A 72,089-nucleotide genomic window follows, 5' to 3' on the forward strand; every position below is an offset into this window, starting at 1 on the left:
GAATTTGGAACTCACTGCCTGAAAGGGTGGTAGTGGCAGTAACCCTCATAACACTCAAGAAGCATTAAGATGAGCACGTGAAACAGCATAGCATACAAGGCTACGGACCAAATGCTGGAAAATGGGATTCGACTAGACAGGGCTTGATGGCCAGTGTGGACACGATGGGCGGAAGTGCCTCTTTCTGTTCTGTAGAACTCTATGCCTCTATGGTTCTATGAGATCATTGGAGGGGGTAAGCTCTAGAAACATTGAAGAAATGACTGATGCTGACACTTGGAGCAGCCTCCCAGTTAAGATGAGTGGAGGGGATAGCTCTGGAAATATTGAAGAAATGGTTGATGCTGCGAGTGAGGTTAGGTTGGAATGAAGCCACAAGATCTCGATCGCCTGTGAGGTACAGAACTGTGCATGAATTTTCCTCCCCTACTGCCGGCGCTCCAGACATGACAGGAATCTCAACTGGGCGGTGTTGCGTAAGGGTGCGCCGTATTGGGGGAGGTGGTGCCGGCCTGGGCCGTATAAATGGGAGGGATTGCAAAACTCGGCCTTTTAATTGATTACCAGGTTACCAATTGTTTAACCCGGCAATCCGATAACTGTCGAACAGGGCGCAGAGAGAGCAGGCGCACTGCAAGGGCATCCAAAAAACCACTCGGTCCCTTCCTGCCCTCTCAGAAGAACCAGCCTCCAGAATGATCAATAGTGACCGGCTTAAACAGCAAATAAACTGTGGGATAATGGTCCCCAAAGGAACTCCTTAAAGTGGCAAAAGCCCACAGCTTTAAATGATCCATTTTCCATCCCTCTCAGACCCAGTGTTTCTGCTCAGCCTGTGAAAAAAGTGAATTGGAAAAACTCACACATTGTTAATAAGATCCCATCGACAAACACACCAGCAACTACATTGATATGCGGAGCAATACAGACAGACCCTGGATTCATTTCACACTCACTCACACTGCCTTTGACAAAATTGTGCAGCATGAGACACTTACACCACCTTAACATGCCCCACATTGCTGCCCTCGCTCACTGGATCGACCTAGCCCTTCTCTGGATGCTATATTCACCATTATTTCCAGACTTCTATTTGCTGCCTCCTATAAATATATTTTATTACCGTCATCCAACTCGCCTGTGTAAAACTAACAAGACCCTCAGCACTCGCATTTCGGGCACTTCACACAGCGCCTCTTCCCATTCTTAAGATTCCCGTTGATAGATATTCTCGATCACCTCTCTTTCAGGTCTTTTCCCTGGCAGCGTTTCCCGTCTCTGCTCCGCCCAGGTGGTGCTTGATTCCGACTGTACGGACAGAGTGAGAGGGATCAGATATGGATTTTTTGTTACATCTTTGTTTTTGTCTCCTCCAGACGCGACGATTCCAATACTCAGCTGGCCGTCCTTCCATCTTCCACCCTCTATAAAATACAGCTCGATCAAAACTCTGCTGCCCGTGTCCTAACTCGCACCAGGTTTGGTTCACCATCACTCCATGTGCTCGCTGGCCTACATTGGCTCACGTTCCAGCAACAACTCAATTTAAATTTATCATGTTAAATCCATCCATGGATCGTATATCCCTATCTCTGTAAGCTCCTCCAGCCCAAAAATCTTCACAGAACTCTGCATTCCTCAGATTCTGCCACCTTCCAAATCCCGATGTCCTTCACTGCAACTTTGGCATCCGTGTCTTCAGCCATCTGGGCCCCAAGCTCTGGCAGTCTGTCCCTGAACCTCAACACTGCTTCACCTCTCTCGCCGCATTTAAGCCGCGCCTTAAAACCTACCTCTTTGACCAAGATTTTGGTCACTTGTTCTAACATCTCCATATGTGCCTCGGAATCTACTTGTGTCTGTGATCGCTCCTGTGAGGCGCCTTGTGAAGTTTCACTGCGTTAAATTCGTATATCAATGCAAACTGTTGTTGCTTTTGTGAAGCAGAGCGACAGGGCAATGGGGTGGTAGTGAGAGAGATACAAGGAGTGAGAGAGAAACAGACAGAGAGACAGAAATAGACTGAAATATATAGAAAAAGTTAAAGCAAGAGTGTCACTGTGTGCGTGAGGCAGACTTCGAATTCTTTTTACTTCATCCATTCACGCATTGATACTTTAGCATATAGGCTCCTGTGGAGAGGGGCTCAGATGGCCCTGCGAAGGCCAGTTGATGTGTCGGACTCAAGAGGTTCCATATCAAATGAAGTTCCTTCGTAAAATGCTCATACACTGAATTCTTGGACAGGAATCAATTTGGCCCATATAGTCATAGAGTCATAACGGCACAGAAGTAGGCCATTCACCCATCGAGTCCGTGATGACTCTCTGTAGAATAATCCAGTCAGTCCCATTTCCCCTCGCTCTATCCCCGTAGCAGGCACGTTTGTTTGGCTCAAGTGCCTATCCAGTCTCCCCTTTAAAATATTGAGTGTCTCCACTTCAACCACTTCCATCGGTAGCGGATTCCAAGTACTCACCACTCGCTGTGTGAAAAAGATCTCCTCAAATTCCCCCTATATCTCGTGCCCAAACCCTTAATTTAAACCTAGAAACATAGAAGATAGGAGCAGGAGAAGGCCATTCAGCCCCTCGATGATCATTTCCTGTTCCAGCTCTCTCCCCATATCCCTTGATACCTTTAGCGTTAAGAAATATATCTAACTCCTTTTTGAATATATGTAATGAATTGTCCTCAACTGCCTTCTGTGGTAGAGAATTCCAAAGGTTCACCACTCTCTAGGTGAAGAAATTCCTCCTCATGTCAGTCTTAAATGGCTTACCACTTATCCTTAGACTGTGACCCCTGGTTCTGGACTCCCCCGCCATCGGATACATTCTTCCTGCATCTAGTCTGTCTAGTCCTGTTAGAATTTTATAAGTTTCAATGAGATCCCTTCTCATTCTTCTAAACTCTAGTGAATACCAGCCCAATTGACGAAATCTCTCTTCATGCGTTATCCCAGGTATCAATCAGAGGAATCTTCGCTGCACTCCCTCCATGGAAAGAACATCCTTCCTCAGATAAGGAGACCAAAACGGCACACAATACTCAAGGTGTGCTCAACAAGGCCTGTACAACTGCAGCAAGACATCATTGCTCCTGTACTTGAATCCTCTCGCTATGAAGACCATTTGCATTATTAACCGCCTCCTGCACCTGCATGCTTACCTTCAGCGACTGGTGCACAAGGGCGGCAAGGTAACGTTGCACTTCCCCTTTTCCCAATCTACTGCCGGTCAGATAATAATCTGCCTTCCTGTTTTTGCCACCAGAGCGGAAAACCTTGCCTTATAATGCATCTGCCATGCATCTGCCCAATCACCCAACCTGTCCAAATCATATGGGAGTTTCTCTGCATCCTCCTCACAGCAACACGCCCACCCAGCTTTGTGTCGTCTGCAAACTTGGAGATATTACATCTTGTTCCCTCGTCTAGATCATTAATATACATTGTGAATAACTGGGGTCCTAGCACCGATCACTGTGCTATCCCACTAGTCGCTGGCTGCCACTCGGAAAAAGACCCATTTATTCCAACTCTTTGCTTCCTGTCTGCCAACCAGTTCTCTATCCACGTCAGTACCTTACACCCAATCCCATGTGCTTTAACTTTGCACGCTAATCTCTTATGCGGGATCTTATCGAAAGCCTTCTAAAAGTCCAAATACACCACATCCACTGGTTCTCCCTTATCTATTCTAAAAGTTGCATCCTCAAAAAATTCCAGTAGATTAGTCAAGCATGCTTTACCCTTTGTTAGTCGATGTTGACTTTGTCCGATCCAGTCACTGTGTTCCAAGTGCTCTGCTATTCCATATTTTATAATGGACTCTAGCATTTTTCCCACTACCGAGGTCAGACTTACCAGTCTATAATTTGACATTTTCCCTCTACCTCCTCTTTTAAGTAGCGGGGTTACATTAGCTACCCTCCAATCCATGGGAACTGTTCCAGATTCCATAGAATTTTGGAAGATGACCAGCACTGCATCTACTATTTCTAGGGCAAATTCCTTAAGTACACTAGGATATAAATTATCAGGCCCTGGGTTTTATCGGCCTTCAATCCCATTAATTTCCCTAACAACGTTTCCCTACATATACTGATTTCATTCTGTTCCTCCCTCTTATTAGACCGTATGTTCCCCAACATTTCTGGGAAGTAATTTGTGTCCTCCTTTTTGAAGACAGAGCCAAAATATGTATTTATTTGTCTGCCATTTCTTTGTTCCCTATTATAAATTCGCCTGATTCTGACTGCAAGTGACCTGTGCTTGACTGCACCAATCCTTTTCTATTCACATATCTAAAGAAGCGATTACAGTCAGTTTTTATATTCCTTGCAAGCTTACTCTCATAATCTAGTTTCCCCCTATTAATAAATCCCTTCTTCCTCTTTTGCTGATTCCAAAACTGCTCACAATCCTCAGGTTTGTTGCTTTTTCTGGCCAATTTATATGTCCTCTCCTTGGATCTTATGCTATCCCTAATTTCCCTTGTTATCCACGGATGAGTCACCTTTTTTGGTTTACTTTTATGCCAAACAGGGATGAACAAATTCTGTAGTTCATCCATGCGATCTCTAAATGCCCTGCCATTGTCTATCCAACATTAACCATTTAAGTACCGTTCCTCAATCCACACTACCCGACTCCCGCCTTGTACCATCGTGGTTTGCTTTATTTAAATTCAGAATCCTAGTCTTTGAGTCAAAAAGTTCACTCGCCATCCTAATGAAAAATTCTATCAAATTATGATCGTTCCTCTCCAAGGGGCATCGCACAACAAGACAGCTAATTAATCCTTTCTCATTACATAATACAGAGTCTAAGATGGCCTGATCTCTAGTTGGTTCCTCGGCATATTGGTCCAGGAAACCATCCCGTATACACACTATGAATTCCTCCTCCACAGTATTGTTACTAATTTGGTTAGCCCAATCTATATGTAGATTAAAGTCACCCATGATAACTGCTGTGCCCTTATTGCACGCTTCTCTAATTTCCCATTTAATGCCATCTCCAACTTCAGCATTATTGTTTGGGGGTCTGTATACAACTGCCACTAACTTTTTCTGCCCCTTGGTATTTCTCAGCTCTAACCATACAGATTCCATATCATCGGAGCTAATGGCCCAGTAATTCGGGTCCAAATGCATGAGTACGGTTTGGGTACTCACGCATCTGGCCGGATGAAATGCCGGCGTTCAGGAAACACCGTGCATGCAGAGAACGCCGGCATTTCCGGTCCTCTGAACGAAGGGGTTCAGAGGCACAGCGCGTGCGACTGCACAGGCAGTGCGTGCGCAGTGATCTTCGTCGATTTCATTCATGGATTCAGTGACGGTAAGTCCTTACAAGTTACACTTGAAAAAAACATGTGTAAAGTTGGTCCAAGGCTGCGGAGGAAGATATATTTTATCGTGGAGCTTCTGAAAGGCAATATTTTTGTTTGGGAAAGGGAGCAAAGTTATTTTAAGAAATGCTGAGGTTAGTTTTAAAGTTTAAATTTTTTTTTAAACGGGTTTTCAGATCGCTAGGTAGAAGGAGAAATTGTGGCTGTGTGAATTGAATGTGAGAATGAGTGTTCTAAAATGGGTAATGTAACATTTCCAACACTTTTAAGAAAGAAACTTTTCATCAGTAATAAGTAATTATGTATGTATGTATGTCCGCATATATTCCTTTACGTATATGTATGTATGTTTTATATTCCTTTACTTATGTGTATGAATGTGTGTTTTTAATTATGATTTTCCAATAAGTTACTTTCTCTGAAAGTCATAATTAAATATATACATTCATACACAAAAGTAAAGGAATATATTCATACACGCAAAGGAATATATACAGACATACATACATAATTACTTAAAAGAATATTTTACTGATGAAAAGTTTCTTTCTTAAAAATGTTGGAGTCAATTTCACATTTAATAAACATAGCAAATTCAATTCACATAGCCACAATTGATCCTTCTACCTACAGTACTGAAAACCCGTTTTAAAAAACAAAAATAAACTTTAAAACTTACCTCAGCATTTCTTAAAATTACTTTAATCCCTTTCCCAAACCAGCACAGCCTCTGGAGCAACTGTACTCGTGCTTTTTTCATGTGTAATTTCTATTGACTTGACCTCACTGAAAGCATGAATGAAAGCGGCAAATTTTACTGCGCACGCACTGCCTGTACAGTCGCACGCGTTCTGCCTCTGTACCCATTCGTTCAGAGGACAGGAAATGCCGATTTTCCCCACATGCGCTGTGCATGCTGAAAACCGGCATTTACTCCAGACAGACGCGTAAGTACCCCGACCATACTCGCGCGTTTAGAAGGGAATTACTGGGCCAACATTTTACATGTCAATAAAATGAAAAATTTAACAATTGCACGATTTGCCCCCTCGCATCTGCGACTGAGGGTCCAAGGAGGTGCATTGCGCAACGGGTCATCGTCGTACGTATCCTCACACTGTTCCCTTTCGGGAACTGTATGAAGTGGTGGAAGGATTTTTGGCCACGTTAACGCTCCTTCCGTGACCATAACCATCTTCATACCAGCCATTAGGGTGGTTAGTCCTATGGCGTGAGGGTTTTACGGGCTCCCACAACCCATCTGAGTGGGGAGGGCCACCCACACCCATGGACGCAAGTATCCCGCTGGTTATCCACCCAGAATTTATAGTTGGAGCTCCGACTCCACTTGCTGGGACTGTCTGGAGCGGGGTTTGAAACCCTACTCCTTCTGGCCCAGCGACGGGGATGCTTACTGCTACGCAAAAGGCCCACTCCGTGCAAAAGGTGACACCCATACGTTTCCTGTGCCTTTTCCCTCCCCGTGACTGGAGCCCTATGCTGCCACTTGAAAGACCAAGCTATCATCTGTCCTCTTTGCGGCGCCTTTGACTTCTCATTATCAATGATGAGCAGGCGCTACGCCTCTACCTCGTTGAGGAGATTGCTGAGGTCATCATCAGTTCAATTGTGAGTTCTTTTAATGCCGTGAATTGTGCTCATTCCAGCCATTTCACGTTGCTAATCGGATTGGGCCTTTGGCGTAGCGGTAGGATCCCCGCCGCTGGGCCAGACGGCGTAGGGTTTAGAACCCCGCTCCAGACAGTCCCGGCAAGTGGAGTCGGAGCTCCGGCTCTAAATTCTGGTTTGACATCCAGTGGGATATTTACATCCGTGGGTGTGGGTGGCCCCCCCCTCGTTGTATAGCTTGTGGGAGCCCGTAAAACCCTCCCGCCATAGGACTAACCACCTTAATGGCTGGTTCAAAGATGGTTACGGTCACGGAATGAGTGTTAATCACGGCCATAAATCCTTCCACCACTTCATACAGATCCCCAAAGGGAACAGTGTGAAGACACGTATGACGACGACATTGGTAAATAAATAAATGGAATAAAAACATTTATTTTACGGCATTTAAATGTCTTTAAATAGCTTTAATTCTGTTTAAAACTACTTCAGATTCTTCAAAATAATGTAAACGTTTTTAAAAGTTTATAAAAGTTACCAAAAGCTTCATAAAAATACCAAAAACCTATTTAAAATGCTGCTTTGCATGTAAAAATGCACAGCAGCTTGTGAGAAACATTGGAGGCGTGTCCTATTAAACTGAGACCTCAAGGGGCGTGTCTCACTTGCACAGCGCGCTCCAGGCTTCGCGCTGGCTGCAGTCCTGGGCGGCGTGACATCAGACGCTGCCCGGGATTCTTCTTTTTCATACACGAATTCCAGGCATCCCTGGAGGTGAAATGTCAGTGCGTCGGGTAAGTGCATATCAGGGGCTTGCACGCGTGGCAAGCCACCGACCCGAATTACTGGGCCATTTTCTTTCCTTACTATTGTTTGAATTTCCTCTTTAACCAGCAATGCTACACCACACCCCTTTCCTTTTTGCCGCTCTTTCCTGAATATTGAATACCCCTGGATGTTGTATACCCAGCCTTGATCACCCTGGAGCCATGTCTGTGTAATCCCAATTATATCATATCTGTTTACATCTATTTGTGCAGGTAATTCATTCACCTTATTACGAATGCTCCTCGCATTAAGATACAAAGCCTTCAGGCTTGTTTTTTTAGCACGTTTAGAACTTTTAGAATTATTATTTACTGTGGCCATGTTTGATTTGAACCTTTGATTTCTCTGACTGCCACTTTTGCTTTTCTCCTTCCTGAATTTTGCTTCTATCCTTGCTTCACTTTCCTCTATCTCCTTGCACAGGTTCCCAACCCTCTGCCATTTTAGTTTAAAACCTCCCCAACAGCACTAGCAAACAGTCCCCCTAGGACATCGGTACTGGTCCTGCCCAGGTGCAAACCGTCCAGTTTGTACTGGTCCCATCTCCCCCTGAACCGGTTCCAATATCCCAGGAATTTGAATCCCTCCCCCTTGCTCCATTCCTCTAGCCACGCACTCATCTGAAATATCCTTCTATTTCTACTCTGACTAGCTCGGGGCACTGGTAGCAGTCCTGAGATTACTACCTTTGAGGTTATATTTTATTAATTTACCTCCTAACTCCCTATATTCAGCTTTTAGGACTTCATCGCGTATTTTCACCTATATCGTTGGTACCTATATGCACCAAGACAACTGTCTGTTCACCCTGCCCCTCCATAATGCCCTGCAGCCGCTACGAGACATCCTTGACTCATGAACCAGGGAGGCAACATACCATCCTGGAGTCTCGATTGCGGCGGCGGAAAGGCCTATCTATTCCCCTTACAATAGAATCCCCTATCACTGTAGCTCTCCCGCTCTTTTTCCTCCCGTCCTGTGCAGCAGAACCACCCATGCTGCCAAGAAGTTGGCTGCTGCTGCCTTCCCCCAGTAAGCAATCTCCCTCAACAATATCCAAAGCGGTATATCTGTTTGAGAGTGGGTTGGCCACAGGGGACCCCTGCACTCCCTCTCTGTGCCTACTACTCTGCCTGTTGATCACCTATTCCCTTCCTACCTGTGCAGCCTTTACCTGCAGTGTGACGAATTCATTAAATGTGCTATGACCGACGACCTCAGCATCGCGAATGCTCCAGTATATAAAATGTTTTTCCCCTAACCCGTTTAGCATCCACTAATGGGAACAGCCTTTCCCCGTCTTGCCGATACAAACCCTTTCATAATCTTGTGCACCTCTATCAAATCAGCCCTCAACCTCCTTTGCTCTCATATGAAGTCAGAAATAGATGGTAGAAAGGTGAGAAGCAATAAGCAAAGTCGAGAAACACAAAGGGCCAAACTAATTCACAATGAGAGTGTGAAAAAAGCAAGCCTGAAGGCTTTGTATCTTAATGCTAGAAGCATTAGGAACAAGGTTGATGAATTAGTTGTGGAAATAGACGTAAACAAGTATGATTTGATTGGGATTACAGAAACGTGGCTGCAGGGTGGGCAAGGCTGGGAACTTAACATCCAGGGATATACAATATTTAGGAAGGATCGGCAAAAAGGTAGGGGAGGTGGGGTAGCATTGCTGGTAAAGGAGGGGATTAATGCAATGGAAAGGAAGGATATTAACTCGGATGAAACGGAATCTGTATGGGTAGAAATGAGAAATAGCAAGGGGAGGAAAACGTTAGTGGGTGTGATATATAGGCCTCCAAATAGTAATATGGAGGTGAGGGAAGGCATAAAAAGGGAAATTAGAGAAGCGTGCGATAAGAGCACAGCTGTCATCATGGGTGACTTTAATTTACATATTGATTGGACTACCCAAATTAGTAAAAATTCTGAGGAGGAGGAATTCCTGGAATGTTTTCGGGACGGTTATCTGGACCAATATGTCGAGGAGCCGACTCGAGATCAGGCCATTTTAGACTGGGTATTGTGCAATGAGAAGGGACTTATCAGCAATCTTCTTGTACGAGGCCCCTTGGGTCAGAGCGATCATAATAAGATCGAGCTCTCAGTCGAGATGGAGAGTGAGGAAATTGAATCAGAGACTAAGGTCCAGAACTTAAATAAAGGGAATTACGAGGGTATGAGACGGGAATTGGGTAAGATTGATTGGGTGGTGTTTCTGGGGGGATTGACAGTGGATAGACAATGGCTAGCATTCAAAGATAGAATGGAAGAATTCCAGAACATGTTTATACCGGTTTGGCATAAAAATAAACCTAAAAAGGTGACTCAACCGTGGATAACGAGGGAAATTAGGGACAGCATAAAATCAAAAAAAGGGCATTTCAAATGGCAAAAAAAAGCACCAGACCGGCAGATTGGGGGCAGTACAGGATACAGCAAAAGAGGACAAAGGGATTAATCAGGAAGGGGAAAATAGAATACGAAAGTAAACTTGCAGCAAACATAAAGACAGACTGCAAAAGCTTTTATTGGTATATCAGGAGGAAAAGACTGGTAAAATCCCAAGTCGGTCCCTTGCAGTCCGATTCGGGAGAATATATAATGGAGAATAAGGAAATGGCAGCCCAATTAAACTCATACTTTGGCTCTGTATTCACAAAGGAGGACACAAATAAACTCCCAGGAATATCGGCAAACATAGGGACTAATGAGAGGGAGGAGCTGACAGAAATTAGTATCTCGAGGGATATGGTGTTGGGTAAGTTGAGGGGACTGAAGGCCGACAAATCCCCGGGGCCTGATAAACTACATCCTAGGTACTTAAGGAGGTGGCCCTGGAGATAGCAGATGCTCTAAGGATCATCTTCCAGAACTCCATTGACTCGGGAACAGTACCCGTGGATTGGAGGGTAGCTAATGTTACCCCAATATTTAAAAAGGGGGGTAGAGAGAAAGCAGGGAATTATAGACCAGTAAGCCTTACATCGGTTGTGGGCAAAATGCTAGAGTCCATTATTAAGGATAAAATAGCGGAGCACTTGACAAATGGGGAAAGGATCGGACAGAGTCAACATGGATTTACAAAGGGTAAATCGTGTTTGACTAATCTGCTGGAATTTTTTGAGGAAGTAACTGGTAAAATAGATGGGGGAGAGCCAGTGGATGTGGTGTACCTTGACTTCCAGAAAGCCTTCGATAAGGTTCCACACAAAAGATTATCATGCAAAATTAAGGCTCATGGGATTGGGGGCAAAGTATTAACGTGGATAGAGAACTGGCTGGCGGATAGAAAACAGAGAGTTGGAATAAACGGCTCATTTTCGGAGTGGCAGGCAGTGACCAGCGGGGTGCCGCAAGGATCTGTCCTGGGACCTCAGCTGTTCACAATATATATAAATGATCTGGATCAGGGAATTGGATGCAATATTTCCAAATTTGCTGACGACACTAAACTAGGAGGAGGGGTGGGCTCTGATGAGGATGTCAGGAGGCTACAGTGCGATTTGGACAGGTTGGGGGAATGGGCTGTTACGTGGCAGATGCACTATAATGTGGATAAATGCGAGGTTATCCACTTTGGGGGTAAAAACAGGAGGGTAGATTATTATCTAAATGGCAATAGATTGGGAGATGGGGAAGTGCAGAGGGACCTGGATGTTCTTGTGCACCAGTCACTGAAGGAGAGCATGCAGGTGCAACAGGCGATTAAGAATGCAAATGGTATGTTGGCCTTCATATCAAGGGGGTTCGAGTATAGGAATAGGGATACCTTACTACAGCTGTACAAGGTGCTGGTGAGACCGCATCTGGAGTATTGTGTACAGTTTTGGTCGCCCCATCTGCGGAAGGATGTGCTTGCCATGGAAAGAGTGCAACGGCAATTCACCAGGCTGATACCTGGAATGGCGGGAATGACCTACGAAGAGAGATTAAATAGTTTGGGCTTGTACTCACTGGAGTTTAGAAGATTGAGAGGGGATCTCATCGAAACATCTAAAATTATGGCAGGCCTGGACAGGCTGAATTCAGAGAGAATGTTTCCAATGGCTGGGGAGCACAGAACCAGGGGCCACAGTCTAAAAATAGCGGGCAAATCATTTAAAACAGAGATGAGGAAGAATTTCTTCACTCAAAGAGTGGTGAGCCTGTGGAATTCCCTGCCACAGAGGGCTGTGAAGGCTAATTCAATAAATATTTTCAAGAGAGAATTGGATATATTTCTGAAGGCTAAGGCGATTAAGGGTTACGGAGAAAAGGCGGGGACGGGGTACTGAACTGGTAAGATCAGCTATGATCTCAGACGAAGATCAGCCATGATCTCATTGAATGGCGGAGAAGGCTCGAAGGGCCGAATGGCCTACTCCTGTTCCTATCTCTATGTTTCTATGCTCTACTGAAACAAATCTGTTATTGTAGCTAAGATCTCCCATCCCCGGAACCATTCTGGTAAATCTACTCGGCACTTTCTCAAGTGTCTTCACATCCTTCTAAAGTGTGGTGACCAGAACTGCATACAATACTCCAGTTGTGACCTAACCAGTCCTTTACAATGGTTCAACATAACTTCACTACTTTTACACTCATTACATCTATTTAGTAAGCCCACGATCCCATATGCTTTGCTAACCACTCTCTCAATATGTCCTGCCACCTTCAGGGACCTATTCACATTAACTCCCAGGTCCCTCTGTCCCCATACACTCTTTAAAACATTGCCATTAAGTGAATATTGCCTATCCCTGTTCTGTCTGCCTAAATGGATCATCTCACACTTCTCTGTATTAAATTCCTTCGGCCTCTTGTCTGCCCATTCTGCTAGACTTTCTATGTCCTGTTGCATTCGATAGGTATCATCCTCACTGCATTTCACACCCCCAAGTTTGGTGTCATCGGGAAATGTAGATATTTTACTCTGTATTACGATATCCAGGTCATTTATATATATCAAAAAAAGCAGTGGCACAGCAATGAAACTTGGGAAACAGCCAAGGAGTGCTTGATGCTTACACACTTAAGGATTTCTGTCCTGTATTCAAAGCATGATTTACGTGAGATGGTGTGCTTCGTTCTGTAGTTTCATAGGAGCTGTACGCTGATTTAGACACATGCTGTATCTCAGTTCACACTGCTTGATTAATGCCTGTACATTGAGATTTATATTGCGCCTAACCCCTGCCTGCGCGGCCTGTGAGTTTTTGATGGGGCAGTGTTGAAGGTGCTTTATTCCGCTTCTAAACCGTGTTGTACCTACGCTGACAATGGGGGACAGAGCTTTCAATGTTATGCCCGTGATTTCACCTCTATTATCTGGATCTCGAGGGTGAACGCGGGGATGATGCTGCACTGTGTGCCCGTGTTGCATAGGAAATGGCATCAGGAGGCGCTGTCCGTAATGTAGAGCAGTGTTCTTGCTTGCCCATTGGCTATCGTGTAGGCCGGTGTGTGGGCAGTTGGAAACGGGCAGGGATGGCTGCAGCGGCATGCCCGTGCGCCGAACCGGATATGGAAGTAGCAGTAGCCCTTGATCGGAGGGCTTGGGGGATGTGGGGGCCTGGGGGGCCTCGTGGCCGAGCTGCGTGGCCGCGCGATAGAGGGTGGAGCATGCACCGACGCTGCGGAGGCCAGGTCGGGGGAGACGGCGTGTTTGGAGCTGGCGGACAGGAGCTTATCGGCTTCATCGGCCAGGGCCTCGAGCTCCGTGAGGCTGGACGCCACGATCGCCAGGCGGATGCTGGGAGGTTGTTGGTGGGTAAAGAGCGTGCGGAAGAGGGAGACGGGCGGTTTCTCGTCGGTCAGAGCAAGCATGTGTGAGAGCAAGTCTGACGGGGTGGAGTCACCGAGGCCCGGGAGGTCGAGGAGGTGGCAGTTGCACAAGAATTGTGAGGCTGTGAATTTTTTAATAAGCGCGGCTTTGAGATGTGCGTACTTGCCTTCCTCCGCAGGGTTTTGTAGTGTTGTCCAGACTTTCGTGATTGTGGAGCTGCCCAGGGAGGCGAGGAGGTAGTCATACATCGTTGCATCGGCGGTGATGCCGCGGAGTCGGAATTGCGATTCGGCTTGAAGGAACCAGGTGGTGGCCAGGTTCTCCCAGAACTCCGGCAGCTTCACAGAAACTCCGCTTGTGTCAGCCATGGTTATGCTTTGGAGTCGTCCTGAGCGTCGGGGTCACCAATGTGGGAGTCTACTTCTCCTAGCAAATAATACTGAACTCGGAGAGGTTCAACAGAAAATGCTTAATTGCTGAGACTGCATGCTGAACACAAAATGGAGTCAGAGACTACACAAAGTACTACTGCCTTTCATCAGTGCACAGCTTCGACTGCTCCTCCCCCGCTCTGGGCTTAACTATGTTGCAGATCGAGTTTCTTAAAGGTGTGATCCTTCTTATAGGCATGACGCCTGATTTATAGTCTATGGACCGGAAAGCGGATTGTGTCCTTTCTGTCATCGGTACGCCACACAGCTCCCCCCAGATTCCACTAGTAGGGAGTGTACGAACCAGCGTGCTGGCTTGATGGCACGGCCGGAACGGCTCTTGACGGTTGGTGTCGGGAGTGGGGCGGTCGGACGCTTCGGGCTCTTAGGCGGTCTGCCCCGTGGTGGGGCTTCGCCCACTTGAACGGGTTCGTCAGGCTCAAGGTGTGCCAGCTTCTGCCGGTCGACCGACACCTTGTCAGTTCTGCCGCCCACTTCGAGGATGAAGAACTTGTTCCCCGCCTGGAGTACCTTGAAGGGTCCATCGTATGGTGGCCGTAGAGGTCATTGGTGGGTGTCATGGTGCACGAAAACAAATTTGGCCGTGTGCAGGCTAGGTGGTATGCGGGTTGCTGGTACACCGTGCCGTGTGGTGGGTACCGGAGCGAACTGTTGTGCTCGGTTGGCGAAAGCTCAGCGTTGCTGGTCAGCCGACCAGGGGGTTATGGTGGTGGGCAAGAACTCTCGGGGTATTCACAGTGGCCGTCCATACACGAGTTCCGCCGCCGAGGCTTGCAGGTCTTCCTTTACCGCAGAGCGTAAGCCATGCAGCACCCACGGGAGGCGGTCGATCCAAGCCTCGTCCTCGAGGCTGGCGCGGAGGGACGCCTTCATGGACCTGTGGAATTGCTTGCACAGTCCGTTGGCTTGGGGGTGGTAAGCCATGGTGTGGTGAACGGCCAACCCGAGGTTTCGGGCAATGGTGGTCCACAGATCAGAGGTGAACTGCGGGCCTCTATCCGACATCATGTCAGAGGGGACGCCGAACTGAGCGACCCAGGTACCGATGAATGCCCTTGCGATGTCGGCGGTGGTGGTGGACGTCAGTGGAATGGCCTCAGGCCAGCGGGTGGTACGGTCCACGATTGTCAGCAGGTGCGTGTGACCTTGCGATGGCGGCAGGGGGCCGACGAGGTCAATGTGGACGTGGTCAAACCTTCTTTCTGGCACGGTGAACTCCTCGAGTGGGGCTTTGACGTGCTGGTGGATTTTGGCACGCTGGCAAGCTATGCAGGATCTGGACCAGATGCGCACATCTTTGCACAGGCCGCGCCAGACTAATCGGTTGGCCACCAGTCTAATGGACGCGCGGGTGCCGGGGTGTGAGAGGCCATGGACGACGTCGAACACCCGTTTTCGCCAGGACGCCGGGTCTACGGGGCGGGGTTGCACCAAGGAGCTTTCGCATTTGACTGTGACGGCGGACGGGCCGCAGGCGACGTCGGTCAGTCGCAGCCCTGGGATGGTTGTGGGCACGGAGAGCAGATCGGGGTAGGTGCGTTGCTCCGCTGCCAGTTGAGCATAGTCCACTGCCAGGTGGGCGCCGTGGACGGCAGGGCGGGATAGGCAGTCGGCCGCCACGTTGTCTTGACCAGAGATGTGCCGGATATCCGAGGTGAATTCAGATACCTGGCTGGCTGACCACGGGTCCACAAAGTTCGCCATCGCGAATGTCAGGGGTTTATGGTTGACAAACGCGGTGAAGAGGCGGCCCTCCAGAAGAAATCTAAAATGGCGGACTGCCAGGTACAGTGCGAGGAGCTCGCGGTCAAAGGTGCTGTATATGGCCTCCGGGGGGCGCAGTTGGCGGCTGACAAAGGCCAGTGGTTGCCAGGCCCCGTCGACCCGCTGTTCGTACATGGCACCGACCGCGTGGTCGGAGGCGTCCGTGGTGAGCGCCACCCTGGCGTTGGGCTGTGGGTGAGTGAGCATGGTGGCGTCGGCGAGCGCCTTTTTGGTCGAGTCGAAGCGGTCAACATGTCCGCCGACCACTCGATCGCCATTCTGTCTTTCTTACCCCAGAGGGCTTCTTATAGGGGCCGCATGAGGGAGGCCGCTCCGGGAATGAAGCGGTTGTAAAAGTTGATCATCCTCAAGAACTCCTGGAGGCCTTTGATGGTGGTAGGCTGGGGGAACTGCTGGATGGCTTGCAGCTTGGCGGGCAGGGGAATGGCTCCGTCCTGCGTGATGTGGTGGCCGAGGGAGTCGACACTGCTGAGGCCGAATTGGCACTTGGCTGGGCTGATGATGAGCCCGTGCTCACTGTGCCACTGGAACAGGGTGCAGAGGTGCTCGATGTGTTCCTGCTTGGAGGAATTAGTTACCAGGTTATCATCCAGGTAGACAAAGAGGAACTTCAGGTCCCGGAGGACCGAGTCCATGAGCCGCTGGAAGGCCTGGGCCGTGTTTTTGAGGCCGAAGGGCATTCGGTGGAACTCGAATAGCCCAAAAAGGGTGATTATGGCTGTCTTGGGTACGTCCGTGGGGTGGACTGGCAACTGATGGTAACCGCGCACCAGGTCGACTTTGGAGAAGACTGAGCTGCAGGCCAGTCTAGCCAAGAAGTCGTGAATGTGCGGCATGGGGTACTGATCCGCCATGGTGGCATCGTTCAGGCGCTGGTAGTCCCCGCAAAGGCGCCATCCCCCATCGGGTTTGTTGACGATGTGGAGTGGGGAGGCCCAGGGGCAGTTGGAGTGGCGGATGATGCCGAGCTGTTCCATTGTGGTGAAGATGGCCCACACGATCTCCAGCTTGGCCGGGTCCAGCCTGCGGGCGTGGGCATACACCGGTGGGCCTGTGGTGGGGATGAAGTGTTCTACCCCTTGCATAGCAACCTTCGCGGAGAAGGTGGGGTTGGTGAAGGCTGGGAACTCAGCCAGGAGTGCTGAGCAGTCGTCCGTTGAGCGGGCGCGGCAGTGCCACGCTATTTTGGTGGGCTGGGTGGGGCCATGGCACTCGGGATAGGTGACATGGTGTTCATGTCCACGAGGCGGCACCAAGGCACGTCGACCAACAGGCCATGGGCGCACAGGAAATCCGCACCGAGGAGCGGGGAGAGCACCTTGGTGGTGATAAACTCGCAGTGGTAGCGGCGGCCTGCGAGGTCGATGGTGACGGTGCGGGTGCCGTACGTCCGGATGTCGGTGCCATTGGCGGCAGCCAGCGCAGGGCCGCGGCCACCTCGCTGGATCTAGAGGGCGGACGCGGGGATGATGCTTCGCTGTGTGCCCGTGTCGCATAGGAAATGGCGTCCGGAGATGCTGTCCGTAACGTACAACAGCGCGCTTGCTTGCCCCATGGCCATCGTGTAGTCTGGTGTGGGGGTGGTTGGAAACATGCAGGGATGTCTGCAGCGGCTTGCGGTGCGCCGAACCGGGTATGGAAGTAGCAGTAGCCCTTGGTCGGAGGGCTTGGGGAAGGTGGGGGCCTGGGGGGCCACGTGGCCGTGCTATGAATTCTTTAATGAGCACGGCCTTGAGGTGTGCATACTTGCCTTCCTCCGGAGGGTTTTGTAGTTTTGTCCAGACTTTCATGATTGTGGAGCTGCCCAAGGAGGCGAGGAGGTAGTCGTACATCGTTGCGTCGGCGGTGATGCCGCGGAGTCGGAATTGCGATTCGGCTTGAAGGAACCAGGTGGTGGCCAGGTTCTCCCAGAACTCCGGCAGCTTCACAGAAACTGCGTTTGTATCAGCCATGGTTATGCTTAGGAGTCATCCTGAGCGTCGGGGTCACCAATGTAGGAGTCTACGTACTCCTAGCAAAAAATACTGAACTTGGAGAGGTTCAACAGAAAAGGTTTAATTGTTGAGGATGCATGCTGAACACAAGATGGAGTCAGAGACTACACAAAATACGATTGCCTTTCATCAGTGCACAGCTTCGACTGCTCCTCCCCCGCTCTGGGCTTAACTATGTTGCATATCGAGTTTCTTAAAGGTGTGATCCTTCTTAAAGGCATGACGCCTGATTTATAGTCTACGGACCAGAAAGCGGATTGTGTCCTTTCTGTGATCGGTACGCCACAGTATATATATTATTCCTGATTGTATTTACTTCTTTTCACTCTCCCGGGCTTTCATTTCCTCTCGGTGGCCCGGATTTCTGGGGCCTTGACTTCACTACTTCCTGGTGGATTGCCCTCATTAAACATGGCCGCACAGTCAGGAAGCGACTTCATCAAAAATAGACACTCCCAGGCTGCACCCCTTTCAAAGTGGATGTGTGTGTGTGAATATGAGTTTCTGCAAATTGCAGAGTCTGTGTGAGTGTGTCTGTATGTGAGTGGATATCTGTGCTTCTGCACATTGCTGAGGCTGTGTGTCATGTTACTATAAATTTAAATTCAATGTGAGTGGGAGGGAAACTGTGAGTGAGAGAGTCAAACAGTCAGTGAGAGAGAGATATGAAATCAAAAGGCAAGCTGCAGAATAGAAAGCCTGTTTCTGTAGGCCGCAAAGTGAAAAGATAACATAATGAAAAGTGCCTTTGGTTTTAATCTTCCAACACGGCAATCATCTCTCTGCAGGCTGGCCAGGGTGCCTGTGTGCGAGAGTGAGTGCAAAAGCTGGTGTTTGTGTGAGATGTGGTCTGCTGTCTTATTACCTGCTGTTGTTGTATTAAACCCTATTGATTTCATTCTGGCCGGGTCCACATGTAATGGTGATGTGTGTCACTTTATTGCACTTTTTTTAATTTCACTTCACTTCAAGGCAGTCAGTGAGATACTGAAAAATGTCTTTGTGGACTGGCTGACAGTGGAAGCTGCTCTGGGATCTTTGCATTATTTTTATTCCACTCCACTCAAATCAAGACAAGGCTGGCAGGCAGTGAGAGAGACGCATGAAATCAAGACAACTTGCAGAATAGCAATAAACACAGAAAATGCTGGCAATACTCAGCAGGTCAGGCAGCATCTGTGGAGAGAGAAACAGAGTTAACGTTTCAGCTGGATGATCATTCATCAGAACCTTGCCAGAATCTGACGAAAGGTCATCGTGCTGAAACATTGACCCCGATTTTCTCCCAGCCATCTGGTGGGTTTTCAGGCCGGCGGGGGCCAAAAAATCGCAGAAACTGGAGGTTGCGACACCCCCCCGCCCAATTCGCCGCCCCGCCCGACTTTCGCCCCCGTATTTCAGCATGACCCGAATCAGTTCCGCCCACCACAGGCGGGAATGGTCGGCGGGAGCCTAATGATCAATTATCGGCATGTTTAGTCCTATTTTCAAGGGCCCTTGCAATTTTCAGCCTTTCCCCACGTAAAACACGCCTGGTGGGGACACCGCTGATGAAACCTGGTGTGAACAGAGTTGGCTTGCTTGCTTTCAGCTGCAGGTCAATCAGGATTGAAGAGATTTAATCAGACAGCATTTGCGGGCTGCAGGACCTTGTTGCTGAAGGCTTGGGGCAACTTTTTGAAGGCTTAGGCACAGTTGTGGAAGGTTGGAGCATCACACACTTCTCCAGTGTGAGCTCCTGGGAAGCCCCTCTCATCACCCTATCTCAGCGCCTGCTCAACGGAGGCATCTGCCAGAAGCATGGGAGGCCTTATGTTCCTTCCCTTCCTGGCATTAGAGGATCTCCAACATCAGAGGAGGCTGGAGCTACTCCAGCAACAGCAGCACCAGCAGTAGAGACAGGCTGCGGCTCAGCCACCTGGGGCAGCACAGTCCAGCAGGGGCCAGCGCATGGAAGGCCGTCGGCGCAGGAGATACCCCCGAAACAGTGTCTACAGACACAGGGTCAGCTACCTCAACATGATTGAGCAGCAGTGCCATTGGTTGCTCTGACTTTCGCGAGAGGTTATGACTGACATCAGCGCAATGCTGCAGCAAGGCCTGGAGCCCAGAGCACCAGGTCAAAACTACTTACCAGTGGCCATCAAAGTCTCCACCGCACTCAACTTTTATGCCTCAGGCTCCTTCCAGAGATCAGCAGCAGACATAAGTGGCATCTCCCAGGTGTCCGCACACACTTGCAACACTCAGGTAACCGATGCCTTCTTTGCCCTCACGCTCAATCACATCCATTTTACCAGGGATCGCGCAAGTGTGAGGGCGCGAGCGCTTGGATTAGCTTAGCTGGCAGACTTTCCAAGGGTGCAGGGCATCATTGACTGCACACATGTGGCCCTTAGGGCACCCCACCGCAATCCAGGACTTTTTGTCAACCGCAAGGGCTTCCACTCCCTTAATGTTCAGCTGGTGTGTGACCATAAGAACGTGATTTTGCATGTTTGTGCCAGGTGCGCTGGCAGCTGCCATGACTCCTTCATACAGCACCAGCCTACTGTGCCTCCGCTATTCAGTCCACCAAGCGAACTTCAAGGATGGCTACTTGGAGACAAGGGATATCCCCTGTGCTCTTGGCTAATGATGCCGTTGAGGAGACCAGCCAGCGAAGCTGAGGAGCGCTACAACTCCAGCCACATTAACACCAGATGCATTATCGAGCAAACCATCGGATTGCTGATGATGCACTTCAGAGGCCTTGATAGATCAGGTGGAGCCCTACAGTACTCATCAGCCAGGGTCTCCAAAATCGTCGTGGTATGCTGTGTGCTTCACAACATGGCAATACTTCATGGCTTGCCGAATCCGCAGGACCAAGAGGCTCCTCACAGAGCCACCTCGGATGAGGATGATGCTGAGGAGAAGGAGGAGTAGGAGAAGGAGGAGGAGGATAGAAACGAGCATCCTGCAGAGGCCCGCCAACCAGCGGCACCAGTGCGCGAAAACATTGCTGGGCGGAATGCATGGAACGCACTCATGCTGGGCAGATTTGTGTAGCCTGGTACATCAAACACTGCAGCCTCACTGCTTCTTAACTGACCATGGACAGTGGCCGATGCCTGCACATTCCTACCTATTTGACCAGCTTGCTGACATCTGCAAGTTATCCTAAGGCCTTTATGTGATATCACCATTCGCCAAATGGCAGACGCCATAACTGCAGCAGTTGCCACCAGATTTTTTATGTACAGGAAAATGATGGCATTAAAACTATTTACAAGACTTTTCACCCAAGTGACTACCCTTGTGATTAGTGGTGCTTTACTTTTCTCTTACGCATGCTCCTACGTAGTGATACTCCTGTGGCTACAGCAGATGTGGAGGCCCCTTGCTCAGTTTCCGCTGCGCCTGTCTTGGCCCATTTGGTGGGCGTCCTTTGGGGTGGTGAGCCTGTGAGGGATCGCCAGCAGTCTGCTGCCCCTGCGGCTGTGCAGGGCTTGAGAGTCCTATCTCACTGGGGTGTGGACTCCAGCGGGCCTCTGACCAAGGGCTCTGAAGTGGCATGGAAGTGTGAGCGCGTGTAGAGGAGCCCCCACTTCTTTGAGGTGTGCCAACAACCTCCCTCTCATGGGTCAACTCCCCCTCAGCGCCTGCAAGTGGCTGCAGAGCACCTTGCTGCACATCAGGGGGGCCATGGGGACCCGTCTCAGCACTGGAAGTCCTGCTCAGAGATGCCCATCGCTCCTCAAGAGATGCCATTCAATTTAGAGCACTCACCATGTTTTGGACACCCTGGCGACTAAGCTCCTCCATGGCCGCAGCCCCCCTCTCCTCAGCTGCAGCCCTCCTCTCTTCGGCTGCAGCCAGCATTGCCACGGTGGTAGCCATCCTTTCCATGGTGATGCTTTGATGCGCCAATGACTCCAATAAGGCTCTGCTCATACTCGCAATGGACTGCTCCATTCGCTCCACACTTGCAGTGACCCTGGAGACAAAACCTCCCAGAGACTCCTACATCTGTGCATGGAGATCCATCACCTCCTCTCTTGCAGATGGACCCAGAGGCATAGGGTCGACATGCAGCTGCGCTGAGCTGACAGAGACCTGCACCCTCTGACGAAGACTCTCCACTGCTGTCCCTGTCTCCACAATCTGCTGATGCTCACTTGTGAGCTGTGATACACCAGGTGACAACTCTACTCTATGTCCCAATGGTCCCACCGAGGTGTGAGTGTCTGCGCTGGTGCTGGGTGCACTGGTGATGCTGTGCCCTCAGAGGCTGGAGCTTCCTCTGAGGAGTCTGGCTGCAACGCCTCTTCTTCCTCGGCAGTGGCGACGGGGCTCTGGATGGTCCTGTGGGGGAGTAAAGGAAAGAGTTACAGATGTGATGCCAAGGCTACTTGCACATTGGATTTGGCATATGCTCATAAGTCCAAATGATGTGGCTTCAGAATCATATCAGCAACTCATGCTATGACAATGAGAAAGATGGGGAACTATTCGGTCACCAGCTTGCGGGCGTGCTCCTGTCTCTCCTGCCCCAGCATCCACAGGCACATCAGCCCCAGCAATCTCGATCGCAGCCTCCTCCCAGGGGATCAGGTGGGCGACTGAGGGTGGTCCTCCTCCAGTCCTCGCATGCTCTCATCTATTGTGAGCTCTCTTTTCCTGCAATGAGAGAGACAAATGGAGTTTGAGTGAGAGTGCAGGTGTGAGTGTAGAGATTGCATAGCATAGATGCTTAGAAGGAGACAAAGATGGTGTGAGGCTGCAAGACCAAGGTGTGAGGGTGCCGGTCAGTTCCTTCAGTAACCCCTAGATGGCACCTTTACTGGTTGGTTCCTCTTTTTCGAGACAAATAAGTTAAACAAATAAACTGTAAACAAAACTCTAATAACCCTTTAAATAAACCTTAACAAATCAAATTAAAATTTGGTTGTTTGAACTAATTATGCACTCCAGTCCCCGCAGCGCCCAGCGGTCACGAAATTGCTCGAGCGCGCCGGTGGACACCGCGTGCTCCATCTATAGGGCCACCCGGGACCGAACATGGCAACGGAAGAGAGGAGGGCAATCCGGTCGGACGACCCCCTCGACCGCCCGCTGCCTGGACCAATTAATGGCCTTCTTGGCCAGGCCCAGGAGCAGACCCACGAGGAGGTCCTCCATCCCGCCCCCTCCCCTCCGCACCGGGTGACCGTAGATCAAGAGCGTGGGACTGAAGTGCAACCAAAACTTGAGGAGCAGCCCCTTCAACGAATGAAAGAGGGGCTGCAACCTCTCACAATCACTATATGCGTGAAACACGGACTCCTCCAGACCGCAAAACAAACAGGCGGCCTGGGAGTCCGTAAACAAACTTAAGAGTCTATTGCACGGGACTGCTCTGTGCAATACCCTCCAGGCCAAGTCCCCAATAGAACAAGGGAGGACTCCCGCATAGAAAGCACCCCATTGGGGACCTCCGCCTCCATCGGAAGGTAAAACGGCACGCCACGGCGTGTCCGGACGGCAGGCGAAGATGGCAAAGTGGAAGGTGTGCAGGAGCAGCCCGTACAGGAAACCCCTCCGTGCAGAATGAAAAGGCATGGAGGGCATTTCCTCGAGACGGCTCAGGTTGTGAGGCGCCGATCCCCGTGGGGAGTTTCGGGGCAGGGCGCCGATAAGGAACTCCGTCCGAACGGGGGTAAGCTCGAACAGAATCGCCCCACGCGCCGGGGGGCAGAATCGCTTTCACTGCCCCGATGGCATTGGCCGCGAGCCGGACGCTGTTCCAGGACATGCGCCGCGCCAACTCCTCTGGCGCCATCCAGACCGCTCCCACGCCATTGAGTAGGTCCCCGACTCTAGTCAACCTGGCAGGCACAGCCCTACGCTCCGCCAGCCACCCGAACCCGCGGACGTGGAGGTGCGGATTCCTGAACAGCGGCTCCCGGAGGACAGCTGCCATTCCTGACGGGGGAGAGCTCCGCCTGGAGTCGATGCAGCTCCAAACCCATAGTAGTTCCTGGTAGAAGACAGGCAGCTCCCGCAGGCTGGCATGCCTGCCGCTCAGTTCCAAAAACAGGAGCTGCATGTCGTAATTGAGGCCGTGTAGCTGGCGGAAAAAATACGTCGCCAGCGCACACCATCTCGGAGGATTCTCGACGTACAGGTATCTCTGCTGCTTCTGAAGACGGAAAGTCGCAGCCTGGGGGTGGAGGCACACCAACACCTGACCGCCCTCCCTAAGCGGGAGACTCAGAACCGCGGCAGAGACCCAGTGCTTCCTTTTGTCGCAGAAGAAGACGACGAGCTTCTTCTGTATCTTGGCGACAAACGCAGGGGGAGGGATCAAAGTGACGAACCGGTACCACACCATGGCGGCCACCAGTTGGTTTATGACCATCGCTCGACCCCTGTAGGACAACACTCGGAGCAAACCTGTCCAGCGTCCTAAGCGAGCGGTGACTTTGGCCTCCAACTCTTGCCAGTTCGCCGGCCAGACGTCCTCGGCAGGGCTGAGGTAGACTCGCAAGTAGAGGAGGTGTGTAGTGCTCCAGGCAAAGGGCCTGAACTCCTCCGGCAGGGAGTCCACCCGCCACTGACCCACCAGGAGTCCGGAACATTTCTCCCAGTTGATCCTGGCGGAGGATGCGTCTGAGTAAATCTGCTGGCATTCCCGCATCCTCCGCATGTCAACGGGATCCGTGACCATGAGGAGCACGTCATCGGCGTAATCCGAGAGGACCAGCTCCACGCCCGGCCCTTGCAGAGCCAGTCCCGCCAACCACTTCCGCAAGAGGCGCTGGAAAGGCTCTACGCAAATGGCATATAAAACTGGCCGGACATGGGGCCTCCCTGACACACCCCCCTCCCGAAGCGAAGGGGCGCCGTCAAGGACCCGTTAACTTTAATCAGACACTCCGCGGCAGCATACAGAAGTCGGATCCGGGCGACAAAATGCATCCCGAACCCGAATGCGCGCAGAGTCCCGAAAAGATACTCGTGATCCACCCTGTCGAACACCTTCTCCTGATCCAAGGAAAGGAAGGCGACCGACAGACCAGCCCTCTGGGAATGGTGGACCAGGTCCCGGACCAGATGGATGTTATCATGGATGGTTCGGCCCGGGACCGTGTAGGACTGGTCGGGGTGGATCATGTTGGCCAGCACGGCACCAAGGCGAACAGACATGACCCTGGCAAAGATTTTGTAATCCGTGCTGAGGAGGGAGACCGGGCGCCAGTTCTTAAGGAGGCGGAGATCACCCCTCTTAGGCAGCAGGACAATCACCGCCCTGCACCAAGAGAGGGGCATCTCCCCGGTCGCCAAACATTCCCCCAGGACCCGCACGCAGTCGCCCCCCAGGACGCCCCAGGACGCCCTGTGGAACTCCACGGTCAGCCCGTCCAGCCCCGGGGACTTCCCCCTAGAGAGCTAGCGGAGGGCGCCGGACAGCTCCTCCAAACTCAGAGGAGCGTCCAATTTTTCGGCGCCCTCCAGGCCGACCTTCGGCATGTCCTCCCACAAAACTCTGCGCGCGTCCTCGCTGGATGGATCTGGAGAGAACAGAGCCCCGTAATAGGCGCGGGTCTCCACGCAGATTCCCTCCGGATCCGAGATCGGAGATCCGTCGTCGTCCAGCAGCTCCAAGAGCTGCTTACGGATCCCCGTCTTTTTTCCAGCGAGTAGAAGAAGGGTGTGCTGCGGTCAACGTCCCGCAGGAACTGGATCCGCTACCTCACGTACGCGCCTCAGGACCCGACGAGCTGCAGCTCCTTCAGCGCGCTCTTCTTCTCTTCGTACGCCAGCCGCAGGGCCGGGTCCTCGACGACTTGACCGAGACGGGACTCCAGGTCGAGCACCTCCTTCTCCAACTGCCCGACCCGGGCCTCCCGCCTCTTGGTCGACCCCTTCGCGTACTCCTGGCAGAAGAGACGGATGTGAGCCTTGCCCACATCCCACCATAGCCTCAAGGAGGTGAAGCCCCCCTGCTTCCTTCTCCAGCCGGCCCAGAACCGTCCGAACGAATCCCGGAACCGCGCGTCCTCCAGCAGCCGGTTGTTAAAGTGCCAATACGCGGACCCCACCAGCGCGCGCAGCGGAACGAGCTCCGCCCGCACCAGGTGATGGTCCGTGGATGCCACCGGCCGCATGGAAGCCGCCGGAATGCAGGAGACGTATGCCCGCGAAATGTAGAGGCGGTCGATCCTGGACGCTCCTCCACCAGACCTCACGTAAGTGAAGGCGCTGGAGTCGGGATGGAGATTACGCCAGACGTCCACCAAGTCGAGGGACCCGACCAGGTCCCTCAACTTCCCCATCACCGCCGGGCACGGCTGGGTACCCGTGCGGTCCCTCGCCTCGAGGGTACAATTAAAATCCCCCCCGAGGATGACGCACTCGCCCACGTCGATGGAGCCCAAAAGAGTGGACACTTCTTCAAAGAAGCGCGCTTGTTGCGCACCGGCCCAGGGGGCGTACACGTTCACTAGATGGAACGGCACGGCCTCCAGGCGAACAGTGACCTGGAGCAAGCGGCCCGGCACAAGCTCCTTGACCCCAAAGATCTCCGGCTGAAAATGCGGGGCCAACAAGATAGCCACCCCACTGGAAACACTGGAGAGGTGACTCATGTTGACCCCTCCTTGCCACTCCAGGAGCCACGTGGCCTCGTCTCCCGGAACGGTGTGGGTTTCTTGCAGGAAGCACACCGCATACTTCCCGTCCCGAAGGACCGAAAAGTTATTAAACCTGCGGCTAGCTTCCCTGCTGCCGTTGACGTTGAGGCTGGCTATGGTTATCTTCATTTCTGAAGCACAACCAACCCCTACTTATAACCAACGGGGGAAGGAAGGGTGGCCGCTAATCGACCGCCACTTCCATAGCAGCCCAGTGAGAAACAGCCGGAACCGATGCAGCTCGAGCGGGTCCGCACCCGCATCCTCGCCCATGGTCCTGTAGGTGACGCGGGCCGACCCGATGAGCAGCGCCAGTTCCGACCATCTGTCGAGGGCCCGCCGGGCGGTGCGGCGACCCTGGCACGTGGCCACAAAGTCCCGGAGGTCCCTGATGGGAATTAGAACGAGGGGGGTCCCGGCGAGGGGCGCGAGGTCATCCATCGCCTCCTCGGCGACGGCATCTAAGTCTTCCTCCTCCCCGACCACCGAGTCCCCGTCCTCCTCCGGGGGGTCGGCACCGTCGGCCAAACTGTCCGCCACGCAGTGCGCATCGGGCGGCTCGGCCGCGACGGCCAACCCCGCCTCCGCCCGGATCCCACCCCCAGGATCGGTAGTGGAGGATTTCTCTCTGAGCTCCTCTAGGGGGGCCAGGCCAGAAGACGGCGGTGGTTCGGAGACCCCCTCCGCCCCAGGCGCCGGAATGACTGGAGAAACTGGAGAGACGGGAGAATACGTGGACCCGATCTCTTCCAAGTCGCCCGGCGCCGGGGACACAGACAGAGGGCCCTCCTCTGCTACGCCACCGGCCTCCGACCCAGCAGATGGGGTAAAATTTTTGCAGACCTTGACGAAGTCGAGCAGCACCTGGGAAAGGTCCGGGCCGTTCTGGGGGAGCTCATCAACCACGAGCTCGCCCGACCCGGACCCCAAGCCGCCCGACTCGTCGAGGGGGAGAGCCACCGTTAAGGGATCGATTACCGCCGCGTGTTGTTCCGCAACCTCCCCCATGGGCAGGGTCTCGTCCCCATCACCGGGAGGTACGAGCTGGGCAGACACCTCTGCCTCAGCCTCCCCAGGGACAGGAGACCCCTGCCGTTCGCCGAAGGTGTTAGCGGTGGGGTGGGGCGCAGCGCCCGCGGCGGGCGACGACTCCTCCCGACCGGAGGGACCTTCCACCTCCCGGTCCTCCTCCTCGTCCAGGGAGTCGCACCACCTCTTGTGTGCGGAGGGGTAACGGGAGGCCTCCATGTCTTCAGAGGCCTCCCCTGCTCCCTCCGGTGGATCGAGATCTTTGGGTCCCCCGGGCCCGAGCCCGGCCGTTGGTTCTGGTGTTACCGCCTCGGCGGTCGCGGCCACAGGCTCGGACACGAGGTCCCCCCCACCTCCGCACTCCGCGATTATCGCGATAACGCGCTCGGGCGTCAGGGCCTCCAAATCCAGGGGTACGCCCTCCGCGGGGGGATCCACCCTACAGTTTCTTGTCTTGCACCGCGCCTTCTTTCCGACCGGACCTCCCTCCTCCCCCCCGCCGGAGGCCTGGATGACGTTGGCCTCCGACGACGACCGCGCCCCGGTAGCGTTTGATTGGGAGGGGGCGTGGCTAGACCCGGAGGGAGGAGTGGCGGCGGCGCCAGCCTTGGCCACGCCAGATGACTTGGCGGCCTTGGAGGTGGGGCAGTTTTTCCAAACGTGCCCCACCTCCATACAGGCGTGGCACCGCACGCCGTCCGTCATCCAGAAGACACGGTACGGGGTCCCCCCGTGGAGGACCGTGAAAGCCCCGACCGTCTCCCCCTCCCGCGCCAGCTGAATAAAGGCCTGGCGCCAGAAGGAGAAGACATGGCGAAGGCTGCTCTCCCGGAGTCCGAGCAGGATCGGGGAAATCCCCGCCCTCACCTCCCCACGTTGGTGTAGGTGGGAGAGGAGGAGCTCACAGGTTATAAAGGGCGGGACGTTTGACAAAACAACCCTCTGCACGGTGGCCTCCAGCGGGTCCAACGGCTGGAAAGTCCCGCCCACGGTGAGCCCCTGGGCGATAGCCAGGGCCACCGCCCGCTCGGACTCCAGGAAGAATACAGCCTTCCCATACATCTTCGAGGTGGCCACTATGGCTGGAGGGCCGACAACCCCAGCCATAGTCTTGACGCACGCATTGATGGTCATGTTGGTGTGGGTGTAGCTCTTCACCCCAAGCTTCTTAGTCATTAGCTGGAACGGCGACGGGGCAGCAGCAGCAGCGGGAGCGGCCGTTGCTTTGGCCGCCGCCGCCGCGTAAGTCATCGCCTGCCCCGTCACCACCGAAGAAGTACTGGCCATCATGGGGTGGTTCTTAAAAAAGAGCTATACACACCCCAACTTCGTCGCAGGCCTGGAGGTTTTTAATGGCCTCGGTAAGAGAGTCCTGAGCAGAGGGAGTGTAAATGTACTGGGCCACCTCTCCCCTTGATGGTATAAATTGGGAGGGGGCCCTTTCCTCCCTCTGCTCATTTAGTAATAATAAATAAGAAGAAGGGAGGTGCCTTTTGGAGAGGCAGAGAGAGGACAAAGAGAGAGAGAGAGGGAGGGTGGGAAGGAGGGGGGGCCGCAAAGGCAGGGTCCCCACTCAACGATGGTAGACGGTGGGTGGGTGTCGGCAGGGTGTACTCCCCCGATGGTAACTCACAAAGTCTTTAAGCTATAAGCTGGTCTTCGGGCAGGGGGAGAGGATGTCTTCGCCTGGGCAGGCCGGAGAACACCGAAGGTCAGCCCACACCAGGTCTTCACGATGCGCAGGAACAAGCTTCACCTGGGCAGGCTCCAGCAAACCCAGGCCAGGCTTTCGGCCCGTCTTCTTTTCCTCCCCCCGCCTAGAATGCAAAAGTCTTTAGGGGGAATACACAGAGACACTCACCTGCAGATGTTTGAGTTGCAGCTCCTCCCCTCCTTCCAAGTGGAGCTGTTTGTATCCTCTCTCCCTCTCTCCCTCTCCTGGGCTGGAGGCCGAATTGGGAGGCAGTGCTGGAAAAGGCCTCTCCCGTTCTAATGCTGGCCTACACCTCTGTCCTCCACTCCTTCCTCTCCAGGCACCTCTGTCGATGATGTAGATGGGTTTGTGTGGGAAGGTTGTAGTGGTGGTGGCCTGGGGTCACTCCTTCCTTCCACTTTACTCCCAGGCCGAGGCAACCACACACTCTCTCCCCACAGTAGCAGCAGGAACAGCTCAGCAACACAACCTGCTCCTCTGACTGCAAGGTCCAAAATGAGCTTGTGTCAGGGGGCCGGTCATTTGCTTCACTAACCCCTAGATGGCACCTTCACTGGTTCCTCTTTGCGTGCAACCAAAACAAGTTAACAAATAAACTGTAACTAAAATCCAATAACCCTTTAAATAAACATTAACCAATTAAATTAAAATTTGGTTGTTTAAACTAATTATGCACTCCAGTCCCCGCGGCGCCCACCGGTCACGAAAAAGCTCGAGCGCGCCGGCGGACACCGCGTGCTCCATCTCTCGGGCCACCCGGGCGCGAACATGGCCACGGAAGAGGGGGAGGCAATCCGGTCGGACGACCCCCTCGACCGCCCGCTGCCTGGACCAATTAATGGCTTTCTTGGCCAGGCCCAGGAGCAGGCCCACGAGGAGGTCCTCCAACCTGCCCGCTCCCCTCCGCACGGGGTGACCGTAGATCAGGAGCGTGGGACTGAAGTGCAACCAAAATTTGAGGAGCAGCCCCTTCAAAAGATGGAAGAGGGGCTGCAACCTCTCACACCCCATATATACGTGAAATACGGACTCCTCCAGACCGCAAAACAAACAGGCGGTCTGGGAGTCCGTAAACCTATTTAAAAATCTATTGCACGGAACTGCTCTGTGCAACACCCTCCAGGCCAAGTCCCCAATAGAACAAGGGAGGACTCCCGCATAGAGAGCCCCCCATTGGGGACCTCTGTCTCCGTCCGGAGGTAAAACGGCACACCACGGCGTGTCCGGACGACAGGCAAAGATGGCAAAGTGGAAGGTGTGCAAGAGCAGCCCGTACAGGAAACCCCTCCGCGCAGAATGAAAAAGCACGGAGGGTATTTCCTCGAGACGGCTCAGGTTGTGAGGCACCGATCCCCGAGGGGAGTTTCGGGGCAAGGCGCCGATAAGGAATTCCGTCCGAACGGGAGTAAGCTCGGACGGGATCTCCCCACGTGCCCGAGCCGCCTCGACACACCTGGTGGCGCTGGGGTGGCAACATCGCTTTCTCCGCCCCGATGGCATTGACCGCCAGCCGGACATTGTCCCATGACATGCGTCGCGCCAGCTCCTCTGGCGCCATCCAGCCCGCTCCTCCGCCATCGAGTAGGTCCCCGACTCTAGTCACCCTGCCAGGCACAGCCCTGCGCTCCGCCAGCCACCCGAACTCGCGGACGTGGAGGTGCGGATTCCTGAACACCGGCTCCCGGAGGACAGCCGCCGCTCCTGACGGGGGAGAGCTCCGCCTGGAGGCGACGTAATTCCAAACCCATAGTAGTTCCTGGTAAAAGACAGGCAGCTCCCGCAGGCTCTCACGCCTGCCGCTCACCTCCAAAAACAGGAGCTGCGTGTCGTAATTGAGGCCGTGCAGCTGGCAGAAAAAATACATCGGCAGCGCACACCATCTTGGAGGATTCTCGACGTACAGTTATCTCTGCAGCGTCTGAAGACGGAAAGTCGGAGCCTGGGTGCGAAGGCACACCAACGCCTGACCGCCCTCCCTAAGCTGGAGACTCAGAACCGCGGCAGCGACCCAGTGTATCCTGTTGTTCCAGAAGAAGTCGATGAGCTTCTTCTGTATCTTGGCAACAAACGCAGGGGGGGGGATCAGAGTAACCAACCGGTACCACAAAATGGCGGCCACCAGTTGGTTTATGACCAACGCCCGACCCCTGTAGCACAACACTCGGAGCAATCCTGTCCAGCGTCCTAAGCGAGCGGTGACTTTGGCCTCCAGCTCGTGCCAGTTCGCCGGCCAGGCATCCTCGGCCGGGCTGAGGTAGACTCCCAAGTAGAGGAGGTGCGTTGTACTCCAGGCGAAGGGCCTGAACTCCTCCGGCAGAGAGTCCACCTGCCACCGACCCACCAGGAGTCCAGAACATTTCCCCCAGTTGATCCTGGCGGAGGATGCGTCCGAGTAAATCTGCTGGCATTCCCGCATCCTCCGCAAGTCAACGGGATCTGTGACCATGAGGAGCAGGTCATCGGCGTAAGCCGAGAGGACCACCTCCAAGCCCGGCCCTTGCAGAGCCAATCCCGCCAACCTCTACCGCAGGAGGTGCAGGAAAGGCTCCACGCAGATGGCATATAACTGGCCAGACATAGGGCATCCCTGACGCACCCCCTCCCGAAGCGAAGGGGCGCCGTCAAGGACCCGTTAACTTTAATCAGACACTCCGCGGCAGCGTACAGAAGTCGGATCCGGGCGACAAAATGCGTCCTGAACCCGAATGCGTGCAGAGTCCCGAAAAGATACTCGTGATCCACCCTGTCGAACACCTTCTCCTGATCCAGGGAAAGGAAGGCGACCGACAGACCAGCCCTCTGGGAATGGTGGACCAGGTCCCGGACCAGGTGGATGTTATCATGAATGGTCTGGCCCGGGACCGTGTAGGACTGGTCGGGATGGATCATGTGGGCCAGCACGGTGCCAAGGCGAACAGACATGGCCCTGGCAAAGATTTTGTAATCCGTGCTGAGGAGGGAGACCGGGCGCCAGTTCTTAAGGAGGCTGAGATCACCCCTCTTAGGCAGAAGGACAAACACCGCCCTGCGCCATGAGAGGGGCATCTCCCCGGTCGCCAAACATTCCCCCAGGACCCGCACGTAGTCGTCCCCCAGGACGCCCCAGAACACCCTGTGGAACTCCACGGTCAGCCCGTCCAGCCCCGGGGACTTCCCCCTAGAGAGCTGGCGGAGGGCGCCGGACAGCTCCTCCAAACTCAGAGGAGCGTCCAATTTTTCGGCGCCCTCCAGGCCGACCTTCGGCAGGTCCTCCCACAAAACTCTACGCGCGTCCTCGCTGGACGGATCCGGAGAGAACAGAGCCACGTAATAGGCGCGGGTCTCCGCGCGGATTCCCTCCTGATCCGAGACCAGAGATCCATCGTCGGCCAGCAGCTCCAAAAGCTGCTTACGGACACCCCGTCTTTTTTCCAGCGAGTAGAAGAAGGGGGAGCCGCGGTCCAGGTCCTGCAGGAAGTGGATCCGTGACCTCACGTACGCGCCTCGGGACCCGACGAGCTGCAGGTCCTTCAGCGCGCCCTTCTTCTCTTCGTACACCAGCCGCAGGGCCGGGTCCTCGGCGACTTGACCGAGACGGGACTCCAGGTCGAGAACCTCCTTCTCCAACTGCCCGACCTGGGCATCCCGCCTCTTGGTCAACCCCTTCGCGTACTCCTGGCAGAAGAGACGGATGTGAGCCTTGCCCACATCCCACCATAGCCTCAAGGAGGGGAAGCCCCCCTGCTTCCTTCTCCAGCCGGCCCAGAACCGACCGAACGAATCCTGGAACCGCGCGTCCTCCAGCAGCAGGTTGTTAAAGTGCCAGTACGCGGACCCCCACCCGGCGCGCAGCGGCACGAGCTCCGCCCACACCAGGTGGTGGTCCGTGCACGGCACCGGCCGCATGGAAGCCGTCAGAACGCAGGAGACGTATGCCCGGGAAATGTAGAGGCGGTCGATCCTGGACGCTCCTCCCCCAGACCTCACAAACGTGAAGGCGCTGGAGTCGGGATGGAGATTACGCCAGACGTCCACCAAGTCGAGGGACCCGACCAGGTCCCTCAACTTCCCCATCGACGCCGGGCTCGGCTGGGTACCCGTGCGGTCCCTCGCCTCGAGGGTACAATTAAAATCCCCCCCGAGGATGACGCACTCGCCCGCGTCGATGGAGCCCAAAAGAGTGGACACTTCTTCAAAGAAGCGCGCTTGCTGCGCACCAGCCCGAGGGGCGTACACGTTCACTAAATGGAGCAGCACGCCCCACAGGCGAACGGTGACCTGGAGCAAGCGGCCCGGCACCAGCTCCTTGAACCCCAAGATCTCCGGCTGAAAATGTGGGGCCAACAAGATAGCCACCCCACTGGAAACACTGGAGAGGTGACTCATGTTGACCCCTCCTTGCCACTCCAGGAGCCACGTGGCCTCGTCTCCCGGAATGGTGTTGGTTTCTTGCAGGAAGCACACCGCATACTTCCCGTCCCGAAGGACCGAAAAGTTATTAAATCTGCGGCTAGCTTCCCTGCTGCCATTGACGTTGAGGCTGGCTATGGTTATCTTCATTTCAGAAGCACAACCAACCCCTACTTAAACCTAACGGGGGAAGGGAGGGCGGCCGCTAGTCAACCGCCACTCCCTTAGCAGCCCGGTGAAGAATGTCCGGAACCGACGCAGCTCGGACGGGCTCACGCCCGCGTCCGCACCCATGATCTTATAGGCGACGCGGGCCGACCCGATGAGCAGCGCCAGACCCGGCCATCTGTCCAGGGCCTGCGGGGTCCTGCGGCGACCCTGGCTCGTGGCCACAAATTCCCGGAGCTCCCTGATGGGAATAAGAATGAGGGGGGTCCCGGCGAGGGGCGCGAGGTCATCCATCGCCTCATCGGCGATGGATTCTAAGTCTTCCTCCGCCCCCACCACCGAGTCCCCGTCCTCCTCCGGGGGGTCGCCACCGGCGGCCGAACCGTCCGCCATGCAGTGCGCATCGGGTGGCTCGGCCGCGACAGCCGGCCCCGCCTCCGCCCGGATCCCACCCCCAGGATCGGTAGTGGAGGATTCCCCCCCGGGCTCCTCTAGGGGGGCCAGGCCAGAAGACGGCGGCGGTTCGGAGACCCCCTCCGCCCCAGGCGCCGGAACGACTGGAGAGACCGGAGAGACGGGAGAATACGTGCAACCGATCTCCTCCAAGTCGCCCGGCATCGGAGACACAGACAGAGGGCCCTCCTCTGCTATGGCACCGGCCTCCGACCCAGCAGATGGGGTGATTATCCCGCAGACTTCGACGAAGTCGAGCAGCACCTGGGAAAGGTCCGGGCCGCTCTGGGCGAGCTCATCATCCGATGACTCGCCCGGCCTGGTCCCCTGGCCGCCCGACCCATCGAGGGGTAATGCCACCATTAGAAGGTCAATCCCCGCCGCAGGTTTTTCCACGACCCCCCCCACGGGCATGGTCTCGTCCCCGTCCCCGGGAGGCACGAGCTGGGCAGACGCTTCTGCCTCAGCCTCCCCGGGGACAGGCGACCCCTGCCATTCGCTCGCGATGGTGATAGCGGTGGGGTGGGGCACAGCGCCCGCGGCGGGCGACGACTCCCCCTGACCGGAGGGACCTTCCACCTCCCGGTCCCCCCCCTCGTCCCGGGAGTCGCGCCTTCGCTTGAGTGCGGAGGTGTAGAGGGAGGCCTCCATGTCTTCAGGGGCCTCCCCTGCTCCCTCCAGAGGAGCGAGTTCTTTGGGTCCCCCGGACCCAAGCCCGGCCGCAGGTTCCGGTGGTCCCGCCTCGGTGGTCGCGGCCACGGGCTCAGGCACGGGGTCCCCCCCAGCTCCGCACTCCACGAACAATGCCGCGACGCTCTCGGGCGTCAGGGGGTTCATATCAAAGGGTTCGCCCTCCATGGGGGGACCCAACCTACGGTGTTTTTTCTTGCCCAGCGCCTTCCTTCCGACCGGACCTCCCTCCTCCCCCCTGCCGGAGGCCTGGATGACGTTGGCCTCCGACGACGACCGCGCCCCATCAGCTTTTGTTTGGGAGGGGGCGCGGCTAGACCCGGAGGGAGGAGCGGCGGCGGCGCCAGCCTTGATCGCGCCAGTCACCCTGGTGGCTTTGGATGTGGGGCAGTTTTTCCGAACGTGCCCCACCTCCCTACAGGCGTGGCACTGCATGCCATCCGTGGTCCAAAAGACACGGTACGGGGTCCCCCCGTGGAGGACCGTGAAAGCCCCGTCCGTCTCCCCCTCCCGCGCCAGCTGGACAAAGGCCTGGCACCGGAAGGAGAAGACATGGCGAAGGCTGCTTTCCCGGAGCCCGAGTGGGATCGGGGAAATCCCCGACCTCACCTCCCCAAGTTGACGAAGGTGGGGGAGGAGGAGCTCACCGGCAATATAGGGCGGGACATTCGACAGGGCAACCCTCTGCGCGGTTGTCTCCAGCGGGTCCACCGGCAGGAAAGTCCCGCCCACGGTGAGCCCCTGGGCGATGGCCAGGGCCACCGCCCGCTCGGACTCCAGGAAGAAGACAGCCTTCCCGTACATTTTTGAGGCGGCGACTATGGCCGGAGGGCCGACAACCCCGGCCATAGCCTTCACGCACGCCTCAATAGTCATGTTGGGGTGGGTGTCGCTCTTCACCCCGAGCTTCATGGTCAGTAGTCGGAACGGCGACGGGGCCGCAGCAGCAGCGGGAGCAGCCCCGGCCTTGGCCGCCGCCGCCGCATAGGTCATTGCTGACCCCGTCACCGCCGAAGAAGTGCTCGCCATCATGGGGCGGTTTTTAAGTAAGAGCTACACACACCCCAAACGTCACAGGCCCCAAGATGTTAATGGCCTCAGTAAGTGTGTTTTTCCCAGAGCAGAGGGAGTGTAAATTAACTGGCCCGCCTCTCCCCCTGATGGTATTAATTGGGAGGAGGCCCTTCCTTCCCTCTGCTCAATGGGTAATTAGAAAAAATAAAAGAGGTGCCTTTTGGAGAGGCAGAGAGAGGACAAGGAGAGAGAAAGAGGGGGATGGGAAGGAGGGGGGGCCGCAAAGGCAGGGTCCCCACTTAAGGTGTTGGTCGGTGGGTGGGCGTCGGCTGGGTGCACTCCCCCGATGGAATAAAAAAGTCTTTCCCGATGGTCTTCGGGCAGGGGGAGAAGATGTCTTCACCTGGGTAGGCAGGAAAAAAAACCATTCTCAGCCCACACCAGGTCTTCTAGGTATGGAGGAAACAAAACTTCACCTGGGCAGGCTCCAGCCAACCCAGGCCAGGCTTTCGGCCCGTCTTCTTTCCTCCCCCCGCCTAGGATGTAAAGTCTTTAGGGGGGAATGCACATAGACACCCACCTGCAAATGTTTCGAGTTGCAGCTCCTCCCCTCCTTCCACGTGGAGCTGTTTGGTCTCCTCTCTCCCTCTCCTGGGCTGGAGGCCGACTTGGGAGGCAGTGATGAAAAAAAAGCCCCTCCTGTTGGAATGCTGGCCTCCTCCTCTGTCCTCTCCTCCGTCCTCTACAGGCACCTCTGTAAATGATGTAGGCTGCTAGTAGTAGTGGTGCTCCCCACAGCAGCAGGAGCTCAGGAACAGCACAGCCTTCTCCTCTCACTGCTGCAACACAATGAGCTCCTCTGAGAGTGCCGGTCACTTGCTTCACTAACCCCTAGATTGCACCTTCACTAGTGGGTTTCCCTTTCTTAATTGACTAGTTGCTCCTTCTTTGTGTAGACCAATAAACATTGAACAAAATAAACCGTAACTAAAAGTCTAACAACCCTTTAAATAAAACTTGACAAACCAAATTAAAATTTGGTCATTAAATCAATTATGCACTCCAGTCCCCGCGGCGCCCACCGGTCGCGAAAGAGCTCGAGCTCGCCGGCGGACACCGCGTGCTCCATCTCCAGGGCCACCCGGCCGCGAACATGGCCGCGGAAGAGAAGGAGGCAATCCGGCCGGACGACACCCTCGGCCGCCCGCTGCCTGGACCAATTAATGGCTTTCTTGGCCAGGCCGAGGAGCTTGCCCACGAGGAGGTCCTCCGACCTGCCCGCTCCCCTCCGCACCGGGTGACCGTAGATCAAGAGCGTGGGACTGAAGTGCAACCAAAATTTGAGGAGCAGCCCCTTCAAATAGTGGAAGAGGGGCTGCAAACTCCCACACCCGACATAAACATGGAACACGGACTCCTCCAGACCGCAGAACAAACAGGCGGCCTGGGAGTCCGTGAACCTACTTAAAAACCTATTGCACGGGACTGCTCTGTGCAACAACCTCCAGGCCAAGTCCCCAATAGAACAAGGGAAGGCTCCCGCATAGAGAGCCCCCCATTGGGGACCTCCGCCTCCGCCGGAAGCTAAAACGGCACGCCACGGCGTGTCCGGATGGCAGGCGAAGATGACAAAGTGGAAGGTGTGCAAGAGCAGCCCGTACAGGAAACACCTCCGTGCAGAATGAAAAGGAACGGAGGGCATCTCCTCGAGACGGCTCAAGTTGTGAGGCGCCAAACCCCGAGGGGAGCTTTGGGGCAGGGTGCCGATAAGGAATTCCGTCCGAACGGGAGTAAGCTCGGGCGGGATCGCCCCACGCGCTTGAGCCACCTCGATACACCTCGTGGTGCCGGGGCGCAACCTCGCCTTCACCGCCTCGATGGCATCGACCGCGAGCCGGACGTCGTCCCACGACATACGCCGTGCCAACTCCTCCGGCGCCATCCAGCCCGCTACTCCACCATCGAGTAGGTCCCCGACTCTAGTCACCCTGCCAGGCACAGCCCTCCGCTCCGCCAGCCACACGAACTCACGGATGCGGAGGTGCGGATTCCTGAACAGCGGCTCTCGAAGGACAGCCGCCATTCCTGACGGGGGAGAGCTCCGCCTGGAGGTGACGGAGTTCCAAACCCATAGCAGTTCCTGATAAATGACAGGCAGCTCCTGCAGGCTGGCACGCCTGCTGCCCACTTCCAGAAACAGGAGCTGCATGTCATAATTGAGGCCGTGCAGCTGGCGGAAGAAATACGTCGCCAGCGCACACCATCTGGGAGGATTCTCAACGTACAGGTATCTCTGCAGCGTCTGAAGATGGAAAGTCGCAGCCTGGGTGCGAAGTCACACTAGCGCCTGACCGCCCTCCCTAAGCGGGAGACTCAGAACCGCGGCAGAGACCCAGTGTATCCTGTTGTCCCAGAAGAAGTCGACGAGCTTCTTCTGTATCTTGGCGACAAACGCAGGGGGGGGGGATCAGAGTAACCAACCGGTACCACAACATGGCGGCCACCAGTTGGTTTATGACCAACGCCCGACCCCTGTAGGAAAACACTCGGAGCAATCCTGTCCAGCGTCATAAGCGAGCGGTGACTTTGGCCTCCAGCTCGTGCCAGTTCGCCGGCCAGGCGTCCTCGGCTGGGCTGAGGTAAACTCCCAAGTAGAGGAGGTGCGTTGTACTCCAGGCGAAGGGCCTGAACTCCTCCGGCAGAGGGTCCGCCTGCCACTGACCCACCAGGAGTCCAGAACATTTCCCCCAGTTGATCCTGGCAGAGGATGCGTCCCAGTAAATCTGCTGGCATTCCCGCATCCTCCGCATGTCAACGGGATCCGTGACCATGAGGAGCACGTCATCGGCGTAAGCCGAGAGGACCACCTCCACGCCCGGCCCTTGCAGAGCCAGTCCCACCAACCTCTTCCGCAAGAGACGCAGGAAAGGCTCCACGCAAATGGCATATAACTGGCCGGACATGGGGCATCCCTGACGCACCCCCCTCCCGAAGTGAAGGGGCGCCGTCAAGGACCCGTTAACTTTAATCAGACACTCCGCGGCAGCGTACAGAAGTCGGATCCGGGCGACAAAATGCTTCCCGAACCCGAATGCGCGCAGAGTCCGGAAAGATACTCGTGATCCACCCTGTCGAACGCCTTCTCCTGATCCAAGGAAAGGAAGGCGACCGACAGACCAGCCCTCTGGGATTGGTGGACCAGGTCCCGGACCAGATGGATGTTATCATGAATGGTCCTGCCCGGGACCGTGTAGGGCTGGTCGGGGTGGATCATGTGGGCCAGCACGGCGCCAAGGCGAACGGACATGGCCCTGGCAAAGATTTTATAATCCGTGCTGAGGAGGGAGACCGGGCGCCAGTTCTTAAGAAGGCGGCGATCACCCCTCTTAGGCAGCAGGACGATCACCGCCCTGCGCCAAGAGAGGGGCATCTCCCTGGTCGCCAAACATTCCCCCAGGACCCGCACGTAGTCGCCCCCCAGGAAGCCCCAGAACGCCCTGTGGAACTCCACGGTCAGCCCGTAAAGCCACGGGGACTTCCCCCTAGAGAGCTGGTGGAGGGCGCTGGACAGCTGCTCCAAACTCAGGGGAGCGTCCAATTTTTCGGCGCCCTTCAGGCCGACCTTCGGCAGGTCCTCCCACAGAACTCTGCGCGCGTCCTCGTAGGGCGGATCCGGAGAGAACAGAGCCCCGTAATAGGCGCGGGTCTCCGCGCGGATTCCCTCTGGATCCGAGACCAGAGATCCGTCGTCGGCCAGCAGCTCCAAGAGCTGCTTACGGACCCCCCGTCTTTTTTCCAGCGAGTAGAAGAAGGGGGAGACGCGGTCCAGGTCCCGCAGGAACTGGATTCGCGACCTCACGTACGCGCCTCGGGACCCGACGAGCTGCAGGTCCTTCAGCGCGCCCTTCTTCTCTTCGTACGCCAGCCGCGGGGCCGGGTCCTCGACGACTTGACCGAGACGGGACTCCAGGTCGAGCACCTCCTTCTCCAACTGCCCGACCCGGGTCTCCCGCCTCTTGGTCGACCCCTTCACGTACTCCTGGCAGAAGAGACGGATGTGAGCCTTGCCCACATCCCACCATAGCCTCAAGGAGGGGAAGTCCCCCTGCTTCCTTCTCCAGCCGGCCCAGAACCGACCGAACGAATCCCGGAACCGCGCGTCCTCCAGCAGCCGGTTGTTAAAGTGCCAATACGCGGACCCCCCCCACGCGCGCAGCGGAACGAGCTCCGCCCACACCAGGTGGTGGTCCATGCACGGCACCGGCCGCACGGAAGCCGCCGGAACACAGGAGACGTATGCCCGCGAAATGTAGAGGCGTTCGATCCTGGACGCTCCTCCCCCAGACCTCACGTAACTGAAGGCGCTGGAGTCGGGATGGAGATTACGCCAGACGTCCACCAAGTCGAGGGACACGACCAGGTCCCTCAACTTCCCCATCGCCGCCGGGCACGGCTGGGTACCCGTGCGGTCCCTCGCCTCGAGGGTACAATTAAAATCCCCCCCGAGGATGATGCACTCGCCCGTGTCGATGGAGCCCAAAAGAGAGAACACTTCTTCAAAGCAGCGCGCTTGCTGCGCACCGGCCCCGGGGGCGTACACGTTCACTAGATGGAACGGCACGCCCCCAGGCGAACAGTGACCTGGAGCAAGCGGCCCGGCACGAGCTCCTTGACCCCCAAGTTATCCGGCTGAAAATGTGGGGCCAACAAGATAGCCACCCCACTGGAAACACTGGAGAGGTGACTCATGTTGACCCCTCCTTGCCAATCCAGGAGCCACGTGGCCTCGTCTCCCGGAACGGTGTGGATTTCTTGCAGGAAGCACACCGCATACTTCCCGTCCCGAAGGACCGAAAAGTTATTAAACCTGCGGCTAGCTTCCCTGCTGCCATTGACGTTGAGGCTGGCCATGGTTATCTTCATTTCAGAAGCACAACCAACCCCTACTTATAACTAACGGGGGAAGGAAGGGCGGCCGCTAGTCGACCGCCACTTCCTTAGCATCCCAGTGAGAAACAGCCGGAACCGACGCAGCTCGAGCGGTTCCGCGCCCACGTCCTCGCCCATGGTCCTGTAGGCGACGCGGGCCGACCCGATGAGCAGCACCAGCTCCGACCATCTGTCGAGGGCACGCCGGGTAGTGCGGCGACCCTGGCACGTGGCCACAAAGTCCCGGAGGTCCCTGATGGGAATTAGAACGAGGGGGGTCCCGGCGAGTGGCGCGAGGTCATCCATCGCCTCCTCGGCGACGGCATCCAAATCTTCCTCCGCCCCTACCACCGAGTCCCCATCCTCCTCCGGGGGGTCGCCACCGTTGGCCAAACCGTCCGCCATGCAGTGCGCATCGGGCGGCTCGGCCGTGACGGCCGGCCCCGCCTCCGCCCGGATCCCACCCCCAGGATCGGTAGCGGAGGATTTCTCCCTGGGCTCCTCTAGGGGGGCCGGGCCAGAAGACGGCGGCGGTTCGGAGACCCCCTCCGCTCCAGGCGCCGGAGAGACTGGAGAGACCGGAGAATATGAAAACCGGACCTCCTCCAAGTCGCCCGGCGCCGGAGACACAGTCAGAGGGCCCTCCTCTGCGACGCCACCGGCCTCCGACCCAGCAGAATGGGTGAAATTTTTACAAAACTCGACGAGGTCGAGCAGCACCTGGGAAAAATCCGGGTCGTTCTGGACGAGCTCGTCCTCAGACGACTCGCCCGACCCGGTCCCCTGGCCGCCCGACCCGTCGAGGGGGAGAGCCACCGTTAAGGGATCGATTGCCGCCGCGGGTTGTTCCGCAACCCCCCCCACGGGCACGGTCTCGTCTCCATCCCCGGGAGGTACGAGTTGGGCAGACGCCTCTGCCTCAGCCTCCCCAGGGACAGGCGACCCCTGCCGTTCGCCGATGGTGTCAGCAGTGGGGTGGGGCGCGGCGCCTGCGGCGGGTGACGACTCCTCCCGACCGGAGGGACCTTCCACCTCCCGGTCCTCCTCCTCGTCCTGGGAGTCGCGCCTCGTCTTGAGTGCGGAGGGGTAGAGGGAGGCCTCCATGTCTTCAGGGGCCTCCCCTGCTCCCTCCGGGGAAGCGAGATCTTTGGGTCCCTCGGGCCCGAGCCCGGGCGCAGGTTCTGGCATTACCGCCTTGGCGGTCGCGGCCACAGGCTCGGACACGAGGTCCCCCCCACCTCCGCACTCCGCGATTATTTCACTGACACGCTCGGGCGTCAGGGCCTCCAAATCCAGGGGTACGCCCTCCGCGGGTGGACCCACCCTATGGTTTCTGGTCTTGCACCGCGCCTTCTTTCCGACCGGACCTCTCTCCTCCCCCCCGCCGGAGGCCTGGATGTCGTTGGCCTCCGACGACAACCGCGCCCCGGTAGCGTTTGATTGAGAGGGGGCGCGGCTAGATCCGGAGGGAGGAGCGGCGGCGGCGCCAGCCTTGGCCACGCCAGATGACTTGGCGGCCTTGGAGGCGGGGCAGTTTTTCCGAACGTGCCCCACCTCCATACAGGCGTGGCACCGCACGCCGTCCATCGTCCAGAAGACGCGGTATGGTGTCCCCCCGTGGAGGACCGTGAAAGCCCCGTCCGTCTCCCCCTCCCGTGCCAGCTGAATAAAGGCCTGGCGCCAGAAGGAGAAGACATGGCGAAGGCTGCTCTCCCGGCGTCCGAGCGGGATCGGGGAAATCCCCGACCTCACCTCCCCAAGTTGGTGCAGGTGGGGGAGGAGGAGCTCACTGGTGATAAAGGGCGGGACGTTTGACAAAACAACCCTCTGCGCGGTGGCCTCCAGCGGGTCCACCGGCAGGAAAGTCCCGCCCACGGTGAGCCCCTGGGCGATGGCCAGGGCCACCGCCCGCTCGGACCCCAGGAAGAAGACAGCCTTCCCGTACATTTTTGAGGCGGCCACTATGGCCGGAGGGCCGACAACACCGGCCATAGCCTTCACGCACGCCTCAATTGTCATATTGTGGTGTGTGTAGCTCCTCACCCCAAGTTTTTTGGTCATTAGGCGGAACGGCGACGGGGCAGCAGCGGAAGCGGGAGTGGCAGCAGCTTTCGTCGCCACTGCCGTGTATTTCCTCGCCGGCCCCGTCGCCGCCGCAGATGTAGATGCCATGGTGGGGTGGATCTTAAAAAAGAGCGACACACACCCCAAATGTCACAGGCCTGAAGGTGTTAAATGGCCTCAGGGAAGAGAGTCCTGAGCAGAGGGAGTGTAAATTAACTGGGCAGCCTCTCCCCCTAATGGTGTTAATTGTGAGAGGGCTCTTTCCTCCCTCTGCTCAATTGGCAATTAATAGGTGAAAAAAAAAGAGGTGCCTTTTGGAGAGGCAGAGAGAGGACAAGGAGAGAGAAAGAGGGGGATGGGAAGGAGGGGGGGCCGCAAAGGCAGGTACCCACTTAAGGTGTTGGTCAGTGGGTGGGCGTCGGCTGGGTGCACTCCCCCGAAGGAATAAAAAAGTCTTTCCCGATGGTCTTCGGGCAGGGGGAGAGGGTGTCTTCACCTGGGTAGGCTGGAAAAAAGCCCAAGCTCAGCCCACACCAGGTCTTCTTGGTATGGAGGAAACAAAACTTCACCTGGGCAGGCTCCAGCCAACCCAGGCCAGGCTTTCGGCCCGTCTTCTTTCCTCCCCCCGCCTAGGATGTAAAGTCTTTAGGGGGGAATGCACATAGACACCCACCTGCAGATGTTTCGAGTTGCAGCTCCTCCCCTCCTTCCACGTGGAGCTGTTTGGTCTCCTCTCTCCCTCTCCTGGGCTGGAGGCCGATTTGGGAGGCAGTGATGTAAAAAAAGCCCCTCCTTTTGGAATGCTGGCCTCCTCCTCTGTCCTCTCCTCCGTCCTCTCCAGGCACCTCTGTAAATGATGTAGGCTGCTAGTAGTAGTGTTGGTGCTCCCCACAGCAGCAGGAGCTCAGGAACAGCACAGCCTTCTCCTCTCACTGCTGCAACAGCATGATGTAGGCTGCTAGTAGTGGTGTTCCCCACAGCAGCAGGAGCTCAGGAACAGCACAGCCTTCTCCTCTCACTGCTGCAACACAATGAGCTCCTCTGAGGGTGCCGGTCAGTTGCTTCACTAACCCCTAGATGGCACCTTCACTGGTGGGTTTCCCTTTCTTAATTGACTAGTTGCTCCTGTGTTAATTATTTAACTGCCTTTTATCTGGTTTATTGGTTTCACCTGTTTTTGCTTGTATTTAAGTTCTGTGGTTTCTTCCCTCTGGGCTCAGTCCTGACAAGGGAGTTCGTCTTGACAAGGTGCTCTGTCTTGACTAGGTGCTCAGTCTCGACAAGGTGCTCAGTCTGGATAAGCCTGTTGCCCTGTGGTAGCTTGCCTTGACAAGCCGGTTGCCTTAGTGTTTGCTTGTCTTGAGCTCCTATGTCTATAACAGTTTATCTGTGTTATGTTTTGCTTGTATTTAGGTTCTGTGGTTTTTCCCTTTGTTCTCGGTCTTGACAAGTTGCTCAGTCTTGAAAAGGTGCTCAGTTTGGACAAGCCGGTTGCCCTGTGGTAGCTTGTCTCGAGCTCAGTCTTGACAAGCCGTTTTTTATTTTTTATTCATTGATGGGATGCGGACATCGCTGGCTAGGCCTGCATTTCGTGCCCATCCCTAATTGCCCTTGATAAGATTGTGGTGAGCCGCCTTCTTGAACCGCTGCAGTCCATATGGTGTAGGTACACACACAATGCTGTTAGGAAGGGAGTACCAGGATTTTGGCCCAGCGACAGTGAAGGAACGGTGATACAGGTCCAAGTCAGAATGGTGTGTGGCTTGGAGGGGAACTTGTAGGTGGTGATGTTCCCATGCCTCTGCTGCCCTTGTCCTTCTAAGTGGTAGAGGTCGCGGGTTTGGAAGCTGCTGTTTAAGGAGCTTTGGCGAGTTGCTGCAGTGCATCTTGTAGATGGTACACACTGCAGCCACAGTGTGCCGGTGGTGGAGGGAGTAAATGTTGAAGGTGGTGGATGGAGTGCCAATCAAGTGGACTGCTTTATCCTGAATGGTGTCGAGCTTCTTGAGTGTTGTTGGAGCTGCACTCATTCAGGCAAGTGGAGAGTATTCCATCACACTCCTGACTTGTGCCTTGTGGATGGTGGAAAGACTTTGGGGAGTCAGGAGTTGAGACACTCGCCGCAGAATTCCCAGCCTCTGGCCTGCTCTTGTAGCCACAGTATTTATATGGCTGGTCCAGTTCAGTTCCTGATCAATGGTAACACCCAGGATGTTGATAGTGGGGGATTCAGCGATGGTAATGCCATTGAATGTCAAGGGTAGATGGTTAGATTCGCGCTTGTTGGAGATGGTCATTCCCTGGCACTTGTGTGGTGCGAATGTTACTTGCCACTTGTCAGCCCAAGTCTGAATGTTGTCCAGGTCTTCCTGCACATGGGCACGGACTGCGCCAGTATCTGACGCGTCTCGAATGGTGCTGAACAGTGTGCAATCATCAGCGAACATCCCCACTTCTGAACTTAGGATGGAGGGAAGGTCGTTGATGAAACAGGTGAAGATGGTTGGGCCTAGGACGCTGCCCTGAGGAACTCCTGCAGTGATGTCAGGTGATTGAGATGAATGACCTCCAACAACCACAGCCAGCTTCCTTTTTGCTAGGTATGATTCCAACCAATGGAAAGTTTTCCCCTTGATTCCCATTGACTTCAGTTTTGCTAGGGCTCCCTGATGCCACACTCGATCAAATGCTGCCTTCATTTCAAGGGCAGTCACTCTCACCTCACCTCTTGAGTTCAGCTCTTTTGTCCATGTTTGGATCAAGGCTGTAATGAGGTCAGGAGCTGAGTGGCCCTGGCGGAACCAAAACTGGGTGTCAGTTAGCAGGTTATTTCTGAATAAGTGCCGCTTGATAGCACTGTCAACGACACCTTCCATCACTTTGCTGATTGAGAGTAGATTGATGGGACAGTAATTGTCCGGGTCGGATTTGTCCCTATTTTTGTAGACAGGACATACTTGGGCAATTTTCCACATTGCCGGGTAAATGCCAGTGTTGTAGCCTCATGGTAGCTTGTCTTGAGTTCCTATCTTGACAAGTCGGTTGCCTATGTGGTAGCTTGTCTTGAGCTCCTATGTTTTTACTGTTTAACTGTGTGATTCTAGTAAAGTACCTTTATTTAAGACTGCATACCTGCTTCTCGCCTCGTCTGTCCTCACTTCGGTCCAGAACCAGCCTCGCCCGGACAGCACGGCCCCGTGACAGCAACCCTGACGGTAGGACTGAGCCAGTATGGACCCAGCAGCAATGGAGGAATTTCGTTCTATTCTCGCCCATTAAGGTGCTTTCCTCGCCCTTCCTGCATCCCTTCAGAATGTAATCCATTGAGCGTGCTAACTCTGGAAAATGATAGCTCCGTCGCTTACGAAGATTATGATCATATGATCGCCATGACATGTACCTGCCGCTAGTGGATGAGGAGGATGATTTTGTCTTGAGATTTCTGAACATCTGCAGTTCGTGATCAGTCGGAATGGGAAATATCATTGCTTGAAAAGCCAAGAAAATTCGCTATGTGTACTAATACAGACTCATTCATTTTTTACTTCTAGTTCTAAATGCCCAGGAGGGTGTGTTGCTAGCTACTTTTGTACACGTGTGACTGTGACTTCGGATTTATCAAGTTTGAGCCTTTTAAGTCTTTTCCCCCTTTGGGTATCCATACCACTATAATACAGAAGTGTGGATAATTTAAGCATATGCTCTATTTTTACTTAAATGATTATTCTATGCCTTATGTCTTTATAATGAAACAAGGGCCATTTTATAATTGTCTGTTTCTGGTTATGTGCTTTATGGTTTGTTTTGAGCAATGTTTTGCTGTTTGTTTGCTCTCATGTTGCTGGTTACCCTAATTGCAGGAGGTGTATTGGCCATTTCACCACTGCTCTTGGGCAGCAAGCTTTCTGGGTTCTTTTGTTTTGCTAAATGTGCTCTTGGTAGTTCTGTCTTGAGTAATTGATTTTGTGTTTTGTTTTTAAATGTTTGAAGCTGAATGTTTTAAGGTAGAGGCAATGACTGTGCTAATTGACGCTTTTTTGGCTGTACAGGCATGGAGTTTTGTACACCAGTACCACGAATACTGCCTTATCAGTCCTTTGGTTGCTGCTTCCAGACTACCCCCCCGCCCCGCCCACCCGCCCCACATGATTGAAGGTCAGCAAGCCTACACTGTCCGTCGCCTCCTTGATAGTCACTGGGTTAGGAGGAGCGTTCTATACCTTGTCGACTGGGAGGGTTATGGTCCTGAAGAGCGTTCCTGGGTTTCGGCCTGGGACATATTGGATCCTGAACTCATCAGGGATTTTCGCCGTCGCCACCCTAATCGTACAGGGGGAACTTCAGGAGCCGCTCCTAGGGGAGGGGGTCCTGTGAGGGTGCCGGTCAGTTCCTTCAGTAACCCCTAGATGGCACCTTCACTGGTTTCTCTTGTGTTAAATCAAAAAACAAACAAGTGCAACTAAAAATCTACTAACTTTTTAAATAAACCAATTCAGAAATCAAATTAAAATTTGGTCATTTGGACCGATTATGCACTCCAGTCCCCGCGGCGCCCACCGGTCACGAAATTGCTCGAGCGTGCCGGCGGACACCGCGTGCTCCATCTCCAGGGCCACCCGGGCGCGAACATGGCCGCGGAAGCGCGGGAGGCAAGCTGGCCGGACGAACCCCTCAACCGCCCGCTGCCTGGACCAATTGATGGTTATCTTTGCCAGGCCCAGGAGCAGACCCACGAGGAGGTCCTCCGACCTGCCCGCTCCCCTCCGCACCGGGTGACCATAGATCAGGAGCGTGGGACTGAAGTGCAACCAAAACTTGAGGAGCAGCCCCCTTAAATAATGGAAGAGGGGCTGCAACCTCTCGCATTCAACATAAGCATGAATTACGGACTCCTCCAGACCGCAAAACAAACAGGCGGTCTGGGAGTCCGTAAACCTATTTAAAAATCTATTGCACGGAACTGCTCTGTGCAACACCCTCCAGGCCAAGTCCCCGATAGAACAAGGGAGGACTCCCGCATAGAGAGCCCCCCATTGGAGACCTCCATCTCCGTCCTGAGGTAAAACGGCACGCCACGGCGTGTCCGGATGGCAGGCAAAGATGGCAAAGTGGAAGGTGTGCAAGAGCAGCCCGTACAAGAAACCCCTCCGCGCAGAATGAAAAAGCACGGAGGGTATTTCCTCGAGACGGCTCAAGTTGTGAAGCACCGATCCCCGAGGGGAGTTTCGGGGCAAGGCACCGATAAGGGAGTAAGCTCGGACGGGATCTCCCCACGTGCCCGAGCCGCCTCGACACACCTTGTGGCGTCGGGGGGCAACATCGCTTTCACCGCCCCGATGGCATTGACCGCGAGCCGGACGTCGTCCCACGACATGCGTCGCGCCAGCTCCTCTGGCGCCATCCAGCCCGCTCCTCCGCCATCGAATAGGTCCCCGACTCTAGTCACCCTGCCAGGCACAGCCCTGCGCTCCGCCAGCCACCCGAACTCCCGGACGTGGAGGTGCGGATTCCTGAACAGCGGCTCCCAGAGGACAGCCGACGCTCCTGATGGGGAGGAGCTCCGCCTGGAGGCGATGTAATTCCAAACCCATAGTAGTTCCTGGTAAAAGACAGGCAGCTCCCGCAGGCTCTCACGCCTGCCGCTCGCCTCCAAAAACAGGAGCTGCGTGTCGTAATTGAGGCCGTGCAGCTGGCGGAAAAAATATGTCGCCAGCGCACACCATCTTGGAGGATTCTCGACATACAGGTATCTCTGCAGCGTCTGAAGACGGAAAGTCGCAGCTTGGGTGCGGAGGCACACCAACGCCTGACCGCCCTCCCTAAGCGGGAGACTCAGAACCGCGGCAGCGACCCAGTGTATCCTGTTGTTCCAGAAGAAGTCGATGAGCTTCTTCTGTATCTTGGCGTCAAACGCAGGGGGGGGGATCAGAGTAACCAACCGGTACCACACCATGGCGGCCACCAGTTGGTTTATGACCAACGCCAGACCCCTGTAGAACAACACTCGGAGCAATCCTGTCCAGCGTCCTAAGCGAGCGGTGATTTTGGCCTCCAGCTCGTGCCAGTTCGCCGGCCAGGCGTCCTCGGCCGGGCTGAGGTAGACTCCCAAGTAGAGGAGGTGCGTTGTACTCCAGGCGAAGGGCCTGAACTCCTCCGGCAGAGAGTCCACCTGCCACTGACCCACCAGGAGTCCAGAACATTTCCCCCAGTTGATCCTGGCGGAGGATGCGTCCGAGTAAATAGGCTGGCATTCCCGCATCCTCCGCAAGTCAACGGGGTCCGTGACCATGAGGAGCACGTCATCGGCGTAATCCGAGAGGACCACCTCCACGCCCGGCCCTTGCAGAGCCAATCCCGCCAACCTCTTCCGCAAGAGGCGCAGGAAAGGCTCCACGCAAATGGCATATAACTGGCCGGACATGGGGCATCCCTGACGCATCTCCCTCCCGAAGCGAAGGGGCGCCGCCAAGGACCCGTTAACTTTAATCAGACCCTCCGCGGCAGCGTACAGAAGTCGGATCCGGGCGACGAAATGCGTCCCGAACCCGAAAGCGCGCAGAGTCCCGAAAAGATAATCGTGATCCACCCTGTCGAACGCCTTCTCCTGATCCAGGGAAAGGAAGGAGACCGACAGACCAGCCCTCTGGGAATGGTGGACCAGGTCCCGGACCAGATGGATGTTATCGTGAATGGTCCGGCCCGGGACCGTGTAGGACTGGTCGGGATGGATCATGTGGGCCAGCACGGTGCCAAGGCGAACGGACATGGCCCTGGCGAAGACTTTGTAATCCGTGCAGAGGAGGGAGACCGGGCGCCAGTTCTTAAGGAGGCAGAGATCACCCCTCTTCGGCAGCAGGACGATCACCGCCCTGCGCCACGAGAGGGGCATCTCCCCGGTCGCCAAACATTCCCCCAGGACCCACATGTAGTCGCCCCCCAGGACGCCCCAGAACGCCCTGTGGAACTCCACGGTCAGCCCTTCCAGCCCCGGGGACTTCCCCCTAGAGAGCTGGCGGAGGGCACCGGACAGCTCCTCCAAACTCAGAGGAGCGTCCAATTTTTTGGCGCCCTCCAGGCCGACCTTCGGCAGGTCCTCCCACAAAACTCTGCGCGCGTCCTCGCTGGACGGATCCGGAGAGAACAGAGCCCCGTAATAGGCACGGGTCTCCGCGCGGATTCCCTCCGGATCCGAGACCAGAGATCCGTCGTCGGCCAGCAGCTCCAAAAGCTGCTTACGGAACCCCCGTCTTTTTTCCAGCGAGTAGAAGAAGGGGGAGCCGCGGTCCAGGTCCCGCAGGAACTGGATCCGCGACCTCACGTACGCGCCTCGGGACCCGACGAGCTGCAGGTCCTCCAGCGCGCCCTTCTTCTCTTCGTACGCCAGCCGCAGGGCCGGGTCCTCGGCGACTTGACCGAGACGGGACTCCAGGTCGAGCACCTCCTTCTCCAACTGCCCGACCCGGGCCTCCCGCCTCTTGGTCGACCCCTTCGCGTACTCCTGACAGAAGAGACGGATGTGAGCCTTGCCCACATCCCACCATAGCCTCAAGGAGGGGAAGCCCCCCTGCTTCCTTCTCCAGACGGCCCAGAACCGACCGAACGAATCCCGGAAATGCGCGTCCTCCAGCAGCAGGTTATTAAAGTGCCAGTACGCGGACACCCCCCCGGCGCACGGCGGCACGAGCTCCGCCCACACCAGGTGGTGGTCCGTGCATGGCACCAGCCGCACGGAAGCCGTCGGAACGCAGGAGACGTATGCCCGGGTAATGTAGAGGCGGTCGATCCTGGACGCTCCTCCCACAGACCTCACAAAGGTGAAGGCGCTGGAGTCGGGATGGAGATTACGCCAGACGTCCACCAAGTCGAGGGACTTGACCAGGTCCCTCAACTTCCCCACCGACGCCGGGCACGGCTGGGCACCCGTGCGGTCCCTCGCCTCGAGGGTACAATTAAAATCCCCCCCGAGGACGACGCACTCGCCCGCGTCGATGGAGCCCAAAAGAGTGGACACTTCTTCAAAGAAGCGCATTTGCTGCGCACCGGCCCGAGGGGCGTACACGTTCACTAGATGGAACGGCACGCACCCCAGGCGAACAGTGACCTGGAGCAAGCGGCCCGGCACGAGCTCCTTGACGCCCAAGATCTCCGGCTGAAAATGCGGGGCCAACAAGATAGCCACCCCACTGGAAACATTGGAGAGGTGACTCATGTTGACCCCTCCTTGCCACTCCAGGAGCCACGTGGCCTCGTCTCCCGGAACGGTGTGGGTTTCTTGCAGGAAGCACACCGCATACTTCCCGTCCCGAAGGACCGAAAAGTTATTAAATCTGCGGCTAGCTTCCCTGCTGCCGTTGACGTTGAGGCTGGCTATGGTTATCTTCATTTCAGAAGCACAACCAACCCCTACTTAAACCTAACGGGGGAAGGGAGGGCGGCCGCTCGTCGACCGCCACTCCCTTAGCAGCCCGGTGAAGAATGCTCGGAACCGACGCAGCTCGGACGGGCTCACACCCGCGTCCGCACCCAGGGTCTTATAGGCGACGCGGGCCGACCCGATAACAGCGCCAGCCCCGACCATCTGTCGAGGGCCTGCTGGGTCCTGCGGCGACCCTGGCTCGTGTCCGCAAATTCCCTGAGCTCCCTGATGGGAATAAGAGCGAGGGAGGTCCCGGCGAGGGGTGCGAGGTCATCCATCGCCTCATCGGCGATGGATTCTAAATCTACCTCCGCCCCCACCACCGAGTCCGCGTCCTCCTCTGGGGGGTCGCCACTGGCGGCCGAACCGTCCACCACACAGTGTGGATCGGGCGGCCCGGCCGTGACAGCCGGCCCCGCCTCCGCCCGGATCCCACCCCCAGGATCAGTAGCGGAGGATTCCCCCCCGGGCTCCTCTAGGGGGGCCGGGCCAGAAGGCAGCGGCGGTCCGGAGACCCCCTCCGCCCCAGGCGCCGGAACGACCGGAGAGACCAGAGAGACGGGAGAACACATGCATCCGATCACCTCCAAGTCGCCCGGCGCCGGAGACACAGACAGAGGGCCCCCCTCCGCCACGCCACCGGCCTCCGACCCAGCAGACGGGGTGATTTTTTCACAAACCTCGACGAATTCGAGCAGCACCTGGGAAAGGTCCGGGCCGCTCTGGGCGAGCTCATCATCGGATCACTCGCCCGGCCCGGTCCCCTGGCCGCTCGACCCGTCGAGGGGGAATGCCACCAGCAATGGATCGAATCCCACCGCGGGTTGTTCCGCGACCCCCCCCACGGGCAGGGTCTCGTCCCCATCCCCGGGAGGCACGAGCTGGGCAGACGCTTCTGCCTCAGCCTCCCCAGGGACAGGCGACCCCTGCCGTTCGCCCGTATTGTTGTTAGCGGTGGGGTGGGGCGCAGTGCCCGCGGCGGGCGACGACTCCCCCTGACCAGAGGGACCTTCCTCCTCCCGGTCCTCCTCCTCATCCAGGGGGTCGCGCCTTCTTTTAAGTCCGGAGGTGTAAAGGGAGGCCTCCATTTCTTCAGGGGCCTCCCCTGCTCCTTCTGGTGGAGCGAGTTCTTTGGGTCCCCCGGGCCCGAGCCCGGCCGCAGGTTCTGGCATTACCGCCTCGGCGGTCGCGTCCACAGGCTCGGCCACGAGGGCCCCCCCCCTCCGCACTCCGCTATTATCGCGGCGACGCTCTCTGGCGTCAGGGGCTCCATGTCATGGGGGACGCCTTCCGCGGGGGGACCCACCCTACGGTTTCGTGTCTTGTCCCGCGCCTTCTTTCTGACCGGACCTCCCTCCTCCCCCCTGCCGGAGGCCAGGATGGCATCGACCTCCGACGACGACCGCGCCCCGGTAGCATTGGATTGAGCGGGGGTGCGGCTAGACCCGGAAGGAGGAGCGGCGGCGGCGCCAGCCTTGGCCACGCCAGATGACTTGGCGGCCTTGGAGGCGTGGCAGTTTTTGCGCACGTGCCCCACCTCCCTACAGGCGTGGCACCGCAAGCCATCCATCATCCAGAAGACGCGGTGCGGGGTCCCCCAGTGGAGGACCGTGAAAGCCCCGTCCGTCTCCCCCTCCTGCGCCAGCTGGACAAAAGCCTGGCGCCGGAAGGAGAAGACATGGCGAAGGCTGCTTTCCCGGAGTCCGAGCGGGATCGGGGAAATCCCCGACCTCACCTCCCCAAGTTCACGTAGGTGGGGGAGGAGGAGCTCACCAGCGATATAGGGCGGGACGTTGGACAAGACCACCCTCTGCGCGGTGGCCTCCAGCGGGTCCACCGGCAGAAAGGTGCCGCCCACGGTGAGCCCCTGGGCGATGGCCAGGGCCACCGCCCGCTCGGACTCCAGGAAAAAGACAGCCTTCCCGTACATTTTCGAGGCGGCGACTATGGCCGGAGGGCCGACAACCCCGGCCATAGCCTTAACGCACGCCTCGATTGTCATGTTGGGGTGGGTGTAGCTCTTCACCCCAAGTTTTTCGGTCAGCAGGTGGAACGGCGACGGGGCAGCAGCGGAAGCGGGAGCGGCCGCAGCTTTGGCTGCCACTGCCGCATAAGTTCTCGCCAGCCCCGTCGCTGCCGCAGATGTAGATGCCATAGTGGGGTGGATCTCAAAAAAGAGCTACACACACCCCAAAAGTCAAAGGCCCGAAGGTGTCAAAAATGGCCTCGGTACGATAATAAGATCTTCCCTGAGCAGAGGGAGCGTAAATGTACTGGGCCACCTCTCCCCTTGATGGTATGAATTGGGAGGGGGCCCTTTCTTCCCTCTGCTCAATTGGAAAATAATAAATAAGATGAAGGGAGGTGCCTATCGGAGAGGCAGAGAGAGGACAAAGAGAGAGAGAGAGGGGGGTGGGAAGGAGGGGGGGGCCGCAAAGGCAGGGTCCCCACTCGACGATGATAGGCGGTGGGTGGGTGTCGGCAGGGTGTACTCCCCCGATGGTAAACAGCAAAGTCTTTTAAGGTGGTCTTCGGGCAGGGGGAGAAGATGTCTTCGCCTGGGCAGACTGGAGACAGCCCAGGTTCAGCCCACACCAGGTCTTTTCGATGAGCAGGAAGCAGGAAGCAGCTTCACCTGGGCAGGCTCCAGCCAACCCAGGCCAGGCTTTCGGACCGTCTTCTTTTCCTCCCCCCGCCTAGAATGCAAAAGTCTTTAGGGGGGAATACACAAGGACACCCACCTGCAGATGTTTGGAATTGCAGCTCCTCCCCTCCTTCCAAGTGGAGCTGTTCGTGTCCTCTCTCCCTCTCTTCCTCTCCTGGGCTGGAAGCCGAATTGGGAGGCATTGATGAAAAGGCTCTCTCCCGTTCCAATGCTGGCCTCCTCCTCTGTCCTCCACTCCTTCCTCTCCAGGCACCTCTGTTGATGATGTTGATGAGTTTGATGAGTTGGTGGGGGAGGTTGGAGCAAACACACTCTCTCCCCACAGCAGCAGCAGGAGCAGCTCAGCAACACAACCTGCTCCTCTGACTGCAAGGTCCAAAATGAGCTTGTGTGACCTTCACTGGTTGGTTTCCCTTTCTTAATTGACTAGTTTCTCCTGTGTTATTTATTTAACTGCCTTTTATCTGGTTTATTGATTTCACCTGTTTTTGCTTGTATTTAAGTTCTGTGGTTTCTTCCCTCTCAGCTCAGTCCTGACAAGGGAGTTAGTCTTGACAAGGTGCTCTGTCTTGACTAGGTGCTCAGTCTCGACAAGGCGCTCAGTCTCGACAAGCCTGTTGCCCTGTGGTAGCTTGCCTTGACAAGCCGGTTGCCTTAGTGGTTGCTTGTCTTGAGCTCCTATGTCTATAACAGTTTATCTGTGTTATGTTTCACTTGTATTTAAGTTCTGTGGTTTTTCCCTTTGTTCTCGGTCTTGACAAGTTGCTCAGTCTTGATAAGGTGCTCAGTTTGGACAAGCCGGTTGCCCTGTGGTAGCTTGTCTCGAGCTCAGTCTTGACAAGCCGCTTTTTATTTTTTATTCATTGATGGGATGCGGACGTCGCTGGCTAGGCCTGCATTTAGTGCCCAACCCTAATTGCCCATGATAAGATTGTGGTGAGCCGCATTCTTGAACCGCTGCAGTCCATATGGTGTAGGTACACCCACAATGCTGTTAGGAAGGGAGTTCCAGGATTTTGGCCCAGCGACAGTGAAGGAACGGTGATACAGGTCCAAGTCAGGATGGTGTGTGGCTTCGAGGGGAACTTGTAGGTGGTGATGTTCCCATGCGTCTGCTGCCCTTGTCCTTCTAAGTGGTAGAGGTCGCGGGTTTGGAAGCTGCTGTTAAAGGAGATTTGGCGAGTTGCTGCAGTGCATCTTGTAGATGGTACACACTGCAGCCACAGTGTGCCGGTGGTGGAGGGAGTGAATGTTGAAGGTGGTGGATGGAGTGCCAATCAAGTGGGCTGCTTTATCCTGAATGGTGTCGAGCTTCTTGTGTGTTGTTGGAGTTGAACTCATTCAGGCAAGTGGAGAGTATTCCATCACACTCCTGACTTGTGCCTTGTAGATGGAGGAAAGGCTTTGGGGAGTCAGGAGTTGAGGCACTCGCTGCAGAATTCCCAGCCTCTGGCCTGCTCTTGTAGCCACAGTATTTATATGGCTGGTCCAGTTCAGTTCCTGATCAATGGTAACCCCCAGGATGTTGATAGTGGGGGATTCAGCGATGGTAATGCCATTGAATGTCAAGGGTAGATGGTTAGATTCACGCTTGTTGGAGATGGTCATTCCCTGGCACTTGTGTGGTGCGAATGTTACTTGCCACTTGTCAGCCCAAGTCTGAATGTTGTCCAGGTCTTGCTGCATATGGACACGGACTGCGACAGTATCTGACGCATCTCGAATGGTGCTGAACAGTGTGCAATCATCAGCGAACATCCCCACTTCTGACCTTAGGATGGAGGGAAGGTCATTGATGAAACAGCTGAAGATGGTTGGGCCTAGGACGCTGCCCTGAGGAACTCCTGCAGTGATGTCATGTGATTGAGATGAATGGCCTCCAACAACCACAGCCAGCTTCCTTTTTGCTAGGTATGATTCCAACCAATGGAGAGTTTTCCCCTTGATTCCCATTGACTTCAGTTTTGCTAGGGCTCCTTGATGCCACACTCGATCAAATGCTGCCTTCATTTCAAGGGCAGTCACTCTCACCTCACCTCTTGAGTTCAGCTCTTTTGTCCATGTTTGGACCAAGGCTGTAATGAGGTCAGGAGCTGAGTGGCCCTTGCGGAACCCAAACTGGGTGTCAGTTCGCAGGTTATTGCTGAGTAAGTGCCGCTTGATAGCACTGTCGATGACACCTTCCATCACTTTGCTGATGATTGAGAGTAGACTGATGGGACGGTAATTGTCCGGGTCGGATTTGTCCTGATTTTTGTAGACAGGACATACTAGGGCAATTTTCCACATTGCCGGGTAAATGCCAGTGTTGTAGCCTCATGGTAGCTTGTCTTGAGTTCCTATCTTGACAAGCCGGTTGCCTATGTGATAGCTTGTCTTGAGCTTCTATGTTTGTACTGTTTACCTGTGTGATTCTAGTAAAGTACCTTTATTTAAGACTGCATACCTGCTTCTCGCCTCGTCTGTCTGCACTTCGGTGCAGAACCAGCCTCACCCGGACAGCACGGCCCCTTGACAGCCACCCTGACGTTAGGACTGAGCCAGTTTGGACCCAGCAGCGATGGAGGAATTTCGTTCTATTCTCGCCCGTTAAGGTGCTTTCCTCGCCCTTCCTGCATCCCTTCGGAATATAATCCATTGAGCGTGCTAACTCTGGAAAATGATCGCTCCGTCTCTTACGAAGATATGATCATATGATCGCCATGACATGTACCTGCCGCTAGTGGATGAGGAGGATGATTTTGTCTTGAGATTTCTGAACATCTGCAGTTCGTGCTCAGTCGGAATGGGAAATATCATTGCTTGAAAAGCCAAGAAAATTCGCTATGTGTACTAATACAGACTCTTTCATTTTTGACTTCTAGTTCTAAATGCCCAGGAGGGTGTGTGGCTAACTACTTTTGTACACGTGTGACTGTGACTTCGGATTTATCAAGTTTGAGCCTTTTAAGTTTTTCCCCCCTTTGGGTATCCATACCACTATAATACAGAAGTGTGGATAATTTAAGCATATGCTCTATTTTTACTTAAATGATTATTCTATGCCTTATGTCTTTATAATGAAACAAGGGCCATTTTATAATTGTCTGTTTCTGGTTATGTGCTTTATGGTTTGTTTTGAGCAATGTTTTGCTGTTTGTTTGCAGGAGGTGTATTGGCCATTTCACCACTGCTCTTGGGCAGCAAGCTTTCTGGGTTCTTTTGTTTTGCTAAATGTGCTCTTGGTAGTTCTGTCTTGAGTAATTGATTTTGTGTTTTGTTTTTAAATGTTTGAAGCTGAGTGTTTTAAGGTAGAGGCAATGACTGTGCTAAATGACGCTTTTTGGGCTGTACAGGCATGGAGTTTTGTACACCAGGACCACGAATACTGCCTTATCAGTCCTTTGGTTCCTGCTTCCAGACTCCGCCCACCCGCCCCACATGATTGAAGGTCAGCAAGCCTACACTGCCCGTCGCCTCCTTGATAGTCGCTGGCTTAGGAGGAGCATTCTATACCTGGTCGACTGGGAGGGTTATGGTCCTGAAGAGCTTTCCTGGGTTTCGGCCTGGGACATATTGGATCCTGAACTCATCAGGGATTTTTGCCGTCGCCACGCTACTCGTACAGGAGGAACTTCAGGAGCCGTTCCTAGGGGAGGTGGTCCTGTGAGGGTGCCGGTCAGTTCCTTCAGTAACCCCTAGATGGCACCTTCACTGGTTGGTTTCCCTTTGTTAATTGACTAGTTTCTCCTGTGTTTATTATTTAACTGCCATTTATCTGGTTTATTGGTTTCACTTGTTTTTGCTTGTATTTAAGTTCTGTGGTTTCTTCCCTCTGGGCTCAGTCCTGACCAGGGAGTTAGTCTTGACAAGGTGCTCTGTCTTGACTAGGTGCTCAGTCTCGACAAGCCTGTTGCCCTGTGGCAGCTTGCCTTGACAAGCCGGTTGCCTTAGTTGTTGCTTGTCTTGAGCTCCTATGTCTATAACTGTTTATCTGTGTTATGTTTTGCTTGTATTTAAGTTCTGTGGTTTTTCTCTTTGTTCTTGGTCTTGACAAGGTGCTGACAAGTTGCTCAGTCTTGATAAGGTGCTCTGTTTGAACAAGCCGGTTGCCCTGTGGTAGCTTGTCTCGAGCTCAGTCTTGACAAGCCGGTTGCCTCATGGTAGCTTGTCTTGGGTTCCTATCTTGACCAGCCGTTTGCCTATGTGGTAGCTTGTCTTGAGCTCCTATACTTGTACTGTTTACCTGTGTGATTCTAGCAAATTACCTTTATTTAAGACTGCATACCTGCTACTCGCCTCGTCTGTCTGCACTTGGGTCCAGAAGCAGCCTCGCCTGGACAACACGGCCCCGTGTCTACACAGCCCCGTGACAGCAACACTGACACAAGGGCCCTCCCTGTGTGTTATCATTTGTGTTACAAGCATCAGAGTGAGAGGCAGTGCGAGGGCTGCATGGTGGAATAGAGATGTGAATGTGTGCATAGAGACATATGGAAAGGGTAAGGGTGCATGGATGTGACTGTGAAGTGGGATGTGGAGGAAGAGATTGTTGAAGCTGAGTGCAGTTGGGGAAAGGCAATGTGAATCAGGTTGTGGGTGATGGAAACTTCGTTCGTACTTTCCCTGTGCGGTGAAGATCATGGAAGCGCTTCCTGCACTGCATCCAGGTGAGACAGGTGACTCCCAGAGTGTTGACCTCTGCAGCAACCTCCATCCAGGCAGCCCTGGTCTCTTTGGGAGGCCTCTTCCTCCCTGAGTGAGGGTAGAGGACCTCACTATGGGTCCTTACCCCATCCACCAATGTCTGCAGTGACGTCTCGTTGAATTTGGCGGCAGCTCGGCCTCTGCCGCTGGCAGCAGCTGGTGCAGGCTCCTCTGCAATTCTGCAAGAGTGGTTGAGAAGCCTGCAGAGGTTGAGAAGCTGGCTGGACACTTTAAAAGCACCACGAATGGTGACATCATATTGTGGGGCTTTCTGACTGGAAATGGACAATTAGCAAGGCTGCCCACATGCTGGAACTTAATTGGCCACTTGAGGGAAATTGCGTGCAGCTGGCTGACCCATTTATTTTCAGGTCGAAACCCGACATTCGGGGAACCCGAAAATTATCCGCACGATCCAGAAAATCGTGCCCGTTATCTCTGTTTCTCTCTCTCTCCACAGATGCTGCCTGACCTGCTGAGTATTCCCAGCATTTTCTTTTATTATTTCAGATTTCCCACATCCACAGCCTTTGATTTTGATGCAGAATAGAAAGCTCGTTTCTGTAGGCCGTGAAATGAAAAGATAAGATACTGAACAGTGTCAGTTTGCTTTTAAACTACCCAACATAGCAGAGCAATGAGAGAATTCAACATTCTTTCATGGCTGACAGTGATTTGTGGCAATTTTGCGTGTGTGTGTGTGTATGTGTGTGTGTGTATGTGTGTGTGCGTGTGTGTGTGTGTGTGTGTGTGTGTGTGTGTGTGTGTGTGTGTGTTACTTTCCTGGACTGGACTTTCTCAGGGAATGTTTGTGAAGTGTTTCATGGCATATCCTGCTGTGGGATTTTACTCTCCCCTTCAGATCAACCCAATCAAGACAATAATTTTGTAAAAACAAATTATATATATGTTGGGCTCAATTTTAACTCAGCCATCAGGTGGGCTTTGAGGCATGTGCGGGGTTAAAATCACAGAACCTGGGGGTCGGGCCCCCCCGCCTGGTTCCAGATACCCAGCCATTTTATCCCAGGCGTGTCTGCTGGTCCCGAATCAGTCCCGCCTGCAACAGGCGGGATTGGTCTTTAGGGCGCTTAAACAGCACTAATTGGCCATTATAATCCCATTTTAACAGGCCTGCTTTACCCTTTTCCTACGTAAAACACGCCTGGTGCGGATCACGCCTGTGAAACCTGGCGTGAGCACTATTGGCTTGCTGACTATTAGCTGCAGGTCAACCATGTCAACTATTAAAGAGGAGATTTGATCAGTCATCATTTGCAGGTGGCAGGACTTTGTTGTTACAGGCCTGGGGTAAATTTTACCAGGCTTAACCACACCTGTGGAAGGTTGGAGCCTCACACACATCGCCAGTGTGACCTCCTGCGAAACCCTGCTCGCCAGCTTCACTCAGCGTTTCCTCAACAGAGGCATATACCAGAAGCATGGGAGCCATTTATTTCCTTCCCTTCTGGGCATTAGATGACCTCGAACACCAGCCGTGGCACCAGCAGAACCAGGAAGAACAGCAGCAGCAACAGGAGCACCAGGCTGCTGCTCACCCACCTGAAGCTGAACGGGCCAGCACTTGGAAGTGGCTTGAGAGCACGTTGCTTGCACATCATGGGGACCCATTTCTGCATTGGCAGTCCTACTCAGAAGGACTTCCATGAAGGTCTGGTTTCTCTGTTCAATAGATGCCCATCGCTCCTCAAGAGATGTCATTCTATTATGAACACTCACCATGTTTTCCATACCGTGGCGACTTATCTCCTCCATGCAGGTTGCCATTCTTTCCATGGTGATGCGTTCAAGCGCCAATGACTCCACAAAGGCTCTGCTGATGTTTGCTATGGACTCCTCCATTCGCTTCACAATCACAGTGACCCTGGAGACAAAACCTGCCAGAGACTCCAACATCTGTTAAACATAGAAGATAGGAGCAGGAGTAGGCCATTCGGCCCCTCGAGCCTGCTCTGCCATTCAATGATCAGTATCCTATTCCTGCCTTCTCTCCATATCCCTTGATCCCTTTAGCCTTAAGAAATATACCCAACTCCTTCTTGAATATATTTAATGAATTGCCCTCTACTTCTTCTTTGGCAGAGAATTCCATAGGTTCACCACTCTCTGGGAAGAAATTCCTCCTCATCTCTGTCCTAAATGGCTTAAGCCTTATCCTTAGACTGTGACCCCTGGTTCTGGACTCCTCGACCATCGGGAACATCCTTGCAGCATCTAGTCCGTCTAGTCCTGTTAGAATTTCATAAGTTTCGATGAGATCCCCTCTCATTCTTCTAAACTCCAGCGAGTACAAGCCCAATCGACCCAATCTCTCCTCATGCGTCATTTCTGCCATCCCAGGTATCAGCCTGGTGAATCTTCGCTGCACTCCTTCCATGGCAAGAACATCCTTCCTCACATAAGGCGACAAAAACTGCACACAATGCTCAAAATGTGGCCTCACCAAGGGCCTGTCCAACTGCAGCAAGACATCCTTGTTCCTGTACTCAAACCCTCTCGCTACAAAGGCCAACATATCATTTGCCTTCTTAACTGCCTGCTGCACCTGCATGCTTACTTTCAGTGACTGGTGCACAAGGACGCCCAGGTCTCGTTGCACTTCCCCTTCTCCCAATCTATTGCCATTTAGATAATAATCTGCCCTCCTGTTTTTGACACCAATGTGGATAACATCACATTTATCCACGTTATATTGCATCTGCCATGATTCTGCCCAATCACCCAACCTGTCCAAATCATACTGGAGTTTCTCGGCATCGTCCTCACAGCACACAAGACCACCCAGCTTTGTGTCTTCTGCAAACTTGGAGATATTATACCTAGTTCCCTCGTCCAGATCATTAATATATATTGTTCCTGGAGTTGCAGCCCGCTGATCTTATGGATTGACCCAGAGGCAGAGGGTCAACATGCAGCTGAGCCGAGCTGGCAGAGTCCTGCGCCCTCCGACTAGCACTCTCCATTGCTGTCCCTGTCTCCACAATCTGCTGATGCTCACTTATGAGCTGTGATATACCAGGTGACGTCACTACTCTATGTCCCGAAGGTCCCACCTGTCAGGGATGGGGAGCCACGGGGCCGTGTAGATACGGGGCCGTGCTCTCTGGGCAAGGTAGGTTCTGGACCCAAGTGCAGAAACCAGGCTAGAGGCAGGTGTACAATCTTTAAGGTACTTTACTAGATTCACACATAACTAGATTCATACAAGGAACACAACAATATACATCGAACTCGAGACAAACATATGCATAAGAACTCGAGACAAGTTACAAAACGGCCAATCAAGATAGGAACTCAGGACAGCTTCCATGAGGCAACCGACTTGTCCAAACTGAGCTGGGATAAGCTTACCACAAGCGCAACCAGCTTGCCGAGACGAGACTTGAAATAAGCTATCACGAGGGGCTGCCACAGGGGTAACGGGCTTATCAATACAGAGCTCAAGACAAGCGCCAGCATGGCAACACGCTAGTCCATCCCAGCACCTTATCAAGACTAAGAACACAGACTTAGATACATCTTAAATACAAAGCTTGAGAGAACCATGGCAGCCAGCTAGTCAAAGCCAGGAGCCACAGAACGGAGGCTAGTCCCCGGATTCCTCGGTTAGGACTGAGCACAGAGGGAAGCAACCACAGAACTTATATAACAAGAAAACCAGGTGAAACCCATAAACAGCTAACAGGCTGTTAAGAATTAACACAGGAGGCTAGGAACAATTAACAAAGGGCTAGAACCAAACAAGTGAAGGTGCCATCTAGAGGCTACAGAAGGAACTGACTGGCACCCTCACACCACCGAGGTGTGAGTGTCTGTGCTGGTGCTGGGTGCGCAGAATTCTGCTGATGCTGCGCCCTCGGAGTTTGCAGAATCCTCTGACCAGTCTGGCATCTCAGGCTCTTACTCCTGGACAGTGGGGACGGGGGCTCGCGATGGTCCTGTGAGGGTGTCAAGGAAAAAGTTAGAGACGTGATGCCAAGGTTACATGCACATTGCATTTTGCAGATGATTATCAGTCCATATGATGTAGCTTCAGAACCATTATCAGCGACTCATGCAATGCCAATGAGAGAGATGGAAAACTATTCTGTCACCAGCTTGCGGGGATACATCTGCCTGTCCATCCCCAACTTCAGCATCTCTGTCAACCCCGACAATCTCAAGGACGTCTTCATCCCAGGGGGTGAGCTGGGTTAATGAGGGCGGCCCTCCTCCTGTCCTGGCTCGCTCTCTCCTGTTGTGAGCTCTCTTTTCCTGCAATGAGGGAGACAAGTGGAGGTTGAGTGAGAATGAAGGAGTGAGTGCAGAGATTGCATAGCATAGATACTTAGAAGGAGACAAAGATGGAGTGAGATTGCAAGACCAAGGGACCTCCCTGTGTGTTGTCAGTTGTGTTCAAAGCATCAGTGTGAGAGGGAGTGTGAGGGCTGCATGGTCCAATAGTTAGGTGAATGTGAGGATATAGAGAGAGAGGGAATGGCTAATGGTACATGGATGTGAGTGTCAAGTGAGATGTGGAGGAAGAGATTGCTAAAGCTGAGTGCCGGTGAGGAAAGGTAATGGGGATCAGATTGAGGGTGATGGAAACTTTGTACAGTACGTACATTTCCAGTGCGATCAAGTTCACGGAACCTTTTCCTGCACTGCATCCAGGTGCGCTGTGTGAGCCCCAAGGAGTTGACTTCCCCAGCCACCTGTAACCACACAGCCTTGGTCTGACTGGGAGGCATCCTCCTCCCTGAAGAAGGGAATGGGACCTCCCTGTGGGCCCTAGCACCATCCAGCAATACCTGGAGTGAAGCCTCATCAAATTTTGGGGCAGCTCTTGCCCTCCCGCTGGCCGTTGCTCCTGCAGGCTCCTGTGCCATCTTAATGTTGAAGGTTGGAAGCCTGCAGAAGAAGCAAGGCTTGCTGTGGACCTTAAAAGCAGCAGCAATGATGACGTCATATTGTGCGACTTTCTGACTGGAAATACTCAATTGTCAAGTGTTCCCACACGTTGGAAATCAATTGGCCCATTGAGTTAAAATTGCATCAATCTCACAGACCCATTTAGATTCATGTGGGAAACACTAAATTCGGGGAACCTGACAGTTCCCCACACCTGAGTTAAAATTGACCCCATTATATTTTTTAATTATTTTCAGAATAATCCATTTGATATTTTCTGGGCTGGGCTGTATTGGGGAATGTGCTCGGCGTATTTTCAGAGCAATAGCTCCTTTGGGATCTTTCCATTCATTTTATTCCACTTCATGCAAATCACAGACTGACAGACATTTAGTTAACAAAAGTAAAGTATATATATTATTTATTCCTGATTGCATTTTTTTTTTCACTCTCCTGGGCTTTCATTTCCTCTCGGGGGCCCGGATTTCTGGGGCCTCGGCTTCACTTCTTCCTATTGGATTGCCCTCATCAAACATGGCCACACAGCCAGGAAGATACATCATCAAAAATTGGCATGCCTAGGCTGCACCCCTTTCAACGTGGATGTGTGTACGTGATTTTGAGGTTTCTGCTAATTGCAGAGTCTGTGTAAGTGTGTCTGTACGTGCGCGGGTGTCTGTGTTTCAGCGAATTGCAGAGTCTGTGTGCCATGTCACTGTAAAGCTTAGTTCAATCTGGGTTGGAGGGAGAGTGTGTAAGTGAGCAACAGACAGAGAGACAGTCAGTGAGAGAGAGACAGACATGAAATCAAAGGCAAGATGCAGAATAGAAAGCCTGTTTCTGTAGGCCACATATTGAAAAGATAAGATACAGATATGTGTCATTTTGGTTTTAATTTTCCAACATGGCAGTCATCCCTCTGCAGGCTGGACAGGGTGTGTGTGTGTGTGAGAGAGTGAGAGCAAAAGCAGGTGTTTGTGTGAGATGTGGTCTGCTGTTTTAATACCTTCTGTTGTTGTAATAAACACTATTCATTTCACTCTGGCCTGGTCCACATGTAACGCTGCTGTTGTTCACATTATTGCAGTTTATTTCACTTCACTTCAATCAGACAGTCAGTCAGTGAGATTCTGCAAAATGTCATTGTGGACTTTCTGACAGTAAAAGCTGGCCTGGGACTTTGAATTCTTTTTATTCCACTCCACTCAAATCAAGACAAGTCAGTCAGGCAGTGAGAGAGACACATGAAATCAAGACAACCTGCAGAATAGAAACAGAAACAGAAAATACTGGAAATACTCAGCAGGTCAGACAGCATCTGTGGAGCGAGAGAGAAACAGAGTTAAAGTTTTCGGTCGACGACCTTTCGTCAGAACCGTTCCAGAATCTGATGAAAAGTCATCGAGCTGAAACTCTGTTTCTCTCTCTCTCCACAGATGCTGCCTGAACTGCTGAGTATTTCCAGCATGTTCTGTTTTTATTTCAGACTTCCATCATCCACTGTATTTTGGTTTTGATGCAGAATGGAAAGCCTGTTTCTGTAGGCCGCAAAATGAAATGATCATATACTGAAAAGTGTCTTTGTTGCATTAACTCTGCCAAGCACAGCAGGGCAATAAGAGAAATCACCTTTCTTTCATTGCTGACAGTGCTTTGTGGCAATTTTGCAGGCTGGCCTGTGCGTATGTGTGTGTGAGTGTGGGAGAGAGAGAGAGACAGCAGGCCATGTCTGAGATCAAGTTACCTGCTGTCATAAATCGCAACTTCTACAACAAGTAACTCAGGAAGTACTACTGAACGGCCAGCTGAGGGTGCCGTCCGAGGAGAATAAATACTAGGGCGTGGGCCCAGCTTGGCCAGAGACAGTCTGGAAACAGGAAGCTAGTGACTACTAACTAGACCTCCATGTTTTGTTACAAGTTGATTAAAGCCTTGCTTTATGTACAACCAAGTGCGTAGTGAGTCTTTTTTATGTGAATTTAATCGACTTGTTATCATCTCCACGCCTTGTGTGATTCGGAGCAACCAGCTGCAACTTGAACCGCAGAAACGAACCGGCAAGAAACTGATCCATCATGGAAAAGCTCCTTAGACCCGCTCGTCTCGACCTGGACCCGAATGCACCTGCGGCAGCGAAGGTATGGAAGCATTGGTTTCGTACCTTTAGCAACTTTCTTGAAGAATATGGGGCGGGGGCCTCTAATAAGTTACGAATGCTTATTAACTACGTATCCCCTCATGTGTATGATTATATTGAAGACTATATAGACTACGACGCTGCTATCGAAATTTTACAGCAGCTATTTGTCAAGTCCCCGAATCAAATCTTTGCTCGACACCTACCGGACACAACTCGGCACCAGCCTGGGGAGTCACTCGATGAATTCCTCCAGAAACTTCGCAGGCTCAGCAAAGATTGTAACCTTAAAGCGATTACAGCTGAACAGTATCAAGAGGAACTAATCCGCGATTCCCTTATCAATAGGATTGCGACCCCTTTTGTACGTCAGCGCCTGCTGGATAATAAAACCCTCAATTTACGGGCTGTTTATGACCAGGCATGTTCCCTGGACTTGGCCAAGATGAATGCAAACACTTATCTCCCACCATGTGCACGGGCGGCGGCTTTCGCCCTTAATAAGTCTTTCGATAGGTCTCGGGTGGATGCCCCCGCTGATGATGACTCTACTCTAATGGACGACGACCCTACCCTAGATGCCTTTGCTGATGACGACCCCACCCTAGCAGCATCCTGGCAATCAGGAAGAAAGTCTTTCTTTTGTGGAGGTATGTTCCATTACAGAAAATTTTGCCCGGCTCGTAATGAGATTTGCAATCATTGCAGCAAGAAAGGACACTTTTCCAAGGTATGCCAGTCACGGGCCTCTGCTAACAAGAAAGGCCGCTCCTCTAAAGTATACCGGTCGAGAGCTCCTGTTAGCTTCACAGCTGCTATCTATGGAGCTGCTCCTCCCCCAAGAACCACTGCTAAGGCTACAGCTGCCGAAGGAAAAATTACCCCTCCTCCCATCACAGCTGTTTTTCCCCCAAAATTTGTCCCATGCAGCTACGAAGGTTTCAGTAAATGGGCACACTCTAAGCATGCTAATCGACTCCTGCAGCTCTGACGGCTTCATTAATAAGCGGGCTGTCAGTAGGTTAAAACTGTGCATTTATCCCTCAGACAGGGAGATTGAAATGGTTCTGACGACTCTGACTACCAATTCTTCTGGCTTCTGTCTTGTCAACTTCATCCCCAATGGCCGCACTTATCTCTCCACCCGGCTCGGAGTCCTCAAAAACTTATGTAGCGATGTGCTTCTGGGACGGGACTTCCAGCAGCACAAAAGACTCACTTTTGAGTTCGGAGGGTCGAAGCCACAGCTTACCATTTCTAAGGTGCCGTTTTGTGCACTCTCGGCGGCCTTACTCAGCGAGCCCTCCCTGTTTGCCAATCTCTCCCCCCGCTGTAAACCCATAGCCACCAAATCGCGGTGCTTTATCCAAGACGACCGAGCATTTATCGAGGCAGAATTATCTCGCCTTTTAGCTGACGGTATTATCGAGCCGTGTTCATCCCCCTGGTGGGCTCAAGTCGTCATTGTGAAAAACCCTTTAAAACAACAAAAGAAACTTCTGTGTATTGATTATTCACAGACTATTAATCAATATGCCGATCTGGATGCCTACACGCTACCACACATAGATGACATGGTCAACAACCTTGCCAAATACAAGGTATTTTCAACCTTCGATTTAAAGAGTGCGTACCATCAGGTACTGCTGAAAGACTCTGACAAAAATTATATGGCCTTTGAGGCCAATGGTCGGCTTTATCAGTTTTGTCGCGTTCCATTTGGGGTCACCAATGGGGTGGCCGTCTTCCAATGGGCAATGGACGGCCTAGTCCGGCAAGAGAACTTGACGGATACCTTTCCGTATTTAGACAGTATCACTATTGCCAGCCATGATCAAAAGGAGCATGACGCCAATCTTAAGAGATTTTTTGATGTTCCCTGTTGTCGCCACTTAACGTTAAACGAATCCAAATCAGTGAAATCGGTGACATCAGTGAACATTCTAGGCTACTGCGTGGGCAACGGTGTTATTAAACTGAACCCAGAGCGACTTCGTCCACTTCAGGAGCTCCCTCCCCCTACAAGTCTCAGCTCTCTTCGTCGGGCACTTGGTATGTTTGCTTATTACGCAAAGTGGCGACTTCACTTCTCTGATAAAATACAGCCCCTGCTTCATGCGAAGTCTTTTCCATTAGAAGTTCTGCCTTCAACCTCCTCAAACGACAGCTGGAGAAAGCCACGCTTCGCTCCATTGACGAAAACCTTCCTTTTTTGGTCGAATGCGATGCATCAGAGGTGGCGATCTCAGCTACCTTGAATCAAGGTGGTCGGCCCATGGCATTCCTATCCAGAATCTTACAGGGTAGTGTTGCATCCATGTATAATAAGACACGGACTGCGGAGAACAGTACAACAGGTGTTTACTCAACGTGGCTCACACTGCAACTGATCTGTCCAGATTACTATTCAGTGCTATGTACAGGTGTGCTCACTGCCAGTACTGCAGTATACATGAGCTGTAAAACATAGTTCCCCCCCTTAAAGGTATATAACTTACAATTCCTCCCCTTTTAGATTAACAGTACCATAACACTCATTTAACAATTAAATATCAAACTAATTACAATTAACACTTTTAACATGCAACATTAGCTGAAAATAGTCTATTTATATATTAAGTCTTTGGGAAGGCTTCCTGATCCTTTCTGGATAGCGACTTTCCCGAGTGTCTTGCTCTTGGTGCGGAGGCGATTCTGGCCTCCTGTCGTCGGTTGGTTCATCAGCTTCCGATGCTACTGCTTCTGGGGTAGATGCGACCTGTAGTCGGGTTCATCAACAGGTACGTATGGGCAGGCATGGGGTTGACTTGTTCCTGTGACCATAGAATCTGGTCAGCATGGCGTCTCACAATGCTCTCCCCAATGTCCACTGTGTACATTAGTGGGCCCTGCCATGTGCATATCGTTCCTGGCTGCCATTTTTCTGTTCGGTAATCGCGGGCCAAGACTGGTTGCCCAACATTGATGTGCTGCAATTGCTTACTCTCAACATCTCTTCGTACGTTTGGTCTGAGCAAATCCAGGTGAGATCGTAACCTTTGGTTCAAGAACATCATGGCTGGGGCCTGGTTGGTGACTGCATGTGTCGCATTCCGGTAGGCGAACAGGAAATTGTCCACCTTGTGCTGCAGCGGAATGTTGTCATTGTACATAGCCTTTATTGCCTTCTTAAAGGTTTGTACGAACATCTCAGCCAATCCATTTGTGGCTGGATGATCCGGGGCGGATGTGTAATGCCTTACCAAATTCTTTTTCAAGAACCTCCGGAAATCTTCGAACACAAACTGTGGTCCGTTGTCGGAGCATATCTGTTCTGGCAAGCCATTCCTGGCAAAAATGGTCCGTCGGACTGCAATAGTTTTCTCCGTGGCGGTGGAGGACATTTTGATGACCTCAGGCCATTTCGAGTGCGCATCCACGGCTATTAAAAACATTGAGTCCATGAATGGATCAGCAAAATCAATATGCACCCCTTGTCATGGAGATGAGAGCCACTCCCATGGGTGTAGAGGGGCCTGTAGTGCTGCATTTTGGACTTTCTGGCATCCGGAGCAGCTCTTAATCAGGTCCTCGATTTGTTTATCGATTTCCGGCCACCACACATAAGCCGTGGCTAGGCTTTTCATGTTTGCCCCTCTCAGATGACCCTCATGAAGCTCATTGAGCACTCTATCCCTTAACTTGGGTAGAATTACCACTCGAGATCCACAGATCAAGGTCCCCCGGCACACTGACAGCTGTTCTCTCCTTATCGAGAATGCTGGAAACAGTGAGTCGCCATGTGCTGGCCATCCCTTCACCGTCACATCATATACCCGAGACAGTGTCGGGTCATTTCGGGTTTCCTTTTCGATACAAGCGTTAGTTACCGGTAGGTATTCAACTATAGTCGAATGGAATATTTCGGCAGGATCCACTGCTGGTGCTTCCTCCGCAGTAGGCAGTGGCAGGCGTGATAGCCCATCAGCATTTCCATGATGTTTCGTGCCCTTATATTCAATCTCATAGTGGTGCGCCCCTAGAAAAAGTGACCATCTTTGTAGTCGTTGCGCAGTCATCACCGGAACGCCCTTCTTTGGATTAAAAATGGAGACAAGAGGCTGGTGATCAGTCAGCAACGTGAATTTCTGCACTTGAAATGCCATAGCATACAAGGCTACGGGCCAAATGCTGGAATATGGGATTAGATTAGACAGGGCTTGAAGGCCGGCGCAGACACGATGGGCCGAAGGGCCTCTATCCGTGCTGTATTACTCTATGACTCTATGACTGGGTGTCTTGGTCCCACCAGATCTTCTGTATGAACCTAGCGACCTTTCTCGCGCCCCAGTTAGTGTAGTGATGATTCGTCTTCACTCTCTCCACCTTCCTGGGATACTGCTCAATCAAAGAAACTTTTAAGATAAACATGATTCATCTTAATTAGAAACTTTGTTACAGGAAAACAATGAGACTATTTTTGAGAATATTAATATATTTAATTTTAAAATATTTACAATTTATTTGAATTAATTACTTTAATTTTAAATAGTTATTTTGTTTGCCTTATTTATAGGCATTAACATCATTCACAATATCTGCTGCCCACTCCAGCTCTGCCCAAAATGACACACCACTGATGGGGCGTAACCAGGGGTGGAAACTTGGCTCCAGGTGACACCACAAAGGAGACAGGAGACATTTATATAGCAGCCTGGAGTCTTAGATACATAACAGAAACATACGAAAAACATACGAAACAGGAGCAGGAGTAGGCCAGTCGAGCCCTCAAGCCTGCTCCGCCATTCAATAAGATCATAGCTGATCCAATCTTGGCCTCAACACCACTGCCCCACTCACTCTGCAAACCCCTTGAATCCCTTGTAGTTCAAATGTCTGTCAATCTCCATTTCAACATAGTCAATGAATCTGCCTCCACAGCTCTCTGGGGTAGAGAGCTTCAGAGATTCACGACCCACTGAGAGAAGAAATTCCTCCTCATCTCCGGCTGAAATGGGCAAAATCTTATTCTCAAACTATGACCCCTAGATCGAGATTCCCCCTTAGGGGAAACATCCTCTCAGCATCTACCCTGTCAATCCCCATCAGAATCTTATATGTTTCAATAAGATCACCTCTCATTCTTCTAAACTCCTCCGGGTATAAGCCCAACCTGCTCAACCATACATCAAGCACTTCATCCCAGAAATCAACATAGTGAACCTTCTCTGCACTGCCTCCAATGCAAATATATCCTTCCTTAAATATGGCGACCAAAACTGTACTCAGTACTCCAGGTGTGGTCTCACCAGCGCCCTGTAAAGTTGCATCAAAACGTATCAACTTTTATACCCCATTCCCCTTGTAATAAAGGCCAACATTGCATTAGCGTTCCTAATTACTGCTGTACCTGCACGCCAACTTTTGTGTTTCATGTACTAGGAGCCCCAGATGCCTTTGTACCGCAGCATTTTGTAGTCTCGCCACTTTAAATAATAATTTGTTTTTTCATTCTTCCTTCCAAAATGGATAAACTCTCATTTTCCCACATTGCACTCCATCTGCCAATTTTTCCCACTCAATTAACCTTTGCAGACACTTTGTGTCCTCCTCACAACTTGCTAAACCACCTATCTTTGTATCATGAGTAAACTTGTCTACAGTACACTCGGTCCCTTCATCCAAGTTATCTATATATATAAAGGAATCGATCTGTCTTTCTGTCCTTCTGTCTGTGCTCGGGTGTGTGTCTGTCCGGCTATGCGCTCGAAAGTTATACGGCGTACCTACGCGCGCGTTACCTCCAAAGAAAGCTTATGCTTCCGGGGCGCTCGTAAGCATATTTACTTTTCGGTCGGATGATAATTCTTCGCGCCTTATGCAAAAAAACTTCAAAATTAAACTCATTATCTGCTACTTAGCATTGATTGACTGACGTCAATGTTCAACCAATCCTGTGCCGTCACGATTGACCAATCCTACAGTACGGTCCCCTGATGGTTGGCCAATCGGTGTGTGTGTGTGTGGGCGGGACTAATCGTTTTCATCTCGGGGATGTGGCAGCCATTGTTTCACTGCCATGACTTCAGCATCCAGCTCAAACTACTTTGACCATCCAGCTTTGAAAAAGTTAGTATCTCTTTTCAAAATAACATAAGATTTACCAAAAACGATTTATAAGTACTTTCACTTTCATCTTTCAAGGTATTAAAAGGTAGAAATGTTGCCCGGCAGCAGATTCACAAAGGGACACAGACAGGGCCCGAAAGCCTGGGACTCAACTTAAAATGTTGCCCGGCAGCAGATTCACAGAGGGACACAGACAGGGCCCAAAGCTTGGCACTCGATTTAAACCGCCTGGCCCAAAACAGCC

This window comes from Somniosus microcephalus, unplaced genomic scaffold (genome assembly GCF_052327205.1).
Source record: "Somniosus microcephalus isolate GS21.2 unplaced genomic scaffold, FLI_Smic_1.0 unresolved_chr2, whole genome shotgun sequence".
In the NCBI taxonomy this organism is placed as follows: Eukaryota; Metazoa; Chordata; class Chondrichthyes; order Squaliformes; family Somniosidae; genus Somniosus; species Somniosus microcephalus.